At 46.9% G+C, this 60948-nt stretch overlaps 3 protein-coding genes and 2 pseudogenes across 3 annotated transcripts; all 5 read left to right on the top strand.

Moving 5' to 3' along the window:
- The first annotated feature begins 4248 nt into the window (after positions 1-4248).
- Positions 4249-5196, top strand: LOC141996173 (olfactory receptor 52R1-like). The gene has a single exon (XM_074968088.1). The coding sequence runs from the start codon at positions 4249-4251 to the stop codon at positions 5194-5196; it is 948 nt and encodes a 315-aa protein (XP_074824189.1).
- A 14907-nt stretch (positions 5197-20103) lies between these two features.
- Positions 20104-21051, top strand: LOC141996213 (olfactory receptor 52R1-like). Its single transcript, XM_074968197.1, has one exon. The coding sequence runs from the start codon at positions 20104-20106 to the stop codon at positions 21049-21051; it is 948 nt and encodes a 315-aa protein (XP_074824298.1).
- An 8304-nt stretch (positions 21052-29355) lies between these two features.
- LOC141996287 (olfactory receptor 52R1-like) lies at positions 29356-30291 on the top strand (annotated as a pseudogene).
- An 11067-nt stretch (positions 30292-41358) lies between these two features.
- LOC141996396 (olfactory receptor 52M1-like) lies at positions 41359-42306 on the top strand. Its single transcript, XM_074968378.1, has one exon. The coding sequence runs from the start codon at positions 41359-41361 to the stop codon at positions 42304-42306; it is 948 nt and encodes a 315-aa protein (XP_074824479.1).
- A 16850-nt stretch (positions 42307-59156) lies between these two features.
- On the top strand, positions 59157-60154 carry LOC141996456 (olfactory receptor 52M1-like; annotated as a pseudogene).
- Positions 60155-60948: the final 794 nt, after the last annotated feature.

Consider the following 60948-nt stretch of genomic DNA (forward strand, 5'->3'; position numbering starts at 1 on the left):
CTAGTCTCCTTTGTTCCGTACCTCGGCATGCTTTTCTCCTATGGTACAGAGTAGAAAGCAGCCTTTTTCAGGGCATGGAAGTATGTCTTATATAAAAATACAAAATTAGAATTCAGAGAGTTCTAGTTCTATAGCTATATTACTGTGACACTCTGTACATCCAAAGCAAAACCCTGGAACCCCCACAATCACCACTGTTATATACTACCTGGAGTTCAAATGTATTTCCTCCTCTGGTAACTCCCACAAAGTAGATTACAGCCAGTCTAGCAAGCCCATTGTAAATGGATATTCAACTTGATGGATTACTAACGAACACAAGGGGCTGTGGAAGAAGCTTGTCCCCATCTGTAGCCGAAATATGGGTAATGGCCTCTGCAATGACTCATTGAAGCGTGCAAGGGCATGTGACCAGCTCATGTGACACTGGACTCCATCTTGTGCCTGTACTTTTCCACTAACTGTGCTCGCATCTCTGTTTGGGGCAATGAAGTTCCCTCCACATGGCAGAAGCTAGAAAAGGGGGAATTGTCCACTTGGTCTCACTCCCCCCACAACTCAACACTTTAAAACACAGTGAGAAGACAAAAGACTTTGACTGGAGAGGTGGTCACAGGGTGGAAGGGAGAAAGGCAGGAACCTCTCCAAAAGTCCACAATGAGAACAGTTGTGTCCTGCACACAACAAGACAGGTGATATTGCTGAATACTTCACTGTCTTTGAGAGGCTGTGTGTGATTCATACGATTCCTCATAACCAGCAGATGCCCACTTTAGTTGAAAAGTTAACTGGTAAAGCTCTGGATATAGTCAATAAAATGACAATTGAGAATCAATTCAGATTACTCTAAATTCAAAGAAATGGTTTTGAAACAATGTTGGATTACCCCTGGAACATATAGATTGAAATTTACAAATCATAAGTGGGGTGCTGGTATGAGTAATGTGGAATATGTAAACAAAATGAAAAATTTGATGTGAAAATGGGCAAGGGGCAAAGGTATTATAAGCTTTGATGGAATGTTTGATGTTGTTGCTCAGGAGCATTGCTTAAATATATGTAAAGATGATGTAAAACAGTGTCTGTGAGACCTAGTCACTTTCCCTAGGTTTCTTAGTAATCAACTATAATTTTTAAATATACACAAATACACAGAGCAGCCAATTCCCCTCTGACCTTTGGGAAGGTCCCTTAATTGCTGTTTACTGTTAAAGCTGGATAACAAAGACAAAGTGCGGCCATGGAAAGAGAGAGACTGGCTAGAGAGTGTCTGGTCTCCAGCCTGTTTGCATCCAGACACCGCTTCTCCCCGAGGGGCTGAGCGAACTCCACTGGGATTGAACAGAGCTGTATTGTAAACAGTGCACATCCCTGTGTCATCTCTCAGTGTGGGATGCTGCTCCAGATATTGGGGTGAAAGAAGTCTGGGACACGGCTAACATAGGCGGATTCCTGGCGAAGAGGCTTTCGTTTCAGAAATCACAGGTACCATCTCTTTCGGTTCGACAAACCAAGTGCAACGTACACATGAGGGGACAGAGAGTAGGTCTGAATCTATTTCTGCTCTGCACAGCCACTAAAGATCCCAGGGCCCTTGCTACAGGTGCTGAATTTCCTCTAGTACCATTAGCCAAAATGCCCCTCTGCTGTGACCCTCGGTGATGGCTCCAGCCCTAAGGTGGCTTCATTTCCGTCACACAGTGGATCCTTCAGGACGAAAGTTGTTAGTCGAGGTCCACTACAAGGCCAGATTCGGAGGCTGTGGGCCGTAATTTGCTCAGGTCCCAGTGAAGTGCTGTGGCACCCCGGCTGTCATGTTTTAAGTGTAGACAAGCCCTCAAGCAGATCTTCCAAAAAAACATCGAGTCTGGAGTAAGAACTGAGTAAAACCTCAGGACTCAGCTGTGTGTTAATGCACAGACGCCGCCACCTCCTCCCCTTGCAATTTAGGGCTTGGGCTGTTAACGGGGAGGGGGAGGGGGTGCGGCTCTTACGAGAATTTATCTGCTGAAAAGCATGGAGGTGCCAGGGCTCCTCACTCGCATAAATACAACAATTTTTCAATGTGGGCAAGACTCCTTCTCCCTGAGCTTCATTCCCAAAGTTGGCTGAACTGTTATGCCATGAAACTTTCAAAATGCAATTCAGCCGGAAGTAGACACCCAACATGGGAAATTTCAGGTTAATGTTTGGCAAACTTATACGCAACTGAAAATGAAGTCTTGTCATTGAAGGTGCCAGATAGACTCAACTCTGGGTGATGCCACCAGAACCACCAACTGTGGCCAATCCATTTGTGAATCCTGTTCAGCTAAGCTCTTTGCTCCAATAATGTCTGTGGCAAGGAGTTCCACAGGCCAAATATGGATTATGTAACCAGTTTTCTTTTATCAGTTTTATATGTTTAGAGTTTCAATATAATTGAATTGAATTGAAGAGAATTGTCCCTTGTTCCTGTGTTATGAGACAGAATAAATATAAATGCCTGAACTACTTTCTGTATTGAGAGATCCATAGGGTTTAAAGTCAGAGGGGACCATTAGATCATCCAGCCTGACATCCTGTGTAACACAGGCCTTTAAATTTCTCCCAGTTACCCCAGTATTGAGCTCCATAACTTGTGATTGAGTAAGACCTGGTCTACAGCAGGATTTTATATCATGGATCAAAGAGTGACAGGGTTAGAAGGAGCTGCAAGGATCAGTTAGTCTAACCTCTGCCGAGATACAGGATTTGTTGTGTCTAAACCACCCCAGACAGATGAGTGTCCAGCCTCCTGTTGAAAACCTCCAGTGAAGGACTTTCCACAACCTGCCTGGGCATCTGTTCCATTATCCTGCTGTTCTTGCAGTTGGGAAGTTTATCTGAGATTAAATCTAAATCTGAATAGCTGTAGTTTGAACCCATTGCCTCTTCCCTGCCCTATGTGGCCACAGAGAACAACTTTCCTCCATCTTCTTTATGGCAGCCTTTCAAGTATCTCAAGACCCCTCTCATGTCCCCCCCAAATCCTCCCTTTTCCAAACTGATCATACCCAGTTTCTTTAGCCTTTGCTCGTATGGCTTGCATTCCATCCTGTCGATCGTCTTCGTCACTTGCCTCTGGAGCCTTTCCAGTTTCTCTACATCCCTCCTATATATTGGAGACCCAAACTGGACACAATACTCCAGCTGAGGCCTCACCATCACCAGGAAAAGGGCTACTCTCCCCTCCCGTGACTGGCATGCTATGCCTCTGCTACTGCAAACGAAAATTGCATTTGCTCCTTTTTGCAATAGAAAAAAAAATCTCACCCCTAAGAGATGTAGCGAGAGCAACCTAACCCTGGTACATATAGCAAAAAGTCTACTGAAGAATTCTTCATTGAACTAGCTCTTTTCCCACAAGCTGCATGAAATCTGCAGGTAGGTATTGACGTTCCTATGGCTGGAGCGCAGCTGGGACGGCACAGCCTCCCCTCCGCAAATACTGAGCAGATTTAGCAGCTCCACAGTGGCCCAAGCGTGGAGCCGCCATGGCCACCTGGGAAGATCTGATGTGAGCATTCCACACCCAGCGAACAGGAAGGGGAATTTTAAAATTCCTGAGCCTTTAAAGGGGGACGGGCAGAAGCTGTTCGCCTTGATGGAGGGGAGAGGCATTGAAACTGTTCACCAGGGCACTCAGGATGGGCAATGCGGGACGCCTTCCGGAGGCCAATTTCAGCGATAAAATAAACAAAAAATTTCCATAAAAGGCCTTAAACCTCTTGTCAAGGTGGTTAGATTCTGTTACTGAAACTGAGGAGTTCTGTCGTTGTAAGTGGCTTTGCAGTGTGTACACAGCCACTGTTTCTTTGTCAAAAGCTGCTTTTTTGCAAAAAAACTTGGTCGTGTAGACAAGGCCTAAGGAACAATGATGAATAACCAGTGTCCACATTTGTGTTTCCTGCTGGGACCCAGTAAGGTTTCCCACACCACGATGAGTGGGCATTAATGAGGCAGGGAGCACCATAAAATATGGAATTGAGATTAGTAAGGTCATTTGTTCATAGTTCATTACCCTGAATTATTAAAATATCATTTTTCAGTGTGTGAAGAGCGACCAATCTGCTTCACCCATGAGAACAGCCCCCAGTAGTGTCTGCATTGTCTCATATTAACATTGTCTCTCCATCCAGGTAGTTTTACTGTGACCATCACTCTGGGCATATACAGGAAGTCACGGAAACACGTGGTACAAGCAGGAGACACCTTCTCTCCTACTCCATGTCAGATTCCAACACAACTGAATTCACCAACCCCTCCACCTTCATCCTTCTGGGCATTCCTGGCCTGGAGGCAGTCCACGTCTGGATCTCCATTCCCTTCTGCACCATGTACACCATAGCCGTCTTGGGGAACTTCACCATCCTGTTCATCGTGAAGACGGAGCCGAGCCTCCATGGGCCCATGTACTATTTCCTCTGCATGCTGGCCATCACCGACCTGGTCCTGTATACTTCCACCATGCCCAAAATCCTGGCAATCTTCTGGTTCAATTCCAGGGAGATCAATTTCAGTGCCTGCCTCACCCAGATGTACTTCATTCACTGCTTCTCAGCGATGGAGTCTGGGATCCTCGTGGCCATGGCCTTGGATCGCTACGTGGCCATCTGCCATCCCCTGAGACATTCCACCATCCTCACAAACCCTGTGGTGGTCAAGATTGGCCTGGCCGTGGTGCTGCGCAGTGGCATGGTCGTACTGCCCTATCCCTTCTTGGTAAGACAGTGGACGTATTGCACAACCAACCTCATCCCTGAGCCGTACTGTGTGCATATAGCTGTGGAGAAGCTGGCCTGCGCTGACACCCGCGTCAGTAGTTACTATGGACTGTTTGTGACATTCTGTGTGATGGGTCTGGATGGGATTTTTATTGCTGTGTCCTATACCCAGATCCTCAGGGCCATCTTCAGCCTCCCCACAAAGGATGCCCGGCTCAAGACTTTTGAAACCTGCGGCTCCCACCTCTGTGTCATTTTAGCCTTTTACATCCCACATCTCTTCATCTCCCTCATGTACAGATTTGCCCGGAATGTGCCCCTGCATTTCCACGTTCTCATTGCCAGTGTGTACCTCTTCATGCCCCCCATGCTAAACCCCATCATCTACGGGCTGAGGACCAAACAGATCCGGGACAGGCTGCTCCGGCTCTTTACTCATAAAGGGGCCTAAAGTTTCCTTCATGTGCTCTGATTCTGAGCTCCGTGCAGAGCTGGCTGGTGACATGGTGCCGGGCCCCCTTCCCTGAATCCCTGACTGGACAGTCAAAGGGACATTAAATCCTTTCCTGGCATTACTGTGCTGTGTCAGTGTGACAAACTGAGGAATCGGTCTGTGTACAACTCATAGGATTGCCACCGTTCTCCTTATTTTTAACTGGACCTCTGAGGCCCCGCGTCCTGCCCAGACTATTCCCCAAAGCCATGCCCCCTGCCCCACCTCTTTCCACAAGGCAGCTTCCACTGTCCTATCTCCCTAAACGCCCTGCTCGCTTCTCTGCCTCTTCGTGTTATGCCCCACCTAAGCTCTGCCTTTTCCCCCCAAAAGTCCCACCCTGTTGCTCGCTCCCCTCCTCTCCAACCCCATCCACTTGCTGGATCATCTCCACCTTCCTCCCTCCCCCACCCCCATCTGGGCTCTTCTGCTGCGGGACTGGGACAGGATCTGGAGCATCCTGGCAAGGAACCTGCAGTGAGTGCAGTGAGGAAGCAGTGCTGGGGCCGACAGGCCAGTCTGGAGCGGAGAGGGAAGCCAGGAAACCCTATAAATTCAGCTGAGCATTGGGAGCAGGACTACGCAGCAGTCAGCTGAGATTGTGCATCATACAGCGTGTGGGCCCGAAAGCTCAGCTGCAAAGTTCTGAAAGTTGAGACCATTGTGTGGCTTATTTCCTTAGCTTTCAGCAATGGTCTCAAATTGCAGTGGGGGAGGTCTAGGTTGGATATTAGGAAACACTGTATGACTAGGAGGGTGGTGAAGCACTGGAATGGGTTACCCAGGGAGGTGGTGGAATCTCCATTCTTAGAGGTTTTTAAGGCCCAGCTTGACAAAGCCCTGACTGGGATGATTTAGTTGGGGATTGGTCCTGCTTTGAGCAGGGGGTTGGACTAGATGACCTCCTGAGGTCTCTTCCAATCCTAATCTTCTATGATTCTGTGATTCCATGAAATTTGGCTTGTGGAACTCCTCGCCACAGTCACTATAGGAGCAAAAGCTTAACTGAATGGGATTCACAAATGGATTGGCCATTTTTTGTGGCACCACCATTAATTAAGTTTATCTGACAACTTCAATTAGAAGACCTCATTTTCAGTTTTGTATAAGGTCAAAAAATCTTTATACATTTGGACTGGAATTTCCCACACTGTGTGTCTGCTTCGGTGTGAATTGTTTTTTGAAAGTTTCAGGCAAAACGGTTTGGCTAACTTTTCAAATGAAGCTAGGACAGAAGATGTCTTGTTCATGTTGATTTTTTTTTTATAATTAGCACCTCCTTGCCTTACAGGAGATAAAACTCAGATAGCAACCCTTTTGTTAACAGCCATAGCCGTGAAATGCAAGACGAGGACGTGACAGTCTCTGTGCATTAACATAGATCTGGTTCCTGAGGTTATTCTGATCTCTTGGGTGAATACCATCTGGTGCTGGTGACTTACTACTGTTATGTTTATCAATTTGTTCCAATACCTCCCCTTATCACTTGGAGGAACGTGCTTAGCCAAATGGGATTCAGAAATGGATTGGCCATTGTATGTCAAGATGGGGGCACCACCTTTTGTTCAGGCGCTCTGATTGTGCCACTGAAATGCAGCCATCTTGGGGTGAGAGGCCATAAGCCAGGTCAACAGGGATTCAGAGAAAAGAGAGATATTTTGGCCAGTTATACTGAAGCAAACTCATCACCAGTGCCAAGGGCCCTGGATTTTTAATGGCCATACAGAGTGGAAAGGACCACAGAGACCTATTCTCTATTCCATCACGCCCATGTTGCACTGAGTTTGTCGAGCAGGTGAGTTTCTCAACGAGAGATGGGTACCTGTGAATTCTGGGATGGAAGCATCTTCCCTGGGAATCACCATGAGGTCGCCGTGTCCCACACCTCTCTCACATCAGCTTCTGCAGCAACATCTGATGCCAATAGCCGGCACAGGGGGTGTACCATTTGTAATAGAGCTCTGTGCAATCCCAGTGCGGTTTGTTCAGCCTCTAGTGGTGAATCGATCATCTGAATGGGAATAGGCTGGAGACAAACCTGTCTGCACTTCTGTGTTCTACATCCACCTTTAGGAGTAAATAGTAATTAAGGGACCTTCCTAAAAGGAGATGAAAACACTCAGGCTCTGTGCTCTGTGTATTTGTGTATATTTAATATTAGAGTTGATTATTAAGAAAAATAGAGAAAACGCCTTGGCCTCCATAGGGTCTGATAGACTGTAAATGCCCAGGATGTCTGGGTCGATAGCACACAGACTGATCTGCAGAAAGATGCCTGAGGGGAGAAAAGAACAGTATCTGTAGACACATGGGGCTGTTGCTAGGAGATCAGAGATCAGTGTGATGGGTTCGGTCACAGAGATCCCCTTGGGACTGTTACCTGATGTGCTGAAATTACCTCTGAGCCAGTTTTTCCTGCCAGCTTGGGCTCCACCTTATGAGGAGAGGGAAGAGCATCTTTGCGAGCAGGCTGGCTAACCTAGTGAGGAGGGCTTTAAACTAGGTTCACCGGGGGAAGGAGACCAAAGCCCTGAGGTAAGTGGGAAAGCGGGATACCGGGAGGAAACACAGGCAGGAACGTCTGTGAGGGGAGGGCTCCTGCCTCATACTGAGAATGAGGGGCGATCAGCAGGTTATCTCAAGTGCTTATATACGAATGCACAAAGCCTTGGAAACAAGCAGGGAGAACTGGAGGTCCTGGTGATGTCAGGGAATTATTACGTGATTGGAATAACAGAGACTTGGTGGGATAACTCACATGACTGGAGTACTGTCATGGATGGTTATAAACTGTTCAGGAAGGACAGGCAGGGCAGAAAAGGTGGGGGAGTAGCACTGTATGTAAGGGAGCAGTATGACTGCTCAGAGCTCCGGTACGAAACTGCAGAAAAACCTGAGTGTCTCTGGATTAAGTTTAGAAGTGTGAGCAACAAGAGTGATGTAGTGGTGGGAGTCTGCTATAGACCACTGGACCAGGGGGATGAGGTGGATGAGGCTTTCTTCCAGCAACTCGCAGAAGCTACTAGATCGCACGCCCTGGTTCTCATGGGTGACTTTAATTTTCCTGATATCTGCTGGGAGAGCAATACAGCGGTGCATAGACAATCCAGGAAGTTTTTGGAAAGCGTAGGGGACAATTTCCTGGTGCAAGTGCTAGACGAGCCAACTGGGGGGGAGCTTTTCTTGACCTGCTGCTCACAAACAGGGAAGAATTAGTGGGGGAAGCAGAAGTGGATGGGAATCTGGAAGGCAGTGACCATGAGTTGGTTGAGTTCAGGATCCTGGCACAGGGAAGAAAGGTAAGCAGCAGGATACAGACCCTGGACTTCAGGAAAGCAGACTTCGACTCCCTCGGGGAACGGATGGGTAGGATCCCCTGGGGGACTAACATGAAGGGGAAAGGAGTCCAGGAGAGCTGGCTGTATTTCAAGGAATCCCTGTTGGGGTTACAGGGACAAACCATCCCGATGTGTCGAAAGAATTGTTAATATGGCAGGCGACCAGCTTGGCTTACCGGTGAAATCCTAGCGGATCTTAAACATAAAAAAGAAGCTTACAAGAAGTGGAAGGTTGGACATGTGACCAGGGAAGAGTATAAAAATATTGCTTGGGCATGTAGGAATGAAATCAGGAGGGCCAAATCGCACCTGGAGCTGCAGCTAGAAAGAGATGTCAAGAGTAACAAGAAGGGTTTGTTGGCAACAAGAAGAAAGCCAAGGAAAGTGTGGGCCCCTTACTGAATGAGGGAGGCAACCTAGTGACAGAGGATGTGGAAAAAGCTAATGTACTCAATGCTTTTTTTGCCTCTGTCTTCACGAACAAGGTCAGCTCCTAGACTGCTGCGCTGGGCATCACAGCATGGGGAGTAGATGGCCAGCCCTCTGTGGAGAAAGAGGTGGTTAGGGACTATTTAGAAAAGCTGGACGTGCACAAGTCCATGGGACCAGACGAGTTGCATCCAAGAGTGCTAAAGGAATTGGCGGCTGTGATTGCAGAGCCATTGGCCATTATCTTTGAAAACTCATGGCGAACGGGGGAAGTCCCAGATGACTGGAAAAAGGCTAATGTAGTGCCAATCTTTCAACTACTGCTTTCAACTACCTGAGAGGTGGTTCCAGAGAGGATGGTTCTAGACTATTCTCAGTGGTAGAAGAGGACAGGACAAGGAGTAATGGTCTCAAGTTGCAGTGGGGGAGGTTTAGGTTGGATATTAGGAAAAAAGTTTTCACTAGGAGGGTGGTGAAACACTGGAGTGCGTTACCTAGTGAGGTGGTAGAATCTCCTTCCGTAGAAATTTTAAGGTCAGGCTTGACAAAGCCCTGGCTGGGATGATTTAATTGGGGATTGGTCCTGCTTTGAGCAGGGGTTGGACTAGATGACCTCCTGAGGTCCCTTCCAACCCTGATATTCTATGATTCCATGATTCTATGATTCCAGAACCCTGCCTTGTTGAGCCAGACACGCTAGCCTGCTGCAGCACAGACCCAGGGTCTGGGCGACACCCCCAAAGTGGCAGGCTTTAGCTGAAAACAGCTCAGCAGGTTACATGTCTCCAGCACCCAGACACTGAGTTTCCAATGAGATCCAAACACCAAATAAAGTCGTTTTACTCTGTATAAAGCCTATACAGGGGAAACTCATAAATTGTCCGCCCTCTTTTCATTGAAGGATCTTCAAAACACCGAGCAAAGGAAAGTCTCTATGAATATATCCCCATGATACTGATAGGTAAACTGAGGCACGGGGAGAGATGACCTTGGCTAAGGACTCACAGAGAATGACAGACAGAACCGATGGGTCTTGTCTTTGCTGATGTCATCACGGTCTCTCCGTGAGTCGCTGAACACATGAGAAGAAGGAAATGGACTCAGTTCTAGCAGGGCCTGTTCACTGGGTGGCAATGACAGAGTTTCCCTGGATGCAGCCTGGAACTGGGGTACCACTGAGCCCTCTGGCACACCAATATGGGCCCCCTCTCACACACTGAGACTGTGATAAGATGCAATCTTCTCCAGGTCTTGCACTTACAAAGCCATATACCTGCAGGGATACACCCAGCTGCAGTTACATGAATACTTTCACGAGCTACTGATCACCTCTCCCTCAGTGTGTACATGACAATGAACCAGCCCGTGTTCCTAAGCAGATTTCCCTTTTACATTTCAAATAACACACAGTTTTAGGTTGAAAAAATATAAATAAATTTATTAGCTACAGAAGGATAGATTTTAAGTGATTATAAGTAATATTGTACAGATCAAAGTTGGTTACATAAGAAATAAACAAAATCACTATCTAAGTTCTCTACACTAGACAGGATTCAAATAAAGCAGTGTCTCACCCTGATGATAGAAACAGTCAACCAATTCTCCATACACAGGCTAGTAATCCCCTTCAGCCTGGGACCACATCCCCAATTCAGTCCTTGTTGTTAAGATTTTTTGCAGGTGTTGGGTTGTGTGGGAATGAGGCCAAGTGATGATGTCTCTTCCACCGTTTATAGTTTCTGCCATGTGGAGGGAATTTCATTTTCCCTAGCAAATGTCCCCTGCACAGTTAGTGGGAAAATACAGGCACAGGATGGAGCCCAGTATCACATGACCTGGTCACAAGTCCTTGTATGCTTCAGTGATTCATAGCAGGGACCATTACCCGTATCCTACATAGAATATTCACAGGAAAGTCCACCAGGTCGGGATAAGCTTCTTCCAAGTCCTATCGTGTTTCTTAATGGGCCATAGCCTCGAATTGTTCACCCACAATGTGATGGGTAGACTGGATGTACTCTACCTCATGGTGTTACCCAGGAGCAAACAAGTTTGAAATACAGGTATAGTCAATAATCATAATTTTAGGTACAAAATGACGTATGCACACAAATAGCATAATCATGTTCAGCAAATCATAACTTTTCCATTAATACTACAATCCTCCAGGCCGTGCTGAGGCTGCTGCCGTCTCAAGGCTTTCAGCACCTGCGTGTCTCTCTTCTGTGTTGTCCTGTTGTAGTACATCCCTCGTCTCTTCATCTTCTTCACCCACCTGTTTGGCCTCAATGTCCCCCACCAATTCTACATCCTGGTGGCCAATCTCTGTGGGTGCCCCCCCCCATGTGAAACCCTATTGTATATGGGGTGAAAACCAAACAGATCTGGGAGAACATGCTCCATATCTTCCAGCAGAAAGGCATCTTAGCAGTGTGTGCCTGTCTAATTTAATCTAGGAATATAAAACATTCATCGCCATGGCCTCTGGCCCCTTCATGATCTGACATCACTCACCGTGGTATGTGATCATAGAACGGTAACCATGGACTACGAGTGGGCTCCTTATTTTCACTAGCCCTTCTGTGTCTGGGTGCCCATGTCTGGATGACATGGGCACCCAGAAACAGCAGCCAAAAACCAGACTGTCCAGGTAAAACCATGATGAGTGGAAACCACATGAAGTCTCATTTGATGCTCTGAACCTTTGTTATCCTTATGTCTTTGGGCTTTTCCTGTACTCTTCACTCACTCACCTTCTGCTCAGGGGCAGGAGGCTGCGGTGGAGGCATCTGTCTATAAATAGGTTGGTCTTTTAAGACTGTCAGCAGCAAAGCAGATCTTGCCGGGACAGAAGAAGGGAGGAACTGCTTTCGAGATAAAAGCCAGTTTCTACAGCTTCTCTGAAGAGGGTTGGGCATGGAAGGAATGGAACCTCCCCAGAAAAGGGAACAGAGAGAGGAGGGGTTGGTCCAGCCCTTTAAAAACACAGAGACTGGATGAACCAGAGGAAGCTGGGGTAGGAGACAGGCACAAGGGCGGCAGAGGGGACTCTTTGGTTGCAGGGCTCTGGCTGCAGGAGAGAGACAGACTCAAGCTGGAGGAGAAGTTAGGAGTTCTACGAGGTGGCCTCTGGACACTCCAAAGGGCTCTGAACAAATCCCAAAGTTTCCTCCAGGGTGAAGTGGACAAAGTAATGCACGTTGGAAAACATCATTCCAAATATGCATATAAAATGATGGGGTCTAAATGAGTTTTTACCACTCAGGAAAGCGATCTTGGAGTCATTGTCGATAGTTCTCTGAAAACATCCATTCAATTGGCAGGAACAGTCAAAAAAGGGAACAGAATGTTGGTAATTATTAAGAAAGGGATAGATAATAAGATGCAACATATCATGAAATCATGACTCATGTGGAGAAAGCGTATACAGAAGTGTTATTTATGCCTTCTCATAACACAAGAACTAGGGGTCACCAAATGAAAAGGAATTGGGAGCAGGTTTAAAACAACAAAAAAAGGGAGCATTCCAACACACAATGATTCCCTCTGCAGTACTTGGCAATGGTCACTGTTGGAAGACAGGACACTGGGCTAGATGGAGCTATGATCTGGCCCAGTATGGCCGTTCTTATGATCTTATGTTCACTGAGGCAGGGGATGGTGTGCAGGTATTGTATTGTGTGTATTCGGGATCTCTTGTGCTGCCTAAAGAAAAGGAAATGTTTTCGAAACCCCGTTTGCAAGGTCTGGGTCTGTTGCTTTAACAATCCTGTACCTAGAAAAAGAGAAACTGGAAACAGAGTGTGCCCAAGGGAGAGCTCTGGCAAGGTTGTGCTGAAGCAATGGGAGAGTCTGGGAGAGCTGAACCACGTTAGGGTGAAGAGAACAGCTTGTGGACCTCTTCCCCAGGTTTGGGATCACCCAGCCCCACTCCCCTTCCACTCACAGTCCCCTAGCATCCATGGAGCAGCTCCAGGTTTGCTGTCACAGACCTGCTCAAGCGCCCGTGGCTGAACACCCACCAGAAGGGTGCGTTTGGGTCCCACATTCTGGACCCATGTGATTTTGAGTCAGAGCAGCATTCAGGTCCTGCCTCTAGCTCTGGGTTTCTAGCTCTGGGTCTCTAGGCCCAGTCTCGGGGTTCAGCTTCCATTCTGGTGCCTCCCTCCGGGAGCGGGGAGCTGCACACCAAGCGCCAAGGCCCTGAGGCTAGTTTCCTTTGCTCGGTACCTCGGCATGCTTTTCTCCTACGGTACAGAGGAGAATGCAGTCTTTTTCAGGACATGGATGTCTGTCTTATATAAAAATACAAATTTAGAATTCAGAGAGCTCCAGTTCTATAGGTACATTGCTGTGACACTCTGTACCCCCAAAGCAAAACCCTGGCACCCCACTTTCACCACTGTTATATAGTTGTCAAAATCTTGTACAAAATATGTCATGTGAGGTATCTATGGAAACGCTGTGGTTTGCTGAATGTGATTATCCTATTTGTGTCTGTATCATTTTTGCCGCTGAAGTAACAAATATTGACGAGCTACCTGTATTTCAAATGTGTTTGCTCCTGTGGTAACTCCCACAAAGTAGTTTACATCCAGTCTAACCAGCACATTGTGAATGCATATTCGACTGGATGGCTCATCGATGAACACAATGGGCCATGGTAGAAGCTTGTCCCCATCTGTAGCCAAAATGTGGGTAATGGCCTCTGGTGTGACTCATCAAAGCATGCAAGGGCATGTGACACTGGACTCCATCTTGTGCCTGTACTTTTCCACTAACTGTGCTGGTATCTCTGTTTGGGACAATAAAGTTCCCTCCACTTGGCAGAAGATAGAAAAGGGGGAAGTGTTATCACCACCTGTTCTCACTCCCCCCACAACTCAAGACTTTAAACCACAGCTAGAAGGAAAAAACTTTGACTGGAGAGGTGGTCAGTGGTTGGAAAGGAGAAAAGCAGGAACCTCTTCAAAAATCCACCAATCAGAACCGTTGTGTCCTGCATACAACGAGACAGGTGATATTGCTGAATACTTCACTAGCTTTGAGATGCTGTATGTGATTCCTATGATTCCTGATAACCACTTAAGTTGCAAAATTAATTGGTGAAGATCTGGATATAGTCAATAAAATGACAATTGAGAATCTTTTAGATTTTTCTAATTTCAAAGAAATGGATTTGAAACAATTTCAGATTACCCCTGAAACATATAGAGTGAAACTGACAAAGCCTCAGAGGGGTGCTGGTATGAGTATTGTGGAATATGTAAATAAAATGAAGGATTTGATGGGGAAGTGGGCAAGGGGCAAAGGTGTTACAAGCTTTGAAGGAATGTTTGATGTTGTTGCTCAGGAATATTTCTTAAATATATTTTAAGATGATGTAACGCAGTGTCTGTGGGAGAAAAGGGTGAAAACTGTGGATGAGATGGCTTGTCTAGGTGATGATTTTCAGCAGACACAAGAATCTATTGTGAATAAACCACAGACAGAGCGGTTGCACTTGGTGGGAAGCATGTTCCGTTTTACCCCATTCCTCTATGCTCCACAGAGGGCAAGCAAACATGCAAAGTCCCCTTACATCCTTACCTCACCCCGGGCATACCAAGACACCAAAGATAAACTTAGACTGAGATCCCTACTGAACGGGACACTGAGGGAAAAGGAAAAACAGTAAATAAATGCATGCCAGCGTTCACAGAGGAATTGAACGACCCAATGGATGTTGAACAAACCAAATTGTCCAAGGTAGAATAAAAGTACATGGAAACACCAACCTGTGATAAAAGATTTGGTGATGATGTTAAATCTGATGATGCAAAGTTTGATACTAATAGTAAACCTAACAACAAAGAATTTGGTAGTGATGGTAAATCCGATGAGAAGGTAATATGTGTAATATGCAACACTTTGGGGAAAAGTTATTTGCCGTGCTATGAACAGTAAACAAGAAGCCCTATGGGGATAGGGCTTCACAGCTAACATCTGTAAAGAGGTTCAAAGCTTCTCTCAGCAGGTAAACCATAATAAACCTGGTCTGCTGTGTAAAAGGGGAAACTGAGTCACCCCACCTCATGGCATTGTTGAATATCTGTGTTGAGATATCACCAGCTGGAAAAGCACAATGGTAAACAATGCTGCACAGACATTAAGGGAGTTTTTCTAGTGACCCAGAGAAGGCACATTTGCTGATTTTTGAGATAACTAGACTGATCTACAAAGTGTTGGAGGGACACAGAACTCTCCAAGAACACCTGGGGGTAACACCACAATGTTTGCAACACTTGGGAGTTGGATGGTCAATACCTAATTAAGGCCTTTGGCACACTGCCACTGCATTACTCATTGACAAACCTCCTGCAGTAAACTAAGGAATGAGTTCTGATATTATGTGCCCCATAGCAACACCCTCGTGTCCCCATATTTACCATGGTCATTTGATTACAATGTTTTTGATAAAAAAATTGTCATGTAATGTATCAATGGAAAAGTTATCATTTGCAGAACATGATTATCCTACTTCTATGCACGTATTCTTTTTGTACCTAAAGTTATGAATATTGACGATGTACCAGTATTTCAAATGTGTTTGCTCTTTGGTAACAGCCACAATGTAGTTCACATCCCATCTAGACAGCATTTGATGAATGAAGCATTCAAGGTAATGATGCATTAAGAAACACGATAGGCCCTAGAAGAAGATTATCCCCACCTCATGGATTTCCCTGCAAATGTTCGAGCCAGGATATGGATAATGGCCCCTGCTATGAATTATCGAAGCATGCAAGGGCATGTGACCAGCTCATGTGACACTGGACTCCATCTTGTGCCTGAAATTTTCCACTAACTACGCTGGGGGCTTTTGCTTGGAAAAAATGAAGTTCCCTCCACATGGCCCAGTGGGATCACAGGCTGCCAGGGCAGACGCCCAGCAATGCATCTGCACACAGAGTTCAGGAGTCCTGAGCAACGTTCCAGTCCATTGGGGAGTCTTGGGTGTTCCTGGTCGTCTTCGGCGCCAGTGAACTTTCCCCAACAAACCCCTCCGGTGCCCTCTTCTGCCGCTCTCTGCAAAGCCAGCCAAAGCGACCACCTCCCCACTTAACTAGCTACAGCCTCCCTCCTTAGTCCCAATGCAGAATCACCAGCCCCAGGTCTCACAGCCCCATGCAGCTCTGGGCAGCAGTGATGGGTCCAGCTCTGGCCTGTCCTTCTCGGGCGATTCCTCCCTGGCACAGTGCTCCTCAGGCTCCTGTCCTGGGGTGTCCCTGATCGGTCGCCCTGTCCTTCCCAGGCTTCAGGCAGGTTCTCTCTCCTCCCCTTTGTCCGGGGCCTCCCGGCTGCAGCCCTTCTCTCCCCGGGCTCCAGAGCTACCCCCGCAAGTTTCCCTCCTTTCTCTCACTGCTTCCCCTCCCCAATCAGAAAAGATTTAAATGGGCAATGCTCTCTAAACCCCAAGGGGTTACACTTATAACAACTCAAAATCCATCTTTCTATACTTAGTACATCTGCTTTCTATTTATTTACCTAAAACAGTGTGTTATTTGAAGTATAAAGGGAAATCTGCTCAGCAACAAGGGCTGGTGAATTGTCCTCTCCACATTGAGGGAAGGGGGCAGGGCAATAAACTTACACTGGTCAGTCTTCCGACAAGGGCAAGACAGTACAGCTCTGAGGACCTAGGCTGGGGAGCTGGGGGAACTGGCTGGAGCCTCTCTATGGTTGGTTCATGAGTGGCAAGTCAAAGTTATGACGTAACTTCATGAGTGTGTGTCTCTGTCTGTGTATGACTGTGTAAGTGCAAGACCTGGAGGGGCTTGCTGCTTTTCACAACCTCAGAGGCTGTTTCAGGTTGCAACCTACAGAAGTCTGTCACGCCTACCCAATGAACAGGCCCTATGACAGTATGAGTCCATTTCCCACTTATCATGCCCTCAGTTACTGATGGGGAAACCATTTTTATGGCAGAGAACTCAGAACTCCTGGGTCTGTCATTCTGTTTGATTTTTGCCAAGTCATGTCTTCCTGTACCTCAGTTTACTTATGGACATAATGGGGATATGTTCATAGTGACTTTTCTTTGCTAGTCTTTTGAAGATCCTTCAATTAAAGGTTCTATGTGGTATGATAATAATTACTGATGAGAATTACTGATCTCTGATCCCGTAGCAAAAATCCCTTGTCCCTACAGAAGGTGTACGTGTCTCCACTCAGTCATCTTTCTCCAGATCTGTCTACTATCTACCTATCCATCCTGGGCATTTAGACAACATCAGAGCCTATGAGGCCTATTCAGTTTCCCTAGGTTTCTTAGTAATCAACTATAATATGTAAATATACACAAATACACAGAGCAGCCAATTCCTCTCTGACTCAGTGGAGAGCCCAAGGGTTCTCATCTCCCTTTGGGAAGTTCCCATAATTATTGGTTGTTGTTAAAGGTGAATAACAAGCACAGAAGTACAGACATGGAAACAGAGACATGAGCTAGAGAGTGTCTGGTCTCCAGCCTCTTTACATCCAGATGCTGCTTCTCCCCTAGAGGCTGAGCGAACCCCCCTGGGACTGCACTGAGCTATATTTTAAACAATGCACACCACTGTCAGCTCTCCGTGTGGGATGTTGCTGCAGATGCTGGGGTGAGAGAGGTGTGGGACACGGATACATGAGCGGGATTCCCGGCAAAGACGATTCCGTCTCAGAAATCACAGGTACCATCTCTTTCAGTTCGACAAACTAAGTGTAATGTATGCATGATGAGATAGAGAATATGTCTGAATTAATTTCTGCTCTGCACAGCCACTAAACATCCCAGGGACCTTGCCCCAGGTGCTGAATTTCCACTAGTATCATAAGCCAAAATGCCCTTCTTTGCTGTGCCCCTCGGTGATGGGCTCCAGTCCTAAGGTGGCTTCATTTCCGTCACAGAGTGGATCCTTCAGGACGAAAGTTGTTAGTCGAGGTCCAGTACAAGGCCAGATTCAGAGGCCGAGGGCCGTAGTTTGCTCAGGTCCCAGTGAAGCGCTGTGGCACCCCCGCTGTTGTGTTTTAAGTGTAGATAAGCCCTCAAGCAGATCTTCCAGGAAAACATCCAGTCTGGAGTAAAAACTGAGAGAAAACCTCAGGGGCCAGCTGTGTGTTAATGCACAGAGACCGCCACCTCCTCCTCTTGCAATTTAGGGCTTTGGATGTTAACGGGGTGGGGTGGGGGGTGGGTGTTACCAGACTTTATCTGCTGAAAAGCATGGAGGTGTTACGGCTACTCACGCACTTAAATATGACAATTGTTCAACATGGGCAAGACATCTTCTCCCTTAGCTTCATGCTAGAAGTGGGCTGAACTCTTATGCCTGATATTTTCAAAATTCAGTTCAGCCGCAAGTAGACACCCAGCTTGGGAAATTTCAGGTAAATGGCTGGTAAACTTATATGTAATTGAAAATGAAGTCTTGTAAGTCAAGATCTCTGACAGACTTAACTATACCATTAAAAGTATGGAGGAACGTTGCCACATAGATCAAGAGGGGGCTGATCTACAGCATAGCAGATTTAGATTTAATCTCAGATAAACTTCCGAACTGTGAGAACAGGAGGACAATGGACAATGGACAGTGGAGTATAAAATCCTAGTGTCGACCGGGTCTTACTCAAACAAAAGCTGAACTGTTATGCCATGAAACTTTCAAAATGCAATTCAGCCGCAAGTAGACACCCAACATGGGAAATTTCAGGTTAATGTTTGGCAAACTTATACGCAACTGAAAATGAAGTCTTGTCATTGAAGGTGTCAGACAGACTCAACTCTGGGTGATGCCACCAGCACCACCAACTATGGCCAATCCATTTGTGAATCCCATTCAGCTAAGCTCTTTGCTCCAATAATGTCTGTGGCAAGGAGTTCCACAGGCCAAATATGGATTATGTAACCAGTTTTCTTTTATCAATTTTATATGCTTAGCGTTTCAATGTAATTGAATGTTCCCTTGCTCCTGTGTTATGAGACAGAATAAATATAAATGAACTACTTTCTATATTGATAGGTTCATAGGCTTTAAAGTCAGAAGGGACCATTAGATCATCCAGCCTGTCCTCCTCTGTAACACAGACCTTTAAATTTCTCCCAGTTACCCCAGTACTGAGCTCCATAACTTGTGTTTGAGTAAGACCTGGTCGACACCAGGATTTTACATTATGGAATCAAAGAGCGACAGGGTTAGAAGGAGCTGCAAGGATCAGCTAGTCTAACCTCTGCCGAGATACAGGATTTGTTGTGTCTAAACCACCCCAGACAGATGAGTGTCCAGCCTCCTGTTGAAAACCTCCAGTGAAGGACTTTCCACAACCTGCCTGGGCGTCTGTTCCATTGTCCTCCTGTTCTTACAGTTGGGAAATTTATCTGAGATAAAATCTAAATCTGAATAGCTGTAGTTTGAACCCATTGCCTCTTCTCTGCCCCATGTGGCAAAAGAGAAAAACTTTCCTCCATCTTCTTTATGGCAGCCTTTCAAGTATCTCAAGACCCCTCTCATGTCCCCCATCAATCCTCCCTTTTCCAAACTAATCATAGCCAGTTTCTTCAGCCTTTGCTCGTATGGCTTGCATTCCACCCTATGGTTAGATTCTGTCACTGAAACTGAGGAGTTCTGTCATTGAAAGTGGCTTTGCAGTGTGTACACCGCCGCTGTTTCTTCGTCAAAAACAGCTTTTTTGTGAAAAACCTTGGTCGTGTAGACAAGGCCTAAGGAACAATGATGAATAACCAGTATCCACATTTGTGTTTCCTGCTGGGGCCCAGTAAGGTTTCCCACACCACGATGAGTGGGAATTAATGAGGCAGGGAGCACCATAAAATATGGAATTGAGATTAGTAAGGTCATTTGTTCATAGTTCTTTTCTCTGAATTATTAAAATATCATTTTTCAGTGTGTGAAGGGCGACCAATCTGCTTCACCCATGAGAACAGCCCCCAGTAGTGCGTGCACTGTCTCATATTGACATTGTCTCCCCATCCAGGTTGTTTTACTGTGACCATCACTCTGGGCATATACAGGAAGTCACGGAAACACGTGGTACAAGCAGGAGACACCTCTCCTACTCCATGTCAGATTCCAACACAACTGAATTCATGAACCCCTCCACCTTCATCCTGCTGGGCATTCCTGGCCTGGAAGCAGTCCACGTCTGGATCTCCATCCCCTTCTGCACCATGTATACCATCGCCATCTTGGGGAACTTCACCATCCTGTTCATCGTGAAGAGGGAGCTGAGCCTCCATGGGCCCATGTACTCTTTCCTCTGCATGCTGGCCATCACCGACCTGGTCCTGTATACTTCCACCATGCCCAAAATCCTGGCAATCTTCTGGTTCAATTCCAGGGAGATCAATTTCAGTGCCTGCCTCACCCAGATGTACTTCATTCACTGCTTCTCAGCGATGGAGTCTGGGATCCTCGTGGCCATGGCCTTAGATCGCTACGTGGCCATCTGCCATCCCCTGAGACATTCCACCATCCTGACAAACCATGTGGTGGTCAAGATTGGCCTGGCCGTGATGCTGCGCAGTGGCATGGTCGTACTGCCCTTTCCCTTCCTGGTAAGACAGTGGCCGTATTGCACAACCAACATCATCCCGCAGCCATACTGCTTGCATATAGCTGTGGCGAAGCTGGCCTGCGCCGACACCCATGTCAGTAGTTACTACGGCCTCTTTGTGACATTCGGTGTGATGGGTCTGGATGGGATTTTTATCACTGTGTCCTATACCCAGATCCTCAGGGCCATCTTCAGCCTCCCCACAAAGGAAGCCCGGCTCAAGACTTTTGAAACCTGTGGTTCCCACCTCTGTGTCATTTTAGCCTTTTACATCCCACGTCTCTTCATCTCCCTCATGTACAGATTTGCCCGGAATGTGCCCCTGCATTTCCACGATCTCATTGCCAATGTGTACCTCTTCATGCCTCCCATGCTAAACCCCATCATCTACGGGCTGAGGACCAAACAGATCCGGGACAGGCTGCTCCGGCTCTTTACTCATAAAGGGGCCTAAAGTTTCCTTCATGTGCTCTGATTCTGAGCTCCGTGCAGAGCTGGCTGGTGACATGGTGCCAGGCCCCCTTCCCTGAATCCCTGACTGGACAGTCAAAGGGACATTAAATCCTTTCCTGGCATTACTGTGCTGTGTCAGTGTGACAAACTGAGGAATCGGTCTGTGTACAACTCATAGGATTGCCACCGTTCTCATTATTTTTGACTGGACCTCTGAGGCCCTGCGTCCTGCCCAGCCTATTCCCCAAGGTCCTGCCCCCAGCCCCACCTCTTTCCACAAGGCAGCTTCCACTGTCCCATCTCCGTAAATGCTCCACTCGCTTCTCTGCCTCTTCGTTCTATGCCCTACCTAAGCTCCGCCTTTTCCCCCCTAAAGTCCCACCCTGTAGCTCGCTCCCCTCCTCTCCAACCCCATCCACTTGCTGGATCATCTCCACCTTCCTACCCTCCTCCACCCCCATCTGGGCTCCTTCTGCTGCGGGACTGGGACAGGATCTGGAGCATCCTGGCAAGGAACCTGCAGTGAGTGCAGTGAGGAAGCAATGCTGGGGCCAACAGGCCAGTCTGGAGCAGAGAGGGAAGCCAGGAAACACTATAAATTCAGCTGAGCATTGGGAGCAGGACTATGCAGCAGTCAGCTGAGATTGTGCATCATACAGCGTGTGGGCCCGAAAGCTCAGCTGCAGAGTTCTGAGGGTTTGAGACCATTGTGTGGCTTATTTCCTTAGCTTTCAGCAATGGTCTCAAATTGCAGTGGGGGAGGTCTAGGTTGGATATTAGGAAACACTGTATGACTAGGAGGGTGGTGAAGCACTGGAATGGGTTACCCAGGGAGGTGGTGGAATCTCCATCCTTAGAGGTTTTTAAGGCCCAGCTTGACAAAGCCCTGGCTGGGATGATTTAGTTGTTGTTGGTCCTGCTCTGAGCAGGGGGTTGGACTAGATGACCTCCTGAGGTCTCTTCCAATCCTAATCTTCTGTGATTCTGTGATTCCATGAAATTTGGCTTGTGGAACTCCTCACCACAGTCATTACTGGAGCAAATAGCTTAACTGAATGGGTTTCACAAATGGATTGGCCATTTTTTGTGGCACCACCATTAATTAAGTTTATCTGACAACTTCAATTAGAAGACCTCATTTTCAGTTTTGTATAAGTTCGACAAATCTTTATACATTTGGACTGGAATTTCCCACACTGTGTGTCTGCTTCGGTGTGAATTGTTTTTTGAAAGTTTCAGGCAAAACGGTTTGGCTAACTTTTCAAATGAAGCTAGGACAGAAGATGTCTTGTTCATGTTGAAATTTTTTTATAAGTAGCACCTCCTTGCCTTACAGGAGGTAAAACTCAGATAGCAACCCTTTTGTTAACAGCCATAGCCATGAAATGCAAGAAGAGGACGTGACAGTCTCTGTGCATTAACATAGACCAGGCTCCTGAGGTCATTCAGATCTCTTGGGTGAATACCATCTGGTGCTGGTGATTTACTACTGTTATGTTTATCAATTTGTTCCAAAACCTCCCCTTATCACTTGGAGAAAGGTGCTTAGCCAAATGGGATTCAGAAATGGATTGGCCATTGTATGTCGAGATGGGAGCACCACCTTTTCTTTCGGCTCTCTGACTTTGCGACTGAAATGCAGCTATCTTGGGGTGAGAGACCATAAGCCAGGTCAACAGGGATTCAGAGAAAAGAAAGATATTTTGGCCAATGATAGTGAAGCAAACTCATTACCAGTGCCAAGGGCCCTGGATTTTTAATGGCCATACAGAGTGGAAAGGACCACAGAGACCTATTCTCTATTCCATCACGCCCATGTTGCACTGAGTTTGTCGAGCAGGTGAGTTTCTCAACGAGAGATGGGTACCTGTGAATTCTGGGATGGAAGCATCTTCCCTGGGAATCACCATGAGGTCGCCGTGTCCCACACCTCTCTCCCATCAGCTTCTGCAGCAACGTCCAAAGCCAAAAGCCGGCATAGGGGGTGCACCATTTGTAATAGAGCTCTGTGCAATCCCAGTGCGGTTTGTTCAGCCTCTAGTGGTGAATCGATCATCTGAATGGGAATAGGCTGGAGACAAACCTGTCTGCACTTCTGTGTTCTACGTCCACCTTTAGGAGTAAACGGTAATTAAGGGAACTTCCTAAAAGGAGATGAAAACACTCAGGCTCTGTGCTCTGTGTATTTGTGTATATTTAATATTAGAGTTGATTATTAAGAAAAATAGAGAAAACGCCTTGGCCTCCATAGGGTCTGATAGACTGTAAATGCCCAGGATGTCTGGGTAGCTAGCACACAGACTGATCTGCAGAAAGATGCCTGGGGGGAGAAAAGAACAGTATCTGCAGACACATGGGGCTGTTGCTAGGAGATCAGAGATCAGTGTGATGGGTTCGGTCACAGAGATCCCCTTGGGACTGTCACCTGATGTGCTGAAATTATCTCTGAGCCAGTTTTCCCTGCCAGCTTGGGATTTCCAGAACCCTGCCTTGTTGAGCCAGACACGCTGGCCTGCTGCAACACAGACCCAGGGTCTGGGCGACACCCCCAAAGCTGCAGGCTTTAGCTGAAAACAGCTCAGTAGGTTACCTGTCTCCAGCACCCAGACACCCAGTTTCCAATGAGATCTAAACCCAAAATATAGTCGTTTTACTCTGTATAAAGCTTATACAGGGGAAACTCATAAAGTGTCCACCCTCTTTTCATTGAAGGATCTTCAAAACACAGAGCAAAGGAAAGTCTCTATGAATATATCCCCATGATACTGACAGGTAAATTGAGGCACGGGGAAAGATGACCTTGGCTGAGGACTCAGAGAGAATGACAGACAGAACCGATGGGTCCTATCTTCCCTGATGTTATCACGGTCTCTCTGTGAGCAGCTGAACACGTGAGAAGAAGGAAATGGACTCAGTTCTAGCAGGGCCTGTTCACTGGGTGGCTATGACAGAGTTCCCCTGGATGCAGCCTGGAACTGGGGTACCACTGAGCCCTCTGGCATCCCAATATGGGCCCGCTCTCACACACTGAGGCAGTGATAATATGCAATCTTCTCCAGGTCTTGCACTTACAAAGCCATACACCTGCAGGGATACACCCAGCTGCAGTTAGATGCATACTTTCACTAGCCACTGTCAGCCCCTCTCTCAGTGTGTAGATGACAATGAGCCCACCTGTGTTCCTGAGCAGATTTCCCTTTTACATTTCAAATAACACACAGTTTGAGGTCGAAAAATATAAACAAATTTATTAGCTACAGAAGGATAGATTTTAAGTGATTATAAGTAATATTTTACAGCTCAAAATTGGTTACACAGGCTAATAATCCCCTTCAGCCTGGGACCACATTCCCAGTTCAGTCCTTGTTGCTAAGTTTTTTTGCAGGTGTTGAGTTGTGGGGGAGTGAGGCCAAGTGATGATGTCGCTTCCACCTTTTACAGTTTCTGCCATATGGAGGGAATTTCATTTTCCCTTAGCAAATGTCCCCAGCACAGTTAGTGGAAAAATACAGGCACAGGATGGAGCCCAGTGTCACATGAGTTGGTCTCATGTCCTTGCATGCTTCAGTGATTCATAGCAAGGACCATTACCCGTATCCTAGTGAGAACGTTCACAGGAAAGTCCATCAGGTGGGGATAAGCTTCTTCCAAGGCCTATTATGTTTCTTAATGGGCCATAAACTTGAATGGTTTGTACGGGGAGACTTTGGGAAACCAGTAAAGTGCCTGAAACCACTATGGCTTATTGCTAAAAGCAGCCAAGTCAGCAGGCTGTAAATTGGCCATTCAGCAGTCTCAGTTTAACCAAGGCAGGAGGAAAGCGGGGGGCGGGGGGGTGGGTACCACAGAAAGGGCAGCTGGATCCCACGTCCTTCCTGATAAGAATTGTGTTGACATTGCTGATATATGCATTTTAGAAGAGTAGGATATGGAATGCCTACTGGGGTCTCAAGGCTACAAACTTTGGAAAAACCCGCACCTGGTTAATCAATAATCAAAAGAAAGCCTCTTGCTTGCCCATTGGAACTGCTTGCTTAACAAGTTTTCTTTAAGGGACATGTCATTCTATTAGTAATGTATAAATAAGGGGGAAAAGTTTGAGGTGGTGGGACTCTTTGGGACTGGTCTCTTCCTCTGGATGCATCTTGTGTTCCTCACCGGCAGGCGGGCTGCCGCTGTGCCCCACGAGAGCCACACTCAGTTTTGGTAATTATCAAGGGTTGGGGGTGTTTTACTAACCTGTTGCGGACGTGTGTATAAGTGCTTGAGACTAAGTAAAGTTTAGCTTTAAGTGAAAGCACTCTTGTGTTGTCCTGTTTGTGCCACCATCTATCGGTCGGACGGCCGTATCTCCCGATTTATTTCCTGACACCACCTCGCACAGAGTAAAAGTTACCAAGAGCTTTGGGCTGAAAGAACCCCGGGTAACAGGTCCATCCACAATGTGATGGGTAGACTGGATGTAAACTACATTGTGTCTGTTACCAAGGAGCAAAGAAGTTTGAAATACGGGTACGTATTGGTACAGAATGTTACATATCACCCCTTAATTTACTGCAGAAGTGTTAGTCACTGACTGAGGCAGAAGCAGTGTGCCCAAGGCCCTCTTTAGATTTTGACCGTTGAACTCCCAAGTGTTGCAAACATTGTAGTCTTACCCACAGGTGTTCTTGAAAAGTTCTGTGTACCTTTTACCACTTTGTAGATCAGCCCAGGGATCTCAAAACTCAGCCTTCTCTGGGTCACTAGAAAACCTCTCTTTGCGTCTGTCAAGGTTCCTCCCCCACTCTGAACTCTAGGGTACAGATGTGGGGACCTGCATGAAAACCTCCTAAGCTTACTTTTACCAGCTTAGGTTAAAACTTCCCCAAGGTACAAACTATTTTACCCTTGGACTTCCAGTGCCACCACCAAACTTTATCTGGGTTCCTGAAAAAATGTAGTTTGGACACGTCTTTCCCCCAGAAATCCTCCCAACCCTTGCACCCCACTTCCTGGGGAAGGTTTGGTAAAAATCCTCACCAATTTGCATAGGTGACCACAGACCCAAACCCTTGGATCTTAGAACAATGAAAAAACATTCAGTTTTCTTACAAGAAGACTTTTAATAGAAGTAAAGGAATCACCTCTGTAAAATCAGGATGGTAGATACCTTACAGGGCAATTCGATTCAAAACATAGAGAATCCCTCTAGGCAAAACCTTAAGTTACAAAAAAGACACACAGACAGGAATAGTCATTCTGTTCAGCACAGTTCTTTTCTCAGCCATTTAAAGAAATCATAATCTAACACATACCTAGCTAGATTACTTACTAAAAGTTCTAAGACTCCATTCCTGGTCTATCCCCGGCAAAAGCAGCATACAGACAGACACAAACCCTTTGTTTCTCTCCCTCCTCCCAGCTTTTGAAAGTATCTTGTCTCCTCATTGGTCATTTTGGTCAGTTGCCAGCGAGGTTACCTTTAGCTTCTTAACCCTTTACAGGTGAGAGGATTTTTTCCTCTGGCCAGGAGGGATTTTAAAGGGGTTTACCCTTCCCTTTATATTTATGACAGCGTCTCTTCAACATTGTTAACCATTGTGCTTTTCCAGCTGGCGATAACTCAATAGAGATATTTATCAATTTGCTATGAGGAGTTGTGCCTCAGTTTCTCCTTCCATGCAGGAGATCAGGTTTGATTATGGTTTCCCTACTCTGACAAGCCTTGAGCCTGTTTACAGGTGTTAGCTGAGAAGGAGTGTCCTCAGAGGGTTTCTTGTTTTCAGCTCTTTGCATGTCCAAAAATGGTTCCCAAAATCATGCACATTACACCTTTTCATAGGATTTACCATCACTACCAAACTCTTTCTTATAAAATTTATCATTAGCAGCAATCTTTGTATCATGAGACTGAACAATAAAACCAAAGCTTTTATCACTGGTAGGTGTTTCCGAGTATTGTTATTTTACCACGTTTTGCTTGGACAGTTTGTTTTTTTCAAGACTCACTGTGTCTTTGAACTCCTCCCTGAACCTTACCCTGTGTTTAGTTACTGGTTCCTCCCCCCCCCGCCCTTAGTGTCCCCTTCAGTAGGGATCTCAGGCTAAGGTTATCTTTGGGGTCTTGATGTGCCAGAGTCTGGTGAGGTAAGGATGTAAGTGGAGTTTGTATGTTAGCTAGCCCTCTGTGGAGCTTCTTCTCAACCCCAGAGTTATGCCCATGAAAAAATCTACCCCTCACATGTGCTTTCCCTGTAATCCCAACTTCAACCTCCCCTGCTCCTTGTCTCCTGCCCGCCCCCTGCTGCGACCCCCCCACCACAAAACCACATCCCTGGTACCCCACCCGCATCCAAATCTCCTGCTCCCTATCCCCTGACTTCCCTGACCACTATCCACACCCCCGCCGCCTGACGGCCCCCCTCAGAACTCCTGACCCATCCAACCCCCCCTGCTCCTTGTCCCCTGACTGCCCCCTCCCGGGACCCTCTGCCCCAAACTGCCCCCCTGGGGCCCCACCCCCTATCCAACCCCCCTGCTCCCTGAGCCCTGACTGGCCTGACCCCTATCCACACCCCCGCCCCCGACAGGCCCCCTGGAACCCCTATCTCCTGACCGCCCTCCCCAAACCTCCACCCCATCCAACCGTCCTCTCTCCCCGACTACCCCCCAGGACCTCCTGCCCCTTATCCAACTTCCCCCTCCCCCTTACCAGGCCGCTCAGAGCAGCAGGACAGGCTTATTGGAAAGCCTGGGAGGTGGGCGGGCAGAAGTTAGCTTCCCCGGCCGGGAGCTCAGGGGCTGGGCAGGATGGACCACGGGCCAGATGTGGACCGCGGGCCATAGTTTTCCCACCTCTGTTCTACTCCCATTGTTTTCTCCTCTGGGCCCCTCACCCCCAACCACAAGGCACATCTCGCTATGCTCCCTCGAGTGGGATCTCTCCCTGATTCAGATGTAATAGGCTTGCAGCTAGGGACCAACCTAGGTGTGTTACATGGGTTCTTTTGCCAACCACCCATGAACCAACAGTAGAGAGATTCCAGCCTATTCTCCCCTAGGACCCCAGAGCTGTGTCATCTTGCCCTGATGAGAAGTCAGACCAGGGTAAGTTTATTACCCAGTCTGCCCCTCCCTCAAAGTGGAACGGACAATGCACCAGCCCCTGTTCCTGAGCAGATTTCCCTTTATACTTCAAACAACACACTGTTTTAGTTAAAAAAAAAAAGCAGATTAATTAAGTACAAAAAGATAGATGTTAAGTGATTGAAAATAATAACTTCGAAATAATAAGATCAAAGTAGATTATCTAAGAAATAAAGCAAATCACAATCTGAGGTCTGTTCGCTAGACAGTCTATATTCATGCAGTCGCAGTCTTGTTGTGCTGCCGAAGCTTTGGGCGCCCACGTGATCACTGGCCGGGCAGTGGCATTCCTTGCGGTGCCCACTTCAGAATTTGCTGCTCTTTGTGTCTAGTAATGTGTCCCCAGCAAGAAAGCTTCCAAAATAAAACACCACTGATGAGAGCAGCTGTGGGTTCAATATAACCTCGCTCCTGATCTTGTGCTGCCCCGTGATATGGAGCAGCTGCTGGAGACCGGGAGCATTGAAAATGTCAGCCCTGAGTTCCTCAGCCCCTGCATTTTGCTTCCATCCCCTGGAGCTGGGGTACCCATTGTTCTGCAGCTTTGTAATAAGCCTGTTGCTGCAACATCCCCACAAAGCCTGTGGAAGGGAACAAGGCATCAGCTGCTACTCTGTGAGCACCCACATCTTTCGAGGAGCCTCCAGCCCTGTCTGTAAAGCTGCCACCTGCCCAGCAATCCCTACAGACAGGTTCATACTAAACTGTTTGCAGTTTGCAGCTGCAGATTGCCAGAGGGTAATGGCCAGGGTCTTCCTTTTACCTGGATTAATAACCAGACTAATGAGCACTGCTTCTTGCTGCACTGATTAAGAAAGAAGAAAGGAAACAAACAAAGAGTCTACAACACCCCATCAGGCTTCAGTCTTCTCATACTCATGCCACACGGAAAGCCAGAACAGGAAAGGGAATTGAATCTCAAAGGAGAAAAAGCAAACCAAAAAACTTCGAACTGTCTCTGGAGAGACAGACTGTGCTGCCAAAATCTCTAACTCCAATGTGTAAGTTGCTGTCCTGGGGCAGAAGCTGGTATTTGGAACAGAGGAACTTGATCCAATATTCAGTAATTCACTTGCAACCCTGTTTCCCTGGAATTTAATCAGCCCTCCTGGGATCTTTGCTGCTTGTTTAGAGGGTCAAAGTTCTCCCATCTCAGGCAGGAGAAGAACAGCAGCTCATGTCATGTCTGAACACCAGCACCCGCTCCGACCCTGCTGCCTTCCTCCTGGTCAGCATCCTTGGGCTGCGGGAGGCCCAGTTCTGGATCACCTTCCCTTTCTGCATCGTGTATGTCATTGCTGTGCTGGGAAATGTCATTGTTTTCTGCATTATAAAGACTGAGTCGAGCCTGCAAGAGCTGATGCACCTCTTCCTGTCCATGCTGGCCGTCACTGACCTGGTTCTATCCGTGTCCACCCTGCCCAAAAAGCTGAGCATCTTCTGGCTGGGCTCCAGGGAGATCGGGTTCTAGGCCTGCCTCACCCAGATGTTCTTTGTCCACTCCATCTCGTCGGTGGACTTGGGCGTACTCATGGCCATGGCCTTGGATCGCTATGTGGCTATCTGCTGCCCCCTCCGGCACTCCAGCATCCTGTCCGTCCCAGCCATAGTGACAATGGGGAGCCTGGTTCTGGCACACGGGGTCCTTCTGGTGAGCCCCTTCTCCCTCCTTGTCCTCAGGCTGCCCTTCTGCCAGCGCTGCCTCATCTCCCACTCATACTGCGAGCACATAGCCGTGGTGAAGTTGAGGTGTGGGGATGCTACAGTCAGTGTCATTTATGGCCTGTTTGTGGCTTTTATGCTGGTGAGATTTGATGTGCTTATCATCTCTGTGTCCTCTGCTACGATCCTCCAGGCCGTGTTGAGGCTGCTGCCGTCTCAAGGCCTTCAGCACCTGCACGTCTCTCTTGTGTGTCGTCCTGGCATACTACAGCCCTGGCCTCTTCATCTTCCTCACCCACCCCTTTGGCCTCAATGTCCCCCACCAATTCTACATCCTGGTGGCCAATCTCTGTGGGTGCCCCCCCCCATGTGAAACACTATTGTATATGGGGTGAAAACCAAACAGATCTGGGAGAACATGCTCCATATCTTCCAGCAGAACGGCATCTGAGCAGTGTGTGCCTGTCTAATTTAATCTAGGAATATAAAACATTCATCGCCATGGCCTCTGGCCCCTTCATGGTCTGACATCACTCACAATGGTATGTGATCACAGAACTGTCACCATGGACTCCGAGTGGGCTCTTTATTCGCACTAGCCCTTCTGCATATGGGTGCCCATGTCTGGGTGACGCGGGCACCCAGAAACAGCAACCAAAAACCCGACTGTCCAGGCAAAACCATGATGGGTGGAAACCACATGAAGTCTCATTTGATGCTGTGAACTTTTGTTATCCTTATGTCTCTGGGCTTTTCCTGTACTCTTCACGCACTCACCTTGTGCTCAGGGGCAGGAGGCTGGGGTGGAGGCATCTGTCTATAAATAGGTTGGTCTTTTAAGACTGTCAGCAGCAAAGCAGATCTTGCCGGGACAGAAGAAGGGAGGAACTGCTTTCGAGATAAAAGCCAGTTTCTACAGCTTCTCTGCAAAGGGTTGGGCATGGAAGGAATGGAACCTCCCCAGAAAAGGGAACAGAGAGAGGAGGGGTTGGTCCAGCCCTTTAAAAACACAGAGACTGGATGAACCAGAAGAAGCTGGGGTAGGAGACAGGCACAAGGGCGGCAGAGGGGACTCTTTGGTTGCAGGGCTCTGGCTGCAGGAGAGAGACAGACTCAAGCTGGAGGAGAAGTTAGGAGTTCTACGAGGTGGCCCCTGGACACCCCAAAGGGCTCTGAACAAATCCCAAAGTTTCCTCCAGGGTGAAGTGGACAAAGTAATGCACGTTGGAAAACATCATTCCAAATATGCATATAAAATAATGGGGTCTAAATGAGTTTTTACCACTCAGGAAAGCGATCTTGGAGTCATTGTTGATAGTTCTCTAAAAACATCCATTCATTTGGCAGAAACAGTCAAAAAAGCTAACAGAGTGTTAGTAATGATTAAGAAAGGGACAGATAATAAGATGGAGAATATCATAAAATCATGACTCGTGTGGAGAAAGTGTGTATAGAAGTGTTATTTATGACCTCTCATAACACAAGAAAGAGGAGTAACCAAAATAAATGAATAGGGAGCAGGTTTAAAACAAAAAAAAAGGGAGCTTTCCTACACACAATGCACAGTCAACCTGTGGAACTCCTTGCCAGAGGATGTTGGGAAGGTCACAATTAAAACAGGGTTAAAAAAAGATGAGATAAAATCATAGAGGATAGGCCCATCAATGACTATTAACCAGGATGGCCTGGGATGGTGTCCCTTGACTCTGTTTGCCAGAAGCTAGGAATGTTCGACAGGGTATGTATTCCCTCTGGACTACTTGGCATTGGTCACTGTTGGAAGACAGGATACAGGGACACATGGAGCTATGGTCTGACCCAGTATGGCCGTTCTTATGATCTTATGTTCACTGAGGCAGGGAATGGTGTGCAGGTATTGTATTGTGTGTATTTGGGATCTCTTGTGCTGTCTGAAGTAAAGGAAATGATTTTGAAACCCCGTTTGCAAGGCCTGGGTCTGTTGCTTTAACAATCCTGTGCCCGGAAAGAGAGAAACTAGAAACAGAGTGTGCCCAATGGGGAGCTATGGCAAGGGTGTGCTGAAGCAATGGGAGAGTCTGGGAGAGCTGAACCACGTTAGGGTGAAGAGAACAGCTTGTGGACCTCTTCACACAGGTTTGGATCACCCAGCCCCACTCCCCTTCCACTCACAGTCCCTTAGCATCCATGGAGCAGCTCCAGGTTTGCTGTCACAGACCTGCTCAAGCGCCCGTGGCTGAACACCCACCAGAAGGGTGCGTTTGGGTCCCACATACTGGACCCATGTGATTTTGAGTCAGAGCAGCATTCAGGTCCTGCCTCTAGCTCTGGGTTTCTAGCTCTGGGTCTCTAGGCCCAGTCTCGGGGTGCAGCTTCCATTCTGGTGCCTCCCTCCGGGAGCGGGGAGCTGCACACCAAGCGCCAAGGCCCTGAGGCTAGTTTCCTTTGCTCTGTACCTTGGCATGCTTTTCTCCTACGGTACAGAGGAGAATGCAGTCTTTTTCAGGACATGGATGTCTGTCTTATATAAAAATACAAATTTAGAATTCAGAGAGCTCCAGTTCTATAGGTACATTGCTGTGACACTCTGTACCCCCAAAGCAAAACCCTGGCACCCCACTTTCACCACTGTTATATAGTTGTCAAAATCTTGTACAAAATATGTCATGTGAGGTATCTATGGAAACGCTGTGGTTTGCTGAATGTGATTATCCTATTTGTGTCTGTATCGTTTTTGCCGCTGAAGTAACAAATATTGACGAGCTACCTGTATTTCAAATGTGTTTGCTCCTGTGGTAACTCCCACAAAGTAGTTTACATCCAGTCTAGCCAGCACATTGTGAATGCATATTCGACTGGATGGCTCATCGATGAACACAATGGGCCATGGTAGAAGCTTGTCCCCATCTGTAGCCAAAATGTGGGTAATGGCCCCTGGTGTGACTCATCAAAGCATGCAAGGGCATGTGACACTGGACTCCATCTTGTGCCTGTACTTTTCCACTAACTGTGCTGGTATCTCTGTTTGGGACAATAAAGTTCCCTCCACTTGGCAGAAGATAGAAAAGGGGGAAGTGTTATCACCACCTGTTCTCACTCTCCCCACAACTCAACACTTTAAACCACAGCTAGAAGAAAAAAACTTTGACTGGAGAGGTGGTCAGTGGTTGGAAAGGAGAAAAGCAGGAACCTCTTCAAAAGTCCACCAATCAGAACTGTTGTGTCCTGCATACAACGAGGCAGGTGATATTGCTGAATACTTCACTAGCTTTGAGATGCTGTATGTGATTCCTATGATTCCTGATAACCACTTTAGTTGCAAAGTTAATTGGTAAAGATTTGAATATAGTCAATAAAATGCTAATTGAGAATCTTTTAGATTTTTCTAAATTCAAAGAAATAGTTTTGAAACAATTTCAGATTACCCCTGAAACATATAGAGTGAAATTGACAAATCCTCAGAGGGGTGCTGGTGTGAGTATTGCGGAATATGTGAATAAAATGAAGGATTTGATGGGGAAGTGGGCAAGGGGCAAAGGTGTTACAAGCTTTGAAGGAATGTTTGATGTTGTTGCTCAGGAACATTTCTTAAATATATTTTAAGATGATGTAACACAGTGTCTGTGGGAGAAAAGGGTGAAAACTGTGGATGAGATGGCTTGTCTAGGTGATGATTTTCAGCAGACACAAGAATCTATTATGAATAAAGCACAGACAGAGTGTTTTACACTTGGTGGGAAGCATGTTCCGTTTTACCCCATTCCTCTATGCTCCACAGAGGGCAAGCAAAAATGCAAAGTCCCCTTACATCCTTACCTCACCCCGGGCATACCAAGACACCAAAGATAAACTTAGACTGAGATCCCTACTGAACGGGACACTGAGGGAAAAGGAAAAACAGGAAATAAATGCATGCCAGCGTTCATAGAGGAATTGGACGACCCAATGGATGTTGAACAAACCAAATTGTCCAAGCAAAAGGCATAGTAGAATAAAAGTACATGGAAACACCTACCTGTGATAAAAGATTTGGTGATGATGTTAAATCTGATGATGCAAAGTTTGATACTAATAGTAAACCTAACAACAAAGTGTTTGGTATTGATGGTAAATCCGTTGAAAAGGTGTAATGTGCATGATTTTTGGGAAAAACTATTTGCCGTGCTATGAGCAGTAAACAAGAAGCCCTATGGGGATAGGGCTTCTCAGCTAACATCTGTAAAGAGGTTCAAAGCTTCTCTCAGCAGGTAAACCATAATAAACCTGGTCTGCTGTGTAAAAGTGGAAACTGAGTCACCCCACCTCATGGCATTGTTGAATATCTGTGTTGAGATATCACCAGTTGGAAAAGCACAATGGTAAACAATGCTGCACAGACATTAAAAGAGTTTTTCTAGTGACCCAGAGAAGGCACATTTGCTGACTTTTGAGATAACTAGACTGATCTACAAAGTGTTGGAGGGACACAGAACTCTGCAAGAACACCTGGGGGTAACACCACAATGTTTGCAACACCTGGGAGTTGCATGGTCAATACCTAATTAAGGCCTTTGGCACACTGCCACCGCATTAGTCTTTGACAAACACTCCTGCAGTAAACTAATGGGTGAGTTCTGATATTATTTGCCCCATAGCAACACCCTCGTGTCCCCATATTTACCATGGTCATTTGATTACAATTTTTTTATAAAAAGTTTGTCATGTAATGTATCAATGGAAAAGTTATCATTTGCAGAACATGATCACCCTACTTGTATGTATCTATTCTTTTTGTACCTAAAGTTATGAATATTGACGATGTACCAGTATTTCAAATGTGTTTGCTCTTCGGTAACAGCCACAATGTAGTTCATATCTGTCATAAATATAAAGAGAAGGGTAAACCCCTTTAAAATCCCTCCTGGCCAGAGGAAAAATCCTCTCACCTGTAGAGTGTTAAGAAGCTAAGGATAACCTTGCTGGCACCTGACCAAAATGACCAATGAGGAGATAAGATACTTTCAAAAGCTGGGAGGAGGGAGAGAAACAAAGGGTTTGTGTCTGTCGGTACGCTGCTTTTGCCAGGGATAGAACAGGAATGGAGTCTTAGAACTTTTAGTAAGTAATCTAGCTGGGTACGTGTTAGATTATGATTTCTTTAAATGGCTGAGAAAAGAACTGTGCTGAATAGAATGACTATCCCTGCCTGTGTGTCTTTTTTATAACTTAAGGTTTTGCCTAGAGGGATTCTCTATGTTTTGAATCTAATTACCCTGTAAGGTATCTGCCATCCTGATTTTACAGAGGTGATTCCTTTACTTCTATTAAAAGTCTTCTTGTAAGAAAACTGAATTCTTTTTCATTGTTCTCAGATCCAAGGGTTTGGGTCTGTGGTCACCTATGCAAATTGGTGAGGATTTTTACCAAACCTTCCCCAGGAAGTGGGGTGCAAGGGTTGGGAGGATTTTGGGGGGAAAGATGTGTCCAAACTGTGTTTCCCAGTAAACCCAGTTGAAGTTTGGTGGTGGCAGAGGAAATCCAGGGTCAAAGGATAAGATTAATTTGTACCTTGGGGAAGTTTTAACCTAAGCTAGTGAAAGTAAGCTTAGGAGGTTTTTATGCAGGTCTACACATCTGTACCCTAGAGTTCAGAGTAGGGAAGGAACCTTGACAACATCCCATCTAGACAGTATTTTATGAATGAACCATTCAAGGTAATGATGCATTAAGAAACACAATAGGCCCTAGAAGAATATTATCCCCACCTGATGGATGTTCCTGCGAATGTTTGAGCCAGGATATGGATAATGGTCTCTGCTATGAATTATCGAAGCATGCAAGGGCATGTGACCAGCTCATGTGACACTGGATTCCGTCTTGTGCCTGAAATTTTCCACTAACTGCGCTGGGGGATTTTGCTTGGAAAAATGAAGTTCCCTCCACATGAGAGAAGCTGGAATGGGGGAAAGTGACATTGTCACTTGGACTTACTCCCCGCACAACTCAACACCTGGAACCACCTTAGGAATAAGGGCCGAACTGGGGATGTTGTCCCAAGATGAAGGGATTTCCAGCCTGTGTATGAAAGACGGGTGGGCTGTTTGTTCCATCAGGGTGAGGCACTCCATGATTCAACTCCTGTCTAGCATATAGAAATTAGATTGATTTTGTTTATTTCTTAAGTAACCAACCTTGATGTGTTTTCTGTAACTTATGTAACTTTAGTGCCCTCATGGCCAAGACGGAGCCTGCTCTGCAGGCAGCTCTGGCCAAGAGACGGTGCATCCAGGAATGCAGCAGGGAAAATCCTTCCACCCCAGGAGCACCTGTTCCAAACTCCCCAGAGTGAACACACCCACCCACCAGAAAAGTACAAGAGATATAACAAAGGGAGATATTTATTTACAGAGGGATGAGAGGAGAAAAACAACCAGGAGACGTATAGGGGGAGCAGTAGAACAGGGTTGCATCCAAACCAAGGCCCCATAGGCCCAGTGGGAGCACAGGCTGCCAGGGCAGACGCCCAGCAATGCGTCTGCACACAGAGTTCAGGAGTCCTGAGCAACGTTCCAGTCCAGTGGGGAGTCTTGGGTGTTCCTGGTCATCTTCGGCGCCAGTGATCTTTCCCCAACAAATTCCTCCGGTGCCCTCTTCTGCCACTCTCTGCAAAGCCACCCAGAGCGACCACCTCCCCACTTAACTAGCTACAGCCTCCCTCCTTAGTCCCAATGCAGAGTCACCAGCCCCAGGACTCACAGCCCCATGCAGCTCTGGGCAGCAGTGATAATGGGTCCAGCTCTGGCCTGTCCTTCTCGGGCGATTCCTCCCTGGCACAGTACTTCTCAGGCTCCTGTCCTGGGGTGTCCCTGATCGGCCGCCCTGTCCTTCCCAGGCTTCAGGCAGGTTCTCTCTCCTCCCCTTTGTCAGGGGCCTCCCGGCTGCAGCCCTTCTCTCCCCGGGCTCCAGAGCTACCCCCGCAAGTTTCCCTCCTTTCTCTCACTGCTTCCCCTCCCAAATCAGAAAAGATTTAAAGGAGCAATGCTCTCTAAACCCCAAGGGGTTACACTTATAACAACTTAAAATCCATCTTTATAAACTTAGTACATCTGCTTTCTATTTATTTACCTAAAACAGTGTGTTATTTGAAGTATAAAGGGAAATCTGCTCAGCAACAGGGGCTGGTGAATTGTCCTCTCCACATTAGGGGAAGGGGGCAGGGCAATAAACTTACACTGGTCAGTCTTCCGACAAGGGCAAGACAGTACAGCTCTGAGGACCTAGGCTGGGGAGCTGGGGGAACTGGCTGGAGCCTCTCTCTTGTTGGTTCACGAGTGGCTAGTGAAAGTTTTCACATAACTTCAGGTGTGTGAGTCTCTGTCTGTGTATGACTGTGTAAGTGCAAGACCTGGAGGGGCTTGCTGCTTTTCACAACCTCACAGGCTGTTTCAGATTTCACCTACAGAAGTCCGTCGCGCCCCCGCCAATGAACAGGCCCTACAATAGTATGAGTCCATTTCCCGCTTATCATGCCCTCAGTTACTGATGGAGAAACCATTTTTATGGCAGAGAACTCAGAAGTCCTGGGTCTGTCATTCTCTGTTTGATTTTGGCCAAGTTATGTCTCCCTGTACCTCAGTTTACCTATGGATATAATGCGGATGTGTACATAGTGACTTTCCTTTGCTAGCTCTTTTGAAGATCCTTCAATGACAGGTTTCAGAGTAGCAGCCGTGTTAGTCTGTATCCGCAAAAAGGAAAGGAGGAGCTGTAGTGCATGAAAGCTTATGCTCAAATAAATGTGTTACTCTCTAAGATGCCACAAGTCTTCCTGTTCAATGAAAGGTTCTACGTGGTGTGATAATAGTTACTGATCAGAATTACTGATCTCTGATCCCGTAGCGAAAATCCCTTGTGCCTTAGAAAGTGTTCGTGTCTCCCCTCAGTCATCTTTCTCCAGATCCGTCTGTTGACTATCTACCCATCCCTCTTGGCCATTTCGACAACATCATACCCTAAGAGATCTAGTCACTTTCCCTCGGTTTCTTAGTAATCAACTGTAATTTTTAATTATACACAAATACACAGAGCAGCCAATTCCCCTCTGACTCAGTGGAGAGCCCAAGAGTTCTCATCTCCCTTTGGGAAGTTCCCACAATTATTGGTTGTTGTTGAATCTGAATAACAAACACAGAAGTACAGACATGGAAACAGAGACATGAGCTAGAAAGTGTCTGGTCTCCAGCCTGTTTACATCCAGATGCTGCTTCTCCCCTAGAGGCTGAGCGAACCCCCCTGGGACTGCACTGAGCTATATTATAAACAATGCACACCACTGTCAGCTCTCCGTGTGGGATGTTGCTGCAGATGCTGGGGTAAGAGAGCTATGGGACACGGATACCTGAGGGGGATTCCCAGCAAAGACCCGTCTCAGAAATCACAGGTACCCATCTCTTTCAGTTCGACAAACCAAGTGCAATGTATGCATGATGAGATAGAGAATAGGTCTGAATTCATTTCTGCTCCACACAGCCACTGAACATCCCAGGGCCCTTGCCACAGTTGCAGAATTTGATCTAGTATCATGGGCCAAAATGCCCCTCTTTGCTGTGCTCCTCGGTGATGGCTCCAGCCCTAAGGTGGCTTCATTTCTGTCACACAGTGGATCCTTCAGGACGAAAGTTGTTAGTAGACGTCCAGTACAAGGCTAGATTCGGAGGCTGTGGCCTGCAGTTTGCTCAGGTCCCAGTGAAGTGCTGTGGCACCCCCACTGTTGTGTTTTAAATGTAGACAAGCCCTCAAGCAGATCTTCCAGAAAATCATCCAGTCTGGAGTAAGAACTGAGTAAAACATCAGGGGCCAGCTGTGTGTTAATGCACAGACACTGTCACTTCCTTTAATGACAGGTTTCAGAGTAACAGCCCTGTTAGTCTGTATCCGCAAAAAGAAAAGGAGGACTTGTGGCACCTTAGAGACTAACCAATTTATTTGAGCATAAGCTTTCATGAGCCATGCGATTACAGACATGAAAGTTGCGATATTACAACAGAAAAACTTCAAATCCAGACTCCAGCGAGAGACTGCTGAATTGGAATTCATTTGCAAATTGGATACAATTAACTTAGGCTTGAATAGAGACTGGGAGTGGCTAAGTCATTATGCAAGGTAACCTATTTCCCCTTGGTTTTTTCCTATTCCCCCCCCCCCCCCCCCCCGTTCCTCAGACGTTCTTGTTAAACCCTGGATTTGTTCTGGAAATGGCCCACCTTGATTATCATACACATTGTAAGGAGAGTCATCACTTTAGATAAGTTATTACCAACAGGAGAGTGGGTTTGTGTGTGTGTTGGGGGGGGTGGGGGTGGGGAGAAAACCTGGATTTGTGCTGGAAATGGCCCACCTTGATTATCATACACATTGTAAGGAGAGTGATCATTTTACATAAGCTATTACCAGCAGGAGAGTGGGGTGGGGGGAGAGAAAACCTTTTGTAGTGATAATCACCCATTTTTTCATGGTTTGTGTGTATAAAAACATCTTCTGTACTTTCCACAGTATGCATCCGATGAAGTGAGCTGTAGCTCACGAAAGCTTATGCTCAAATAAATTGGTTAGTCTCTAAGGTGCCACAAGTACTCCTTTTCTTGTCACTTCCTTATCTTGCAGTTTAGGGCTTTGGCTGTTAATAGGGTGGTGTGGCGGGGCGGGAGTTACCAGACTTTATCTGCTGAAAAGCATGGAGTTGCTAGGACTACTCATTAACTTAAATATAACAATTTTTCAACGTGGGCAAGACATCGTCTCCCCCAGCTTGATTCTAGAATTCGGTTGAACTGTTCTGCCTGATACTTTCAAAATTCAATTCAGCCAGAAGTAGACACCCAGCTTGGGAAATTTCCAGTTAATGTTTGGCAAACTTATACCCAACTGAAAGTGAAGTCTTGTAGTTCAAGGTGTGAGACAGACTGAACTATGCCATTAAAACTATGGAGGAACGTTGCCACAGATATCAAGAGGAAATGGGTTTGAACTACAGCATAGCAGATTTAGATTTTATCTAAGATAAACTTCCCAACTGTAAGAACAGGAGAACAATGGAACAGACGCCCAGCCAAGTTGTGGAAAGTCCTTCACTGGAGGTTTTCAACAGGAGGTTAGATAGTCATCTGTCTTATATGGTTTAGACTCAACAAATCTGCAGAAAAGGACCTAGGGGTTACAGTGGACGAGAAGCTGGATATGAGTCAACAGTGTGCTCTTCTTGCCAAGAAGGCCAGTGGCATTTTGGGATGTATATGTAGGGGCATTGCCAGCAGATTGAGGGACGTGATCGTTCCCCTCTATTCGACATTGGTGAGGCCTCATCTGGAGTCCTGTGTCCAGTTTTGGGCTCCACACTACAAGAAGGATGTGGAAAAATTGGAAAACATGCAGTGGAGGGCAACACAAATGATTAGGGGACTGGAACACATGACTTATGAGGAGAGGCTGAGGGAACTGGGATTGTTTAGTCTGCAGAAGAGAAGAATGAGGGGGGATTTGATAGCTGCTCTCAACTACCTGAAGGGGGGGTTCCAAAGAGGATGGCTCTAGACTGTTCTCAGTGGTAGCTGATGACAGAACAAGGAGTAATGGTCTCAAGTTGCAGTGGGGGAGGTTTAGGTTGGATATTAGGAAAACCTTTTTCACTAGGAGGGTGGTGAAACACTGGAATGCGTTACCTAGGGAGGTGGTGGAATCTCCTTCCTTAGATATTTTTAAGGTCAGGCTTGATAAAGCCCTGGCTGGGATGATTTAATTGGAGATCGGTCCTGCTTTGAGCAGGGGGTTGGACTAGATGACCTCCTGAGGTCCCTTCCAACCCTGATGTTCTATGATTCTATGAAATCTTGCATCTTGGCAGGAGGTTAGACTAGCTGATTGCAGCTCCCTTCTAACCCTGTCACTCTTTGATTTCATGATATAAAATCCTAGTGTCAACCAGGTCTTACTCAAACTCAAGTTATGGAGCTCAATACTGGGGTAACTGGGTGAAATTTAAATCCCTGTGTAATACAGGAGGTCAGACTGGATGATCTGATGGTCCCTTCTGATTTTGAATCCTATGAATTTATTGATATTGAAAGTAGTTGAGGCAATGGCCAATGGACAATCCATTTGTGAATCCCATTCAACTAAGCTCTTTCCTTCAGTAATATCTGTGGCAAGGAGTTCCAAAGGCCAAATATGGATTCAATATTCAGTTTTCTTTTATCAATTGTCTATGTTCAGACTTTCAATGCAATTGAATGTTCCCTTGTTCCTGTGTTATCCAACAGAATAAATATAAATGCCTGAACTACTTTCTATATCAATAGATTCATAGGCTTCGAAATCAGAAGGGACTATCAGATCATGCGGTCTTTTATATCATGGAAGAGCCTCAAGCAGTGCATGTAGTGTCTCATATTCACATTGTCTCTTCATCCAGGTATTTGTACTGCAACCATCACCTTAGACCCTTGGCACATACAGGAAGTCAGGGGAACGTGCTCCAAGCAAGAGATACCTTCTCCCCTATTCCATGTCAGATACCAACACAACCCACTTCACCAACCCCTCCACTTTTATCCTGCTGGGCATTCCTGGCTTGGAGGTGACCCATGTCTGGATCTCAATCCCCTTCTGCACCATGTACGTCATAGCCATCTTGGGGAACTTTTCCATCCTGTTAATTGTGAAGAGGGAGCCGAGCCTTCATGAGCCCATGTACTATTTCCTCTGCATGCTGGCCGTCACTGACCTGGTCCTGTATACTTTCACCATGCCCAAAATCCTGGCAATCTTCTGGTTCAATTCCAGGGAGATCAATTTCAGTGCCTGCCTCACCCAGATGTACTTCATCCTCATCTCATCTCTGTTGGAGTCTGGGATCCTCGTAGCCATGGCTTTGGATCGCTATGTGGCCATCTGCCATCCCCTGAGACATTCCACCATCCTGACAAACTCCGTGGTGGCCAAGATTGGCCTGGCTGTGGTGCTGCGTGGTTGCATAGTTCTACTTCCCTATCCCTTACTGGAAAGACAGTGGCCTTATTGCAGAACGAACGTCATCTCCGAGCCGTACTGCTCACACATAGCTGTGCTGAAGCTGGCCTGCGCTGACACCCGTGTTAGTAGTTACTATGGCCTCTTTGTGTTATTCTTTGTGATGGGTCTGGATGGCATTTTTATTGCCGTGTCCTATACCCAGATCCTCAGAGCCATCTTCAGCCTCCCCACAAAAGATGCGCAGCTCAAGACTTTGGGGACCTGTGGCTCCCACCTTTTTGTCATTTTAGCCTTTTACATCCCAGGTCTCATCATGTCCCTCATGCACAGATTTGCCCAAAATGTGCCCCTGCCTTTCCATGTTCTCATTGGCAATATGTACCTCTTGCTGCCCCCCATGTTAAACCCCGTCATCTACGGGGTGAGGACGAAACAGATCCGGGACAGGCTGCTCTGGCTCTTTACCCATAAAGGGGCCTAAAGTTTTCTCCTGGTGCTCTAGCTCTCACCCCGAGCTCTGTGAAGAGCTGGCTGGTGACATGGTTCTGGGGCCCCTTCCCTGAATACCTGACTGGACAGTCAAAGTGACATTAAATCCTTTCCTGGCCTTAACCGTGCTGTGTCAGCGTGACAAACTGAGTAATCTTTTTGTGTACAACTCATTGTCCTATAGGATTGCTACCTTTCTAATTGCTTTTAACTGGACCTCTGAGGCCCCACGCCCAGCCCTGCTGAATCCCCAAGGCCCTGTCCCCTGCCCCAACTATTTCCACAAGGCCCCTTCCCCGTCCCACCTATTCCCCAAGGCCCCGCTCCATTTTCAACATCTTCCCCCAAATCCCAACCCCTGTTACTCGCTCCCCTCCTCTCCAACCCTATCTACTTGCTGGATCATCTCTACCTTCCTCCTCACCAGCCAGGGCTCCCTCTGCCCCGGGGCTGGGACGGGACCTGCTGCAGCCTGGCAGGGACCCTGCTGGGAGGATGCAGCAGGCAGGCCAGTCCGGAGCAGAGAGGGAAGCCAGAAAACCATATAAAATCATCTGTGAGTTGGGAGCAGGGACGAGAGGCAGGCAGCTGAGGTTGTGCATCATAGAGCATGTCAGCCCGAAAGCTCAGCTGCAAAGTCCTGAGGGCAGAGACCATCATGTGGCTCATTTCCTCAGCTTTCAGCGATAGTCTCAAATTGCAGTGGGGGAGGTCTAGGTTGGATATTAGGAAACACGATTTCACTAGGAGGGTGGTGAAGCACTGGAATTGGTTCCCTAGGCAGGTCGTGGAATCTCCATCTTCAGAAGTATTTAAGGCCTGGCTTGATAAAGCCCTGACTGGGATGATTTAGTTGGGGATTGGTCCTGCTTTGAGCAGGTGGTTTTACTAGGTGACCTCCTGAGGTCTCTTCCAACCCTAATCCTGTATGATTCTATGATTTGTTCCTTCTGGCGGGGGGCCTGTAGCTGGCAGGGTCCCAGCAATAGGGATGGCTGGGAGCCCTTTGCCCAGAGCCAGGCCTCGGGGGCAGGGCACGGGATCAGCTTTGAAGCTCGGAGGAAAACAGCTGAGAGAAGCGGAGGGATCAGCCCCTGCATTATCTGGGAAGGCGGGATGCTGGGCAGAGGCCGGGGTGGCTGCGGTAGCTCACACGGAGGGAGGCTGCCAACTAGACATGGAGCCATTGATCACTACTCGTTGAGCCCGACAATCTAGCCAACTTTCTACCCACCTTATAGTGCATTCATCCAGCCCATACTTCTTTAACTTGCTGACAAGAATACTGTGGGAGACCGTGTCAAAAGCTTTGCTAAAGTCAAGGAACAATACATCCACTGCTTTCCCTTCATCCACAGAATCAGTAATCTCATCATAGAAGGCGATTAGATTAGTCAGGCATGACCTACCCTTGGTGAATCCATGCTGACTGTTCCTGATCACTTTACTCTCGTGTAAGTGCTTCAGGATTGATTCCTTGAGGACCTGCTCCATGATTTTTCCGGGGACTGAGGTGAGGCTGACTGGCCTGTAGTTCCCAGGATCCTCCTTCTTCCCTTTTTTAAAGATTGGCACTACATTAGCCTTTTTCCAGTCATCTGGGACTTCCCCCGTTCGCCACGAGTTTTCAAAGATAATGGCCAATGGCTCTGCAATCACATCCGCCAATTGCTTTAGCACTCTCGGATGCAACTCGTCCGGCCCCATGGACTTGTGCACGTCCAGCTTTTCTAAATAGTCCCTAACCACCTCTTTCTCCACAGAGGGCTGGCCATCTACTCCCCATGTTGCGATGCCCAGCGCAGCAGTCTGGGAGCTGTCCTTGTTAGTGAAGACAGAGGCAAAAAAAGCATTGAGCACATTCGCTTTTTCCACATCCTTTGTCACTAGGTTGCCTCCCTCATTCAGTAAGGGGCCCACACTTTCCTTGGCTTTCTTCTTGTTGCCAACATACCTGAAGAAACCCTTCTTGTTACTCTTGACATCTCTTGCTAGCTGCAGCTCCAGGTGCGATTTGGCCCTCCTGATTTCATTCCTACATTCATTCATTACTACCCAAGATCCATAAACCTGGAAATCCTGGGCGCCCCATCATCTCAGGCATTGGCACCCTGACAGCAGGATTGTCTGGCTATGTAGACTCCCTCCTCAGGCCCTACGCTACCAGCACTCCCAGCTACCTTCGAGATACCACTGACTTCCTGAGGAAACTACAATCCATCAGTGATCTTCCTGATAACACCATCCTGGCCACAATGGATGTAGAAGCCCTCTACACAAACATTCCACACAAAGATGGACTACAAGGCGTCAAGAACACTATCCCCGATAATGTCACGGCTAACCTGGTGGCTGAACTTTGTGACTTTGTCCTTACCCATAACTATTTTACATTTGGGGACAATGTATACCTTCAGATCAGCGGCACTGCTATGGGTACCCGCATGGCCCCACAGGATGCCAACATTTTTATGGCTGATTTAGAACAACGCTTCCTCAGCTCTCGTCCCCTAACGCCCCTACTCTACTTGCGCTATATTGATGACATCTTCATCATCTGGACCCATGGAAAAGAAGCCCTTGAGGAATTCCACCATGATTTCAAAAATTTCCATCCCACCATCAACCTCAGCCTGGTCCAGTCCACACAAGAGATCACTTCCTGGACACTACAGTGCTAATAAACAATGGTCACATAAACACCACCCTATACCGGAAACCTACTGACCGCTATTCCTACCTACATGCCTCCAGCTTTCACCCTGACCACACCACACGATCCATCGTCTACAGCCAAGCTCTGCGATACAACCGCATTTGCTCCAACCCCTCAGACAGAGACAAACACCTACAAGAGCTCTATCAAGCATTCTTACAACTACAATACCCACCTGCGGAAGTGAAGAAACAGATTGATAGAGCCAGAAGAGTACCCAGAAGTCACCTACTACAGGACAGGCCTAACAAAGAAAATAACAGAACACCACTAGCCGTCACCTTCAGCCCCCAACTAAAACTCCTCCAACGCATTATCAAGGATCTACAACCTATCCTGAAGATGACCCAACACTCTCACAAATCTTGGGAGACAGGCCAGTCCTTGCCTACAGACAGCCCCCCAACCTGAAGCGAATACTCACCAACAACCACATACCACACAACAGAACAACTAACCCAGGAACCTATCCTTGCAACAAAGCCCGTTGCCAACTGTGCCCACATATCTATTCAGGGGACACCATCACAGGGCCTAATAACATCAGCCACACTATGAGAGGCTCGTTCACCTGCACATCCACCAATGTGATATATGCCATCATGTGCCAGCAATGCCCCTCTGCCATGTACATTGGTCAAACTGGACAGTCTCTACATAAAAGAATAAATGGACACAAATCAGATGTCAAGAATTATAACATTCATAAACCAGTCGGAGAACACTTCAATCTCTCTGGTCACGCAATCAGAGACATGAAGGTCGCTATCTTACAACAAAAAAACTTCAAATCCAGAGTCCAGCGAGAAACTGCTGAATTGGAATTCATTTGCAAATTGGATACTATTAATTTAGGCTTAAATAGAGACTGGGAGTGGCTAAGTCATTATGCAAGGTAGCCTATTTCCCCTTGTTTTTTCCTCCGCCCCTCCCAGACGTTCTGGTTAAACTTGGATTTATGCTGGAAGTGGCCCACCTTGATTGTCATGCACAGTGTGGGGAGAGTGGTCAGTTTGGATGAGCTATTGCCAGCAGGAGAGTGAGTTTGTGTGTGTGGGGTGGGGGGGGTGAGAAAACCTAGATTTGTGCTGGAAATGGCCCACCTTGATTATCATGCACATTGTAGGGGGAGTGGTCACTTCGGATGAGCTATTACCAGCAGGAGAGTGAGTTTGTGTGTGTATGGGGGTGGGGGAGTGAGAAAACCTGGATTTGTGCTGGAAATGGCCCACTTTGATTTTCATGCAGGTTGTAAGGAGAGTGGTCACTTTGGATAGGCTATTACCAGCAGGAATGTGAGTTTGTGTGTGTGGTTTTTGGAGGGGGCTGAGGGGGTGAGAGAACCTGGATTTCTGCAGGAAATGGCCCACCTTGATTATCATACTCATTGTGAAGACAGTGGTCACTTTTGATGGGCTATTACCAGCAAGAGAGTGAGTTTGTCTGTGGGGGGGCGGAGGGTGACAAAACCTGGATTTGTGCTGGAAATGGCCCAACTTGATGATCACTTTAGATAAGCTATTACCAGCAGGAGAGTGGGGTGGGAGGAGGTATTGTTTCATGGTGTCTGTGTATATAATGTCTTCTGCAATTTCCACAGTATGCATCCGATGAAGTGAGCTGTAGCTCACGAAAGCTCATGCTCAAATAAATTGGTTAGTCTCTAAGGTGCCACAAGTCCTCCTTTTCTTTTTGCGAATACAGACTAACACGGCTGCTACTCTGAAACCTTTCCCCTTCATGTTAGTCCCCCAGGGGATCCTACCCATCCGCTCCCTGAGGGAGTCGAAGTCTGCTTTCCTGAAGTCCAGGGTCCGTATCCTGCTGCTTACCTTTCTTCCCTGTGTCAGGATCCTTGACAGAGGTCAAGTGATTTACTCAAGGCCACATAATGAGTCACAGACAGCTGCAGAAGCACAGGAGCTAGCAAACAGAGCTGTAAACAGGGGAGTTTGTGAGGGGAGTTTGTCTTGTGGTGCTTGTTTGGTGTTTTTTTTTTCTGTGGGGGGTGGGGTTTTGGGTGTGGTTTGTGTTTCCCAGATTAACAGGATTTAGGTGGGAAGGCGATGACAGACACAGAGGCAGCAGTGGGAGTGCCCCATGTAGTGGAAGACACAATGAAGATGACTGGATGTGGAAACTGTGGTATGTCCATGACCCTGGAGGGGGAACCTGGTAAGAGTTTTGTCTGTATGAAATGCCGTCTGCTAGAGCTGATGGAGGAAAAGATCCGAGGTTTGGAGATGCAGGTGGAAAGTCTGGTAGAGTTTAGGAAGGGGTTTGAGCAGATTATGGAGGTATCTGAAGGGAAAAGCTCAGATTTGCAGGTGGAATTAGGGCTGGGAAATTCTGAGGGGAGACTGGGTGAGGAAAGTGGTCAGTGGAAGCATGTGACTAAAAGAACCAGGCAGAGGAAAAGACGGGCTAGTGAAGGAGAAATAGAGCTCAAGAATAGATTTGCAGAGTTGGAAAATGAAGAAGGGGCTCAGCAGGTAGTCACTGAAGGTGGAAGGGCAAGGAAGAAGAGAAGAGCGGCTAGTCCTATAGGAAAAGGGGAAGAGTTAATGGAGATTACACCAAATATGAGCCCCAGGAGGATACAGGATGGGTTAAAGAGGATTACAAGGGAGAATAGGAATGGAAAGAACTTGCAGCCAGAGGGAACAGGGGATAGACTGGAGAATAGCACTGTCACTAGGAAAAGGCAGGTCTATGTGATTGGGGACTCTTTACTGAGAAGAATAGATAGGCCTGTAACCAGAGCTGATCCGGAGAAGAGGAGGGTGTGCTGTCTTCCAGGTGCTAAGATACGGGATGTAAACCTAAGGTTGAAAAGGATTCTAAAGGGAGCAGGAAAGAATCCCCTAATTATCCTTCATGTGGGAACAAATGATACGGCTAGATTCTCACTGGAAAATATTAAGGGAGACTATGCTAGGCTGGGGAAGATGCTTAAGGAAATTGAGGCTCAGGTGATCTTTAGTGGGATTCTGCCTGTTCCTAGAGAAGGGCAACAAAGGTGTGTCAAGATTATGACTATCAACAGATGGCTCAGGCAGTGGTGCTATAAGGAGGGCTTTGGGATGTATGGCCACTGGGAGGCATTCAGGGACAGAGGACAGTTCTCTCGGGATGGACTTCATCTGAGTAGGGAAGGAAATAGACCTCTAGGATGGAGGCTGGCACAACTGATTAAGGGAGCTTTAAACTAGGAATCTGGGGGAGATGGTTGGGAGATGTCCAGGTAATCTCCACGCCGGATTTTAGCATTGAGAGGAAAGAAAACGAAGTAAGAAAGGATACAACTGTGGGTAGGAGAATGTATATAAGGAGGAAGGGCAGTGTGGATACCAGTCTAATAGGTTCTACTGGCTGTAGAATGACCGTGCCTAATAGGGTACAGAATGTGAGCGAGGCCAAACAGCAAAAATTAAGATGTTTGTACACTAATGCGAGGAGCCTAGGTAACAAAATGGAGGAACTAGAGCTACTGGTGCAGGAAGTGAAACCAGATATTCTAGGGATAACAGAAACAGGGTGGAATAGTAGTCATGACTGGACTACAGCTATTGAGGGGTATGTGGTGTTTAGGAAAGACCAAAATAAAGGTAAAGGTGGTGGAGTAGCATTGTATATCAATGATGAGGTAGAATGTAAAGAAATAAGAAGCAATGAAATGGATATGACTGAGTCCGTCTGGGCAAAAATTACATTGGGGAAGAAAACTACTAAAGCCTCCCCTGGGATAGTGCTTGGGGTGTGCTATAGACCGCCGGGATCTAATTTGGATATGGATAGAGCCCTCTTTAATGTTTTTAATGAAGTAAATACTAATGGAAACTGCGTGATCATGGGAGACTTCAACTTCCCAGATATAGACTGGAGGACGAGTGCTAGTAATAATAATAGGGCTCAGATTTTCCTAGATACGATAGCTGATGGATCCCAAGTAGTTGCTGAACCAACTAGAGGGGATGCCATTTTAGATTTGGTTTTGGTGAGTAGTGAGGACCTCATAGAAGAAATGGTTGTAGGGGATAATCTTGGCTCAAGTGATCATGAGCTAATTCAGTTCAAACTGAACGGAAGGATTAACAAAAATAAATCTGCAACTAGGGTTTTTGATTTCAAAAGGGCTGATTTTCAAAAATTAAGGAAATTAGTTAGGGAAGGGGATTGGACTGAAGAATTTATAGATCTAAAGGTAGAGGAGGCCTGGGATTATTTTAAATCAAAACTGCAGAAGCTATCGGACGCCTGCATCCCAAGAAAGGGGAAAAAATTCATAGGCAGGAGTTGTAGACCAAGCTGGATGAGCCAGCATCTCAGAGAGGTGATTAAGAAAAAGCAGAAAGCATACAGGGAGTGGAAGAAGGGAGGGATCAGCAAGGAAAGCTACCTTATTGAGGTCAGAACATGTAGGGATAAAGTGAGACAGGCTAAAAGTCAAGTAGAGTTGGACCTTGCAAAGGGAATTAAAACCAAGAGTAAAAGGTTCTATAGCCATATAAATAAGAAGAAAACAAAGAAAGAAGAAGTGGGACCGCTAAACACTGAGGATGGAGTGGAGATCAAGGATAATTTAGGCATGGCCGAATATCTAAACAAATACTTTGCCTAAGTCTTTAGTAAGGCTAAAGAGGATCTTAGGGATAATGGTAGCATGAGAAATGGGAATGAGGATATGGAGGTAGACATTACCATATTTGAGGTAGAAGTGAAACTCAAACAGCTTAGTGGGACTAAATCGGGGGGCCCAGATAATCTTCATCCAAGAATATTAAAGGAATTGGCACATGAAATTGCAAGTCCATTAGCAAGAATTTTTAATGAATCTGTAAACTCAGGGGTTGTACCGTATGATTGGAGAATTGCTGACATAGTTCCTATTTTTAAGAAAGGGAAAAAAAGTGATCTGGGTAATTATAAGCCTGTTAGTTTGATATCTGTAGTATGCAAGGTCTTGGGAAAAAATTTGAAGGAGAAGGTAGTTAAGGACATTGAAGTCAATGGTAAATGGGACAAAATACAACATGGTTTTACAAAAGGTAGATCATGCCAAACCAACCTGATCTCCTTCTTTGAGAAACTAACAGATTTTTTAGACAAAGGAAACGCAGCGGATCTAATTTACCTAGATTTTAGTAAGGCGTTTGATAATGTGCCACATGGGGAATTATTAGTTAAATTGGATAAGATGGGGATCAATATGAAAATTGAAAGGTGGATAAGGAATTGGTTAAAGGGGAGACTACAACGGGTCCTACTGAAAGGTGAACTGTCAGGCTGGAGGGAGGTTACCAGTGGAGTTCCTCAAGGATCAGTTTTGGTACCAGTCTTATTTAATCTTTTTATTACTGACCTTGGCACAAAAAGTGGGAGTGTGCTAATAAAGGTTGCGGCTGATACAAAGCTGGAAGGTATTGCCAATTTAGAGAAGGACAGGGATACCCTACAGGAGGATCTGGATGACCTTGTAAACTGGAGTAATAGTAATAGGATGAAATTTAATAGTGAGAAGTGTAAGGTCATGCATTTAGGGATTAATAACAAGAATTTTAGTTATAAGCTAGGGACACATCAATTAGAAGTAACGGAGGAGGAAAAGGACCTTGGAGTATTGGTTGATCATAGGATGACTATGAGCTGCCAATGTGATATGGCTGTGAAAAAAGCTAATGCGGTCTTGGGATGCATCAGGAGAGGTATTTCCAGTAGAGATAAGGAGGTGTTAGTACCGTTATACAAGGCACTGGTGAGACCTCACCTGGAATACTGTGTGCAGTTCTGGTCTCCCATGTTTAAGAAGGATGAATTCAAACTGGAACAGGTACAGAGAAGGGCTACTAGGATGATCCGAGGAATGGAAAACTTGTCTTATGAAAGGAGACTCAAGGAGCTTGGCTTGTTTTTAACCTAACTAAAAGAAGGTTGAGGGGAAATATGGTTGCTCTCTATAAATATATCAGAAGGATAAATACTGGAGAGGAAGAGGAATTTATTTAAGCTCAGTACCAATGTGGACACAAGAACAAATGGATATAAACTGGCCACCAGGAAATTTAGACTTGAAATTAGACGAGGGTTTCTAACCGTCAGAGGAGTGAAGTTTTGGAATAGCCTTCCCAGGGAAGCAGTGGGGGCAAAAGATCTATCTGGCTTTAAGATTAAACTGGATAAGTTTATGGAGGAGATGGTATGATGGGATAACATGGTTTTGGTAATTAAATATTCATGGTAAATAGGCCCAATGGCCTGTGATGGGATATTAGATGGGGTGGGATCCGAGTTACCCAGGAAAGAATTTTCTGTAGTATCTGGCTGATGAATCTTGCCCATATGCTCAGGGTTTAGCTGATTGCCATATTTGGGATCGGGAAGGAATTTTTCTCCAGGGCAGATTGGAAGAGGCCCTGGAGGTTTTTCGCCTTCCTCTGTAGCATGGGGCACGGGTCACTTGCTGGAGGATTCTCTGCTCCTTGAAGTCTTTAAACTACGATTTGAGGACTTCAATAGCACAGATATAGGTGTGAGGTTTTTCACAGGAGTGGTGGGTGAAATTCTGTGGCCTGCGTTGTGCAGGAGGTCAGACTAGATGATCATAATGGTCCCTTCTGACCTAAATATCTATGAATCTACGAGTCGGTGGCAGAGCTGAGAATAGAAACCAGGAGTCCTGACTCGCCCCACCCCCCCCAGCACCACTGTTCTGGCCATGAACTGTCATTGCTCCTGTTCGTTGTGTTAGACACAGTAAGGTTATTTGTGTGTTGTGATCAGTGGAGTTGCCATACTTCTTAAAGAAGAGGAATTTATTTAAAAAAGAGCTAAAATCTACAGATGCAAAAAGAGGTTTCCACACAGTTCAGGGTTCAGCCTTGTATTGCTCGTTTACCAGGGACCAAACACTGCTGGAACTCTACAGAGCGCATAAAGGCCAACGATGTGCTGAAAGGAGCCACATCAGGGCAGCATTTGACTCTACAGCCCGTAGGGCCTTTTGTTAGCACCACACAAGACATAACAAATAATCATCTCCATTTAATGCAGGGAGAATGTGCCCAAGGTCACCCAGCACATCTGGGGAAGAGCTGGGATGCTTCACTCCCAGTTCCCTGGTCTCTGCTGATGCTTTATCTCTACCTGGTGTAAGTGGGAGCAGCCCCACTGAAATCAGGGGAGGTCCCCGCACTAGAGAACCAAATGGAGAGGCAGCACCATGAATCTGTGCTGCTGCATGGACCACACAAGCCAGGTCTGAGACGCTAAACAAGGGATTGGCAGCTGGGGACTCTGGGCTCGTTGAATGGCTCCAGACATTTTCCTTCCTGCTGCCTCAGTTTCCCCATCTGTAAAAGGGGGATACCTCCTGAGAGTAGTGAGCAATACTGTGTGTAGAACCCATCAACAGTAAATTCTGTCCATGTGTGACAGTGCTTCAGAGGGACATAGGATACAGAGGGACCTAGACAAATTGGAGGATTGGGCCAAAAGAAATCTGATGAGGTTCAATAAGGATAAGTGCAGGGTCCTGCACTTAGGACGGAAGAACCCAATGCACCGCTACAGACTAGGGACCGAATGGCTAGGCAGCAGTTCTGCAGAGAAGGACCTAGGGGTGACAGTGGACGAGAAGCTGGATATGAGTCAACAGTGTGCCCTTGTTGCCAAGAAGGCCAATGGCATTTTAGGATGTATATGTAGGGGCATTGCCAGCAGATCGAGAGACGTGATCGTTCCCCTCTATTTGACATTGGTGAGGCCTCATCTGGAGTCCTGTGTCCAGTTTTAGGCTCCACACTACAAGAAGGATGTGGAAAAATTGGAAAGAGTCCAGCGGAGGGCAACAAAAATGATTAGGGGACTGAAACACATGACTTATGAGGAGAGGCTGAAGAAACTGGGGATGTTTAGTCTACGGAAGAGAAGAATGAGGGGGGATTTGATAGCTGCTTTCAACTATCTGACAGGGGGTTCCAAAGAGGATGGCTCTAGACTGTTCTCAGTGGTAGCAGATGACAGAACAAGGAGTAATGGTCTCAAGTTGCAGTGGGGAAGATTTTGGATATTAAGAAAACCTTTTTCGCTACGAGGGTCGTGAAACACTGGAATGCGTTACCTAGGGAGGTGGTGGAATCTCCTTCCTTAGATATTTTTAAGGTCAGGCTTGAGAAAGCCCTGGCTGGGATGATTTGATTGGGGATCGGTCCTGCTTTGAGCAGGGGGTTGGACTAGATGTCTTCCTGAGGTCCCTTCCAACCCTGATATACTATGATTCTATGACATGGCTGAGGATGCCAAACTCAAGGACCAACGGCTGAGAAAGAGGCTGGTGGTCATTCTATGATTACATTAAACCAAGTGTCATAAATATAAAGGGAAGGGTAAACCCCTTTAAAATCCCTCCTGAGCAGAGGAAAAATCCTTTCACCTGTAAACTGTGTCCAAACGAGTGGCTAGTGAAAGTTTTCACGTAACTTCAGGTGTGTGTGTCTCTGTCTGTGTATGACTGCGTAAGTGCAAGACCTGGAGAGGCTTGCTGCTTTTCACAACCTCACAGGCTGTTTCAGGTTGCACCCTACAGAAGTCCGTCGCGCCGACCCAATGAACAGGCCCTACGACAGTATGGGTCCATTTCCCACTTATCATGCCCTCAGTTACTGATGGATGATGATGATTTTGGCCAAGTCATGTCTCCCTGTACCTCAGTTTACCTATGGATATAATGTGGATGTGTACATAGTGACTTTCCTTTGCTAGCTCTTTTGAAGATCCTTCAATGACAGGTTTCAGAGTAGCAGACATGTTAGTCTGTATCCGCAAAAAGGAAAGGAGGAGCTGTAGTGCACTAAAGTTTATGCTCAAATAAATGTGTTACTCTCTAAGATGCCACAAGTCCTCCTGTTCAATGAAAGGTTCTACGTGGTGTGATAATAGTTACTGATCAGAATTACTGATCTCTGATCCCGTAGCGAAAATCCCTTGTGCCTTAGAAAGTGTTCGTGTCTCCCCTCAGTCATCTTTCTCCAGATCCGTCTGTTGACTATCTACCCATCCCTCTTGGCCATTTCGACAACATCATACCCTAAGAGACCTAGTCACTTTCCCTCGGTTTCTTAGTAATCAACTGTAATTTTTAATTATACACAAATACACAGAGCAGCCAATTCCCCTCTGACTCAGTGGAGAGCCCAAGAGTTCTCATCTCCCTTTGGGAAGTTCCCACAATTATTGGTTGTTGTTGAATCTGAATAACAAACACAGAAGTACAGACATGGAAACAGAGACATGAGCTAGAAAGTGTCTGGTCTCCAGCCTGTTTACATCCAGATGCTGCTTCTCCCCTAGAGGCTGAGCGAACCCCCCTGGGACTGCACTGAGCTATATTATAAACAATGCACACCACTGTCAGCTCTCCGTGTGGGATGTTGCTGCAGATGCTGGGGTAAGAGAGCTATGGGACACGGATACCTGAGGGGGATTCCCAGCAAAGACCCGTCTCAGAAATCACAGGTACCCATCTCTTTCAGTTCGACAAACCAAGTGCAATGTATGCATGATGAGATAGAGAATAGGTCTGAATTCATTTCTGCTCCACACAGCCACTGAACATCCCAGGGCCCTTGCCACAGTTGCAGAATTTGATCTAGTATCATGGGCCAAAATGCCCCTCTTTGCTGTGCTCCTCGGTGATGGCTCCAGCCCTAAGGTGGCTTCATTTCTGTCACACAGTGGATCCTTCAGGACGAAAGTTGTTAGTAGACGTCCAGTACAAGGCTAGATTCGGAGGCTGTGGCCTGCAGTTTGCCCAGGTCCCAGTGAAGCGCTGTGGCACCCCCGCTGTTGTGTTTTAAATGTAGACAAGCCCTCAAGCAGATCTTCCAGAAAATCATCCAGTCTGGAGTAAGAACTGAGTAAAACATCAGGGGCCAGCTGTGTGTTAATGCACAGACACTGTCACTTCCTTTAATGAGAGGTTTCAGAGTAACAGCCCTGTTAGTCTGTATCCGCAAAAAGGAAAGGAGGAGCTGTAGCGCACTAAAGGTTATGCTCAAATAAATGTGTTACTCTCTAAGATGCCACAAGTCCTCCTGTTCAAAGAAAGGTTCTACGTGGTGTGATAATAGTAACTGATGAGAATTACTGATCTCTGATCCCGTAGCGAAAATCCCTTGTGCCTTAGAAAGTGTTCGTGTCTCCCCTCAGTCATCTTTCTCCAGATCCGTCTGTTGACTATCTACACATCCCTCCTGGCCATTTCGACAACATCAGACCCTAAGAGACCTAGTCACTTTCCCTAGGTTTCTTAGTAATCAACTATAATTTTTAATTATACACAAATACACAGAGCAGCCAATTCCCCTCTGACTCGGGATACCGGGAGGAAGCACAGGCAGGAATGTCTGTGAGGGGAGGGCTCCTGCCTCATACTGGGAATGAGGGGCGATCAACAGGTTATCTCAAGTGCTTATATACGAATGCACAAAGCCTTGGAAACAAGCAGGGAGAACTGGAGGTCCTGGTGATGTCAAGGAACTATGACGTGATTGGAATAACAGAGACTTGGTGGGATAACTCACATGACTGGAGTACTGTCATGGATGGTTATAAACTGTTCAGGAAGGACAGGCAGGGCAGAAAAGGTGGGGGAGTAGCACTGTATGTAAGGGAGCAGTATGACTGCTCAGAGCTCCGGTACGAAACTGTGGAAAAACCTGAGTGTCTCTGGATTAAGTTTAGAAGTGTGTGCAACAAGAGTGATGTAGTGGTGGGAGTCTGCTATAGACCACCGGACCAGGGGGATGAGGTGGATGAGGCTTTCTTCCGGCAACTCACGGAAGCTACTAGATCGCATGCCCTGATTCTCATGGGTGACTTTAATTTTCCTGATATCTGCTGGGAGAGCAATACAGCGGTGCATAGACAATCCAGGAAGTTTTTGGAAAGCGTAGGGGACAATTTCCTGGCGCAAGTGCTAGGGGAGCCAACTGGGGGGGCGCTTTTCTTGACCTGCTGCTCACAAACCGGGTAGAATTAGTGGGAGAAGCAAAAGTGGATGGGAATCTGGGAGGCAGTGACCATGAGTTGGTTGAGTTCAGGATCCTGACTCAGGGAAGAAAGGTAAGCAGCAGGATACGGACCCTGGACTTCAGGAAAGCAGACTTCGACTCCCTCAGGGAACAGATGGCCAGGATCCCCTGGGGGACTAACATGAAGGGGAAGGGAGTCCAGGAGAGCTGGCTGTATTTCAAGGAATCCCTGTTGAGGTTACAGGGACAAACCATCCCGATGAGTCGAAAGAATAGTAAACATGGCAGGCGACCAGCTTGGCTTAATGGTGAAATCCTAGCGGATCTTAAACATAAAAAAGAAGCTTACAAGAAGTGGAAGGTTGGACATATGACCAGGGAAGAGTATAAAAATATTGCTTGGGCATGTAGGAAAGATATCAGGAGGGCCAAATCGCACCTGGAGCTGCAGCTAGCAAGAGATGTCAAGAGTAACAAGAAGGGTTTCTTCAGGTATGTTGGCAACAAGAAGAAAGCCAAGGAAAGTGTGGGCCCCTTACTGAATGAGGGAGGCAACCTAGTGACAGAGGATGTGGAAAAAGCTAATGTACTCAATGCTTTTTTTGCCTCTGTTTTCACTAACAAGGTCAGCTCCCAGACTGCTGCGCTGGGCATCACAGAATGGGGAAGAGATGGCCAGCCCTCTGTGGAGATAGAGGTGGTTAGGGACTATTTAGAAAAGCTGGACGTGCACAAGTCCATGGGGCCGGACGAGTTACATCCGAGAGTGCTGAAGGAATTGGCGGCTGTGATTGCAGAGCCCCTGGCCATTATCTTTGAAAACTCGTGGCGAACGGGGGAAGTCCCGGATGACTGGAAAAAGGCTAATGTAGTGCCAATCTTTAAAAAAGGGAAGAAGGAGGATCCTGGGAACTACAGGCCAGTCAGCCTCACCTCAGTCCCTGGAAAAATCATGGAGCAGGTTCTCAAAGAATCAATCCTGAAGCACTTACATGAGAGGAAAGTGATCAGGAACAGTCAGCATGGATTCACCAAGGGAAGGTCATGCCTGACTAATCTAATCGCCTTTTATGATGAGATTACTGGTTCTGTGGATGAAGGGAAAGCAGTGGATGTATTGTTTCTTGACTTTAGCAAAGCTTTTGACACGGTCTCCCACAGTATTCTTGTCAGCAAGTTAAGGAAGTATGGGCTGGATGAATGCACTATAAGGTGGGTAGAAAGCTGGCTAGATTGTTGGGCTCAATGGGTAGTGATCAATGGCTCCATGTCTAGTTGGCAGCCGGTGTCAAGTGGAGTGCCCCAGGGGTCGGTCCTGGGGCCGGTTTTGTTCAATATCTTCATAAATGATCTGGAGGATGGTGTGGATTGCACTCTCAGCAAATTTGCGGATGATACTAAACTGGGAGGAGTGGTAGATACGCTGGAGGGGAGGGATAGGATACAGAAGGACCTAGACAAATTGGAGGATTGGGCCAAAAGAAATCTGATGAGGTTCAATAAGGATAAGTGCAGGGTCCTGCACTTAGGATGGAAGAATCCAATGCACCGCTACAGACTAGGGACCGAATGGCTAGGCAGCAGTTCTGCAGAAAAGGACCTAGGGGTGACAGTGGACAAGAAGCTGGATATGAGTCAACAGTGTGCCCTTGTTGCCAAGAAGGCCAATGGCATTTTGGGATGTATAAGTAGGGGCATAGAGAGCAGATCGAGGGACGTGATCGTTCCCCTCTATTCGACACTGGTGAGGCCTCATCTGGAGTACTGTGTCCAGTTTTGGGCCCCACACTACAAGAAGGATGTGGATAAACTGGAGAGAGTCCAGCGAAGGGCAACAAAAATGATTAGGGGTCTAGAGCACATGACTTATGAAGAGAGGCTGAGGGAGCTGGGATTGTTTAGTCTGCAGAAGAGAAGAATGAGGGGGGATTTGATAGCTGCTTTCAAGTACCTGAAAGGGGGTTCCAAAGAGGATGGCTCTAGACTGTTCTCAATGGTAGCAGATGACAGAACGAGGAGTAATGGTCTCAAGTTGCAATGGGGGAGGTTTAGATTGGATATTAGGAAAAACGTTTTCACTAAGAGGGTGGTGAAACACTGGAATGCGTTACCTAGGGAGGTGGTATAATCTCCTTCCTTAGAGGTTTTTAAGGTCAGGCTTGACAAAGCCCTGGCTGGGATGATTTAACTGGGAATTGGTCCTGCTTCGAGCAGGCGGTTGGACTAGATGACCTTCTGGGGTCCCTTCCAACCCTGATATTCTATGATTCTATGTTCCTACGGATGGATTGCATCTGGGAACGCACAACCTCCTATCCCCAAATACTGAGCAGATTCAGAAGATCAACAGTGTCCCAAGGGTGGAGCTGCCATGGCCACCTGGGAAGCTGTGATATGAGCACTCCACACAAAGCAAACAGGAAGGGGAATTTCAAAATTCCAGAGCCTTCAAAGGGGGGTGGGCAGAAGGTGTTCACCTGGATGGAGGGGAGAGGAGTTGAAACTGTTCACCAGAGCACTCAGAATGGGCAATGTGGGATGCCTTGTGGAGTCCAGTTACAGTGATAAAAACAGGCAAAAGTGTCTACACTGGCAATTTGCCAACAAAATTTTGTGTAAAACTCTTCCCAAGGTGGTTATATTCTGTCATTGAAACTGAGGACTTCCATCACTGAAAGTGGCTTTGCAGTGTCTACACCCCCACTGTTTCCTTGGCAAAATCTACTTATTTGCGAAAAAAACATGGTAGTGTAGACAAGGCCTAAGGAACACTGATGGATAACCAGTATCCACACTTGTATTTCCTTCTGGTGCTTAGTAAGATTTCCCACACCATGGAGTGTAGGAATTATTGAGCAGGGAGCACCATAAAATACGGAATTGGCATTAGTAGGGTAAGTTCTTCATAATTCATTTCTCTGAATAATGAAAATGTCATTTTTCAGTGTGCAAAGAGCGATCAATTTGCATCCCCTATGAGAACAGCCTCCAGCAGTGCATGTAGTGTCTCATATTCACATTGTCTCTTCATCCAGGTATATGTACTGCGACCATCACCCTAGACCCTGGGCACTAAGTCAGCGGTACATATGCTACATGCAAGAGACACCGTTCTGCCTCAGAGTTGGACACCTTCTCCCCTACTCCATGTCAGATTACAACACAACCCACTTCACCAACCCCTCCACCTTCATCCTGCTGGGCATTCCTGGCCTGGAGGTGGCCCATGTCTGGATCTCTATCCCCTTCTGCACCATGTATGTCATAGCCGTCTTGGGGAACTTCACCATCCTGTTCATTGTGAAGGTGGAACCGAGCCTCCATGGGCCCGTGTACTATTTCCTCTGCATACTGGCTGTCATTTACCTGGTCCTGTCCACATCCACCCTGCCTAAAATGCTGAGGATCTTCTGGTTCAATTCCAGGGAGATCGATTTCAGTGCCTGCCTCACCCAGATGTACTTCATTCTCATCTCATCTGTGTTGGAGTCTGGGATCCTCGTAGCCATGGCTCTGGATCGCTACGTGGCCATCTGCCATCCCCTGAGACATTCCACAACCCTGACAAACACCCTGGTGGCCAAAATCGGCCTGGCCGTGCTGCTCCATGGCATCATAGTCATACTGCCCTTTCCCATCCTAGCGAGGCAGTGGCCATATTGCAGAACCAACGTCATCCCCCAGCCGTACTGCGCACACATAGCTGTGGTGAGCCTGGCCTGCGCCGACACCCGTGTTAGTAGTTACTATGGCCTCTCTGTGTTATTCTTTGTGATAGGTCTGGATGGGATTTTTATTGCCATGTCTTACACCCAGATCCTCAGGGCCATCTTCATCCTCCCCACAAAAGATGCACGGGTCAAGACTTTGGGGACCTGCGGCTCCCACCTTTTTGTCATTTTAGCCTTTTACATCCCAAGTCTCATCATGTCCCTCATGCACAGATTTGCCCAAAATGTGCCCTGCATTTCCACGTTCTCATTGCCAATGTGTACCTCTTGATGCCCCCCATGTTAAACCCCATCATCTATGGGGTGAGGACGAAACAGATCCGGGACAGGCTGCTCCGGATCTTTACTCATAAAGGGGCCTAAAGTTTTCTCCTGGTGCTCTGGCTCTCAGACCGAGATCTGGAAAGACCTGGCTGGTGAAATGGTGCTAGAACCCCTTCCCTGATCACTGACTGGACAGTCAAAGTGACATTAAACCCTTTCCTGGCCTTTCCGTGCTGTGACAGTGTGACAAACTGAGTAATCTTTTTTGTGTATAACTCATTCTCCCGTAGGATCACCACCTTTCTAATTGCTTTTAACTGGACCTCTGAGGCCCCACACCCAGCCCTTCCTATTCCCCAAGGCCCTGCTCCCTGCCCCACCTCTTTCCACAAGGCCGCTTCCCCTCTCCCACCTATTCCCCAAGTCCCCACTCCATTCTCAACATCTTCCCCCAAAGCCCCACCCCTGTTACTCGCTCCCATCCTCTCCAACCCCATCCACTTGTTGTATCATCTCCACCTTCCTCCTCCCCAGCCTGGGCTCCCTCTTTCCCGGGGCTGGGACGGGACCTGCTTCAGCCTGGCAAGGACCCTGCAGGGACGATGCAGCAGGAAGGCCAGTCCGGAGCAGAGGGGGAAGCCAGGAAACCGTATAAAATCAGCTGTGGGTTAGGAGCAGGGCTGAGAGGCAGGCAGCCGAGATTGTGCATCATTCAGCATGTGGGCCCGAAAGCTCAGCTGCAAAGTCCTGAGGGCAGAGACCATCGTGTGGCTCATTTCCTCAGCTTTCAGCGAAAGTCTCAAGTTGCAGTGGGGGAGGTCTAAGTTGGATATTAGGAAACACTATTTCACTGGGAGGGTGGTGAAGCACTGGAATGGGTTCCCTAGGGAGGT

The sequence above is a fragment of the Natator depressus genome, chromosome 1, assembly GCF_965152275.1.
Source record: "Natator depressus isolate rNatDep1 chromosome 1, rNatDep2.hap1, whole genome shotgun sequence".
NCBI lineage: Eukaryota > Metazoa > Chordata > Testudines > Cheloniidae > Natator > Natator depressus.

Excerpts from the sequence above, each read along its gene's own strand:
- LOC141996173 (XM_074968088.1), top strand. The coding sequence starts at position 4,249 with ATGTCAGATTCCAACACAACTGAATTCACCAACCCCTCCACCTTCATC.
- LOC141996213 (XM_074968197.1), top strand. The coding sequence starts at position 20,104 with ATGTCAGATTCCAACACAACTGAATTCATGAACCCCTCCACCTTCATC.
- LOC141996396 (XM_074968378.1), top strand. The coding sequence starts at position 41,359 with ATGTCAGATACCAACACAACCCACTTCACCAACCCCTCCACTTTTATC.